Here is a 60948-nt window from a genome sequence, read left to right on the forward strand (position 1 = left end):
TAGGGAAGTTTTTAATGTTTGATGTTTTATCCTGTTTTAATATTCCGTTAGGAGCTGCTCAGAGTGGCTGGGGAAACCCAGTCAGGTGGGTGGGGTATAAAGAATAATAAAAATTATTATTATTATTATTATTATTATTAGCCCTTCAATCACAAAAGAAAGACATCAAAGTGGTTTGCAAAGAAAACTGTTCGATAAGAGTGTTATAAAGTTTAAAACAATTTAAAAGCAAAAAAAATCAAATGTATCTATTTTAAAAATTAAAAAAAACAATATGTAAAATATATTTCTGAAATGCTCAAGGCAGCTTACAACCTGGGGGTTTGCTGTTGTGTCTAGTTCTGCAATAAATCAAGAACCAGTGACCCTCAGGGTCCCTTCCAACTTTACAATTCTATGACTTCCTGGTTTCTCAGCCTCACTTCCCGCGCCTTCGATGCAAATTAACGACATTAGCTTGCAGAACTGAGCGCTTGCGAAATTGTCCTAGTTGACTGAGAAGCCTGGGATCCCATTCCTTTGGGCGAAGATGGTGTCTCCTCGGCTCAAACGCCCATCTTGATCTCGGCTCGTTGCACCGCGTTCTGCGAAAAGCAGCAATTTTGGGTTGTCCCCTTCGTTTGTCAACCTCCCCTTCCGGGCCCTTGTTTCCTTATCTCCTTCCCCTTTCCTGTTTTCCTCCTTCAACGGGCACCCTTCTGCATGTGGGGCTCCCAGAGGCTCTCTCTTTCTTGACACATTTCCTCCTGGGATGAATTAGCTCCCTGACACAACCACCGACAGGCAGTCTGAGGACAGATTTCCAGGGATTCCTCCAGGGGATTTCCTGTTGGCCATTGGCCACCAACGCAGCCCTTGAGGAAGAAGGCTGCGGCCAAGGGCCATGTTGATAGGAAAGCCAAACAGATGAGGTCAAAGGATTTGGAAGCCGGGAATAGCCCCGCAAACAGCGCACAAAAATATAGTGGGGAGATAAGTAACAGGAGGAGACAAACAATACCCTTTGGGAGAGGTTAGAGGGGGTTAATGTCAGCTGTTTGTCCGTCTCTGGGCTTCACGGAGGTCCTTTTAAAATTATTTCTCAACTTGTCCTGGTATTTTTTTTCTGACCAGATTATGCTGAGCTGGTTGTATTTGTCTGCAGATACCTGGGACGCGGGTGGCGCTGTGGGTTAAACCACAGAGCCTAGAGCTTGCCGATCGGAAGGTCAGCGGTTCGAATCCCCGCAACAGGGTGAGCTCCCGTTGTTCGGTCCCTGCTCCTGCCCACCTAGCAGTTCGAAAGCATGAAGTGCAAGTAGATAAATAAGTACCACTCCAGCGGGAAGGTAAACGGCGTTTCCGTGCGCTGCTCTGGTTCGCGAGAAGCGGCTTTGTCATGCTGGCCACATGACCCGGAAGCTGTACGCCATCTCCCTTGGCCAATAAAGCGAGATGAGCGCTGCAACTCCAGAGTCGGACACGACTGGACCTAATGGTCAGGGGTCCCTTTAACCTTCACCTTTACCTGGGACAAGAAAAGGGGACTAAATCCAGAGGCCTTGGGTCAGAAGTTATGGGATGTTTCTCAGGTCCCTCCAAATGTCCTTTTGTTCTGCATTCAGGATTATTTCTGCTCATGATAGTATTGGGCTGGTTATATGGGTCTTTTCAGCGGTGCCCACCCCCACCCCCCACCCCATTCTGGGATGCTCTCCCCCTGGACAGCTCACCTGGTGCCATCATTACATTTATTTAGTTGCCAGGCAAGAACATTCTTTTTTCATCACACCTTTGGCTTTTAACTATCTATATGGCCCTCATCTTTGGCTGATAAATATTCTACAACCTTTTAAATGTGCCTGTGGGAGGGGTGGTGGTTATTGTTCTGCTGCTTTGTGTTACTTTTTAAAATGTTTTTTTTTTATCTTTTGTACATTATATAACAAAACTATACAGTATATATTTTGTAAACCAATAGGAAAAAGAAATGTAACATGTACGTTCCATTTACAAATAAAAATAAAAACTTTGTAAACAAGAGAGAAAAACATCTGTTAGTTTGGTTATTGTTCTTAATTGTTATCCAATCCCTAGCTAATATTCGATTCTATTCCCTTATAGGTTTTTACAATGGGATCTATCATAATTTAAATTATATACACCAAACTTAACATATTATATCATTTGAGAAAACATATGTAAAACATCATAAAAAAAGAAAAAGAAAAAAGAAAAAATAGAATTACCCTCACCTCCCATCCACCCCAAATTTTAGAAAACCAGTACCAACACAAATTCCACACCCATTCGACTTCCTGTCAGAACCAACCGTATAACTCACTATCATCACATACATTTTGTTTCACTACGATATCAACCAGTACCAAATTTTCACTTCGTAACCTTCCTTTCCTCCCCCCCCCAAGGTTATTGAAAAGCTGACATAACTATCCGTCCCTTACTATACTTTTGAACATATATTATATATCTAGCCCAATTTTCTTGAAATTCACCTCGTGCTCCTTACAATTAAAAGGTCGCTCGGTATTTTTAGGACATTTGGGTTTTTCTAATAAAGGCATTGCCCTACTGTGGACAGGGACCCAGGTGGCGCTGTGGGTTAAACCACAGAGTCTAGGGCTTGCTGATCAGAAGGTCGGCGGTTCGAATCCCCGCCACGGGGTGAGCTCCCGTTGCTCAGTCCCAGCTCCTGCCCACCTAGCAGTTCGAAAGCACGTCAAAGTGCAAGTAGATAAATAGGGACCACTCCAGCGGGAAGGTAAACGGCGTTTCCGTGCGCTGCTCTGGTTCACCAGAAGCGGCTTTGTCATGCTGGCCACATGACCCGGAAGCTGTCTGTGGACAAACGCCGGCTCCCTCGGCTAATAAAGCGAGATGAGCACCGCAACCCCAGAGTCGGACACGACTGGACCTGGTGGTCAGGGGTCCCTTTACCTTTTACCTACTGTGGACAATTGTATTCTGCACACTTTGGGATGCCACGTCTCTCTGCAGAACCGTAATCAAGTCATGGATCTCTTCTGGCAGACCAAGAGGCAGGACACGCCACTTTACTTGTCATATCAAACACACATGTTCTTTGATGGTTTAAATTTTTAAGGCAACTGTCGAGTGGCCAGGAAATGGAATCACAGTTATCCAGTTCCAATGTTGGCCACTAGATGGCGATGCCTTCTTCTGATCGCCGAAGAATTGATGCTTTTGAATTCTGGTGCTGGAGGAGACTCTTGAGAGTCCCATTGACTGCAAGAAGATCAAACCTATCCATTCTCAAGGAAATCAGCCCTGGGTGCTCACTAGAAGGACAGATCCTGAAGTTGAGGCTCCAGTACTTTGGCCACCTCATGAGAGGAGAAGAGAAGACTCCCTGGGAAAGACCCTGATGTTGGGAAAGATGGAGGGCACAAGGAGAAGGGGACGACAGAGGATGAGATGGTTGGACAGTGTTCTCGAAGCTACTAACATGAGTTTGGCCAAACTGCGAGAGGCAGTGAAGGATAGGCGTGCCTGGCGTGCTCTGGTCCATGGGGTCACGAAGAGTCGGACACGACTGAACAACAACAACAACAGATGGCGCTGCAAATTAATTCAAGAGGAAACAGTGACTTCCTCAGTGCCCAAAAATGGGTGTCTGGTTACCCTACATCAGGGGTGGCCAACTTCCAAGAGACTGCGATCTACTCACAGAGTTAAAAACTGGCAGTGATCTACCCCCTTTTTGTTGAGCTTTTTTTAAGGAAGGAAAGCCCTATTTTTGGTGGTTCAGGTCATTAATTCGTTCCGCGAGTGCTGTCGTATAGCGGAAATTTCGTCTTGCGAAACACGGTCGGAGGAAGCGTGGCTTTACGGGGGGGGGCCGCAAAACGTTTTCGTTTTGCGAATCGCAGCCATGGGGAAATTCGTCTTGCGAGTCACCCTTTCGTTAGCGAATGCCTTTCGTCTAGCGAGTTTTTCGTCTAGCGAGGCACCACTGTGTGTGTGTGTGTGTGTGTGTGTGTGTGTGTGTGCAAGCTTTGAAGGCACACAGAGTTCCTCCCCAGGAAGAATGGAAAACTGCCTTCTTTGCAGAAAGATAGGAAGCCAGGCAAGTTTAAAATGTCAAGGCTACAAATGCTCCTTAGGACTCAGAATCTTAGTGTTTATTCACACTTTACGTTCCTCTGCTCTTTCTAGACACGGCCCACAATTTAATCTCCATGTACAAACATTTTGCTCCGGAGCTTTCCTCTCAAAAACGTGCTCTTGAATCACAGAATCATAGAATCATAGAGTTGGAAGGGACCCCAAGAGTCATTTAGTTCAGGGGTCAGCAACCTTTTTCAGCCGTGGGCCGGACCACCGTCCCTCAGACCATGTGGGGGGCCGGACTATATTTTTTGGGGGGGAATGAACGAATTCCTATGCCCCACAAATAACCCTGAGATGCATTTTAAATAAAAGAACACATTCTACTCATTTAAAAACACGGTGATTCCCGGACCGACCGCGGGCCAGATTGAGAAGGCGATTGGGCCACATCCGGCCCACGGGCCTTAGGCTGCCTACCCCTGATCTAGTTCAATCCCCTGCGATGCAGGACTCTGGAAGATGACCATCCAACCTCTGCCTAAAACCCTCCCAGGAAGGAGAGTCCACAACCTCCAGAGGAAGCCCATTCCACTGTTCAACAGCTCTTACCCTCAGAAAACCCCAAAGTTGAAATTGTTAATTTGGGGTTCTCATCAGCTGTACGCCATAATCATCACAATTATAACAAATAAAGGCTTGACATATCTCGCTTTGCATGTCATGAGTCTATCTCATATTTTAGTTTCACCTTTTAAGTTGAATTACTGAAAGAAAAGAACCTCTCCACAATATTTTAATTTTTCGAGTTTCACCTGTGGTACTAATAAGTTGGTGCTGAATTATGGTGCTGGAGGAGACTCTTGAGAGTCCCATGGACTGCAAGAAGATCAAACCTATCCATTCTCAAAGAAATCAGCCCTGAGTGCTCACTAGAAGGACAGATCCTGAAGTTGAGGCTCCAGTACTTTGGCCACCTCATGAGAAGAGAAGACTCCCTGGAAAAGACCCTGATGTTGGGAAAGATGGAGGGCACAAGGAGAAGGGGACGACAGAGGATGAGATGGTTGGAAAGTGTTCTCGAAGCTAGTAACATGAGTTTGCCCAAACTGCGAGAGGCAGTGAAGGATAGGCGTGCCTGGTGTGCTCTGGTCCATGGGGTCACGAAGAGTCGGACACGACTGAACAACAGCAACTAATAAGTTGTAGAAATGAAGACAAAAACAGGAGGGGCAAATGGACAAATGCTTTGATGGTGTTTCCTGCTTGGCAGGGGGTTGGACTGGATGGCCCTTTGTGGTCTCTTCCAACTCTGATTCTATGATTCTATGAACTTCAACGAGATCAGGTGTAGGTAAGCGTACGCTTTCTCTTTCATACCGTATCTTACTTGTCCATTTCACCAAATCAGCCACAGCAAGGCGTGGCCGGGTCAGCGAGCAGTACATAAAGCAAACCAGAGACTCCTCCCATCACAGACCAGGAAATTCTTCCTGAGCCTCCCCTCTGTGGAACTGGTTTAACAAGTATTGATAACTATCCAAGCTGACTTGCCAAAAGAGCAGACATATTTTCGCATGAATGAAGAGAGGTCTGTGGCAATGGATTCTGGAGTCAAGGTATTCACCGTTTCAAAAGAACGGCTTCAGACTGGCCGAGAAAAGGCAATCTGTGAGGGTAAACAGGAGACAAGTCGCATCCTCAAATTTCTGTTGCAGACCAACCCCTTTCTGTGATGTTTGTATGATGTTACAGTGTCCATGCACACACGAAAGCTCATACCAAGAACAAACTTAGTTGGTCTCTAAGGAATTTTTTTATTTTGTTTGTATGATGATTTGCGGTGGCCTTTGGCTAAGAAGTTGGGCAATTTCTAAAGCCTTTAACATACCCTCCAACATTTTTCTTATGAAAGCAGGGACGTCATATTTAATAATAGTAGTTGTATTAGTTGGAGGAGACTCTTGAGAGTCCCGTGGACTGCAAGAAGATCAAACCTATCCATTCTCAAAGAAATCAGCCCCGAGTACTCACTAGAAGGACAGATCCTGAAGTTGAGGCTCCAGTACTTTGGCCACCTCATGAGAAGAATCCCTAGAAAAGACCCTGTTGTTGGGAAAGATGGAGGGCACAAGGAGAAGGGGACGACAGAGGATGAGATGGTTGGACAGTGTTCTTGAAGCTACTAACATGAGTTTGGCCAAACTGCGAGAGGCAGTGAAGGATAGGCGTGCCTGGCGTACTCTGGTCCATGGGGTCACGAAGAGTCGGACACGACTGAACGACTGAACAACAACAAGTTGTATTAGTATTACTAGTAATAATAATAATAATAATAATAATAATAATAATAATAATAATAATAATTTTATTATCTATACCCGACAGACCTGACTGGGTTGCCTCTGGCCAGCTTCAAACAAATATAAAACCACAATAAAACAGGAAACAGAAAAAAAACTTCCCTAAACAGGGCTGCCTTAAGATGTCTTCTAAAAGTTATATACAGTGGTGCCTCGCAAGACGAAATAAATTCGTTCCGCGAGTGTTGTTGTATAGCGGAAATTTCGTCTTGCGAAGCACGGTCGGAGGAATCACAGTTTGACGGGGGCAGAGGACCGCAAAATGTTTTCGTTTTGCGAGTCGCGGCCATAGGAAACTTTGTCTTGCGAGTTACCCTTTCACTAGCGAATGCCTTTCGTCTAGCGAGTTTTTCGTATAGCGAGGCATTCATAGAATCATAGAATCCTAGAGTTGGAAGAGACCCCAAGGGCCATCCAGTCCAACCCCCTGCCAAGCAGGAAACACCATCAAAGCATTCCTGACAGATGGCTGTCAAGCCTCCGCCTAAAGACCTCCAAAGAAGGAGACTCCACCACATTCCTTGGCAGCAAATCCCACTGTCCAACAGCTCTTACTGTCAGGAAGTTCTTCCTAAGGTTTAGGTGGAATCTTCTTTCTTGTAGTTTGAATCCATTGCTCCATGTCCTCTTCTCTGGAGCAGCCGAAGAACATGGCTATCATATCACCCCTTAACCTTCTCTTCTCCAGGCTAAACATACCCAGCTCCCTAAGCCGTTCCTCATAAGGCATCGTTTCCAGGCCTTGGACCATTTTGGTTGCCCTCTTCTGGACACGTTCCAGCTTGCCAGTATCCTTCCAGAACTGGACACAGTATTTGAGGTGAGGTCTGACCAGAGCAGAATATAGTGGTACTATTACTTCCCTTGATCTAGATGCTATACTCCTATTGATGCAGCCCAGTATTGCATTGGCTTTTTTAGCTGCTGCATCACACTGTTGACTCATGTCAAGTTTGTGGTCTACCAAGACTCCTAGATCCTTTTCATATGTACTGCTCTCAAGCCAGGCCTTTCATTTATTTTTTTATTTTTATTTTTTTGCCCAAGTGTAGTACTTTACATTTCTCCCTGTTAAAATTCATCTTGTTTGCTTTGGCGCAGTTCTCTAATCTGTTAAGGTCATTTTGAAGTGTGATCCTGACCTCTGGGTTATTAGCCACCCCTCCCAATTTGGTGTCATCTGCAAACTTGATCCGTCTTGCTTGGTACCACTGTAGTTACTTATCTCCTTGGCTCGGGGGCAGGGGCTGTCACATCACTCCATATACTCTGCTGAAAATTTGTTGTTGTTTTTGTTTGTTTTTTTGTTGTTTAGTCGTTTAGTCGTGTCCGACTCTCCATGACCCCATGGACCAGAGCATGCCAGGCACTCCTGTCTTCCTGTCTAGGGACGTCTTAATGATAAACAGGACATTCTGGGATAAAATCAGAAACCGCCGTGACTTCTGTAAATCAAGGACTGGCCCTGGAGAATAAGGACACTTGGGAGGGTCTGCTTTCTATCTTAGGAGGACAAGCAATTAAAAATAATAATAATAATAAAAAGATATGTGTTTTTTAAATGTCTTTCTTGGTTGCTCTGCAGTTTTGATTCTTAGCTTGCGTGTCCTTTGGTCAAATGTACACTTTGGTGTACATTTCCTGACTGTCATCCCAGTCACAAGTGGGGAGTCGCGTGTGCAGCTTTTAATCATGGCTGTGGCCGAAGAAGAAGAAGAAGAAGAAGAAGAATTTTTAGCTGTTATCAGTGACTTTGCAGTTTTAAGGAATGCGCAAGCAAAACAGGGGGGGGGGAGAGAGGCGGCTTAGGAGGCAAACTCTATTGAGCAGTTTTTTCTTATAACGGTCACAGGGCTATTGTTATTTTTTATTTTTAGCTTATGCTAAAATATTGTCATGCTACAATCAAGCCGTGACTCAGGGTCATATGCTGAAGCTAAACGGTGAGCGATTCAGGGCAGACAGACGAAAGCACTTCTGTGGAACTCACTGCCACAGGATGCAGCCATGACGAAGAGAGTTGCTCTTCTGCTGAAATCCTGCTTTCCGGTTTCCCGTTCGGGTTCGGGTCGGCCGCTGTGAGAACAGGATGCTGGATCGCAGGGGCCAGAGGCCTGATCCTGCAAACTCTTCTTATGTTCCTAAGTCTTTTTCGAATAATAATAATAATAATAATAATAATAATAATAATAATAATAATAACCGCCTCATCTGGCTGGGTTGCCCCAGCCACTTTGGGAGGCTTCCAACCCATATAAAAACACAACAAACATTAAAAACTTTCTGATACAGGACTCCCTTCCGCAGGGAGGGCGCCACCACCGAGAAGGCCCTCTGCCTGGTTCCCTGTAATTTCACTTCTTGCAGGTAGGGAACCATAAGGCTATATATATGGTAATGAGCCCCGCATTCATCTTCATTTTCTGTCTCATAGTCTTGACACCTGCTGATTTTACACTTCTCAGGACATTTCCCCAGGACATTTCCTAACCGCTGGAGGTTGCTTTTAGCAGCTTTGTTGTCCTGGGGTAACAGAACACTGTACTGCCACTTTTATTCCCCAAACCTAAATGTGATGGCCTGGGAGTCAGACTCTGATGCTGAACCTGAGGGATCCCAGCCTGCACAGGATTCCCCGCCTCCAGAACCAGCTGAGCCGGGGCCAGGGCTTGAGCCTGAAGGATCCCCACCTGTGCTGGATCCCCAGGTGCAGGCATCAGCAGAGTCTGCTCTGGCTCCTGATGGGAGGGAGGACCCATTGCCTGCAGGTGCTCCACTCCCAGCCTCTTCAGAGGAAGCTGAGGCATCCCCTGGGTCCAGTAACCCACCAGCCTCTCCTGAGCTACAGAGGCTCAGGGCAGAGAGGCGAAGGGAGTTAAGTGTCTGCAGGAGGAGTGCTCGCCTCCAGGCCCGGAGGAGAGGCGAGTCTCCAGAGGATCGGGGCGGCCCTAAGCATAGGGCCAGATAAAAGCCAGCCAGACCCAGCCCAAGTTGCGTGAGCAACATAGTTGCAAGCGTGTGCTCAACCTGCAACCTTGTGCCTGAACCTGCCTTGGACCTTGACCTGCTCCCTGCCTCGCTCCCCGCCGGACTGTCCTCCTTTGGACCCCTAGACCCAGGACTGGACTTGGACCTCGCTTCATGGACAAACCCTTGGGGCCAGCACAGTTTGCTCACGCCACACCCGCACTCCCCCTTCGCTGGGGTGCGTTCGGGAGGAACTAATAGCCATGGCTGACCAGGCGGCTGCGCTGGTGGCATTGGCCCAGGAGAACCAGGCCTTGACCCACACCGTGCAGCAGCTAAGCAATGTGGTTACGGCGCTTCAGCAGCGTTTGGATGCCTTACCGGCTCCTGGGGCCGCCGCCCCAGCTCCTGGCAAGTATCCCGTGGCCCTGCCAGAGAAATTTGATGGGTCCCCAGCCAGCTTTCCCATGTTTCTCGCCCAGGCCAAGCTGTATATTCAGGGGCGAGCTCGGGATTTCCCCGACGACCGCACCAAGGTGCACTTCCTGATCAGCTTGCTGAAGGACCAGGCGGCCAAGTGGGCGTTGCCGCTGCTCCGGCAAGACTCCCCCTTGCTGACAGACTATACGGGGTTTTGCAATCTTCTGGAAACCACGTTTGCCAACCCTCAGAAGGGGAGTCAAGCCAATCGGGCAATTCGGCGGTTTGAAACAGGGCAAGTCCACAGTGGCCATCTACGCCACAGAATTTCGGCTGCTGGCGCAGGACTTGACCTGGAACGACTCTGCACTGCGGGACCAGTATCTCGAGGGACTTTCAGACGAGGTACTGGATCAGCTGGCCACGTTGGATCGCCCTGCCACACTGGATGCCCTCATCCAACGGAGTCTGCAGATAGATGATCGGTTGGAGGACCGTCGCCAGGCCCGGGGCCGCCGGCACTCCGGGCTCCCAGCGCCGGTGCTTCCCTGCAGTTCCGTGGCCAGAGCTGAGTCATTGGAGGAGCCGATGCAGCTCGGGGCAGCGCGGCCTCGCCTCTCCCCCTCGGAAAAGACTCGGCGTCGGGAGGGGAACCTGTGTCTCTACTGCGGTGGGAGTGGACACTACGCCCGAACCTGCCCTGAGAAACGCCAGCCGCAGGTGAAACGGCCAACCCCAGTAGCCGATGGCCCAGGCTACCTGGGGCCCCAAGCATCGCATGATGGGCCCTCACCAGTGGAATTGCAACACCTCATGATACCGGTGCGTCTATACCCCCCCGGTGGGCCCTGGATTCTCACCCACGCTCTGGTGGATTCGGGGGCAACCCGCTCCTATATGGACTCTGCCTTCGCCACTCAGCATCAGGTGCCGCTTCAGAACAAGCCGGAACCAGTACAGGTGGAGGCAATTGACGGACGGCTCCTACGCTCGGGCGCGGTTACTCGGGAGACCCAGCCCTTGGTCCTGTGCTACCAGCAGCACCGGGAGGTGCGAACCCTGGACATTGCCACCATGCCCCGGTTTCCCCTGGTGCTTGGGATGGACTGGCTGGAGTCGCACAATGTTCAGATCGACTGGGTCAATCGGACTGTACGCTTCCCAGACCCGGGTTCCCATGCTCAGTCCGAGTTAGTAGCAGCTGCCCCCATGGGGCAGGCTGTGTCAACGCTCCCTGCCGTGTACCAGGACTATTTAGACGTGTTCGAGGAACAGGGAGCAGACCAGCTGCCACCTCATCGGTCCTTCGACTGCGGCATAGACCTCCAGCCTGGGGCGCCCCTGCCTGTAAGCCGCCTATATTCTCTTTCGGAGCCAGAGCGTGAAGCCTTGCAGGACTTCCTTCGCAAGAACCTGGAACGCGGGTTCATTAGGCCCTCTACCTCACCCACTGCCGCTCCTGTACTCTTCGTTAAGAAGAAGTGTGGGGAGCTTCGCCTCTGCCATGACTACCGGGCCCTGAACAAGATCACCATCCCAGACCGGTACCCCTTGCCCCTTATTGCAGAATTGCTGGAGCGGGTGCAGGGGGCGCAGATGTTCACCAAACTGGACCTCCGAGGGGCCTACAACTTGATTCGGATCCGTGCCGGGGACGAGTGGAAGACGGCATTCGGGACCCGGTATGGGCAGTTTGAATACCTGGTTATGCCGTTCGGATTATGCAACGCACCCGCCGTGTTTCAACGGTACATCAACCACGTGTTCCAGGACTTGCTAGACAAATACGTGGTGGTGTATCTAGATGATATTCTGATTTATTCCCGTGACCCAGCCCGTCACGAGAGTCATGTTCGGTCCGTGTTGCAGCGCTTGCGGGAGCACCGCCTGTATGCCAAGCTCAGCAAGTGCGAGTTCCACCAGCGGTCAGTGGACTTCCTTGGACACCGACTCTCCCCTGATGGGGTGCAGATGGACCCTGGGAAGGTGGCTGCGGTTCGAGAGTGGGCAGCGCCCCGGAACCGCAAGGACTTACAGCGGTTCCTAGGGTTCGCCAACTATTACCGGACCTTCATTGCAGATTATGCTCATCGCACCACCCCATTAACCCGACTGCTGCGCCCCAAGACACCCTTCTCCTGGGATGAGGAGGCTGAAGTGGCATTTCAGGGGTTGAAAGCCTGTTTCCAGAGGGCGCCGATTTTACAGCATCCTGATCCCTCTCGTCCCTTCGTGGTGGAGACTGATGCCTCCAGTACGGCTCTCGGTGCCATCCTGTCTCAGCAACACGGACCCGATGCGCCGCTGTTACCCTGCGCCTACTACTCCCGGCAGCTCCTTCCGGCGGAGCGTAACTATACCGTGTGGGAGCGGGAACTACTGGCCATCAAGGTGGCCTTTGAGGTCTGGCGCCATCATCTTGAGGGGGCACGACACCCGGTGGAAGTGAGAACGGACCACCGGAATCTGGAGTACCTCCAGACCACCCGCAAGTTGAACCAAAGGCAGATCCGGTGGGCGCTGTTTTTCTCCCGGTTCCAGTTCCGGATCCGCTACATCCCTAGCTCCCAAAACCGGAAAGCGGATGCCCTGTCCCGGAAACCCGAGGACGTCGCAGACACTGTACAGCAGGCAGTACCGACGACTATCTTACCACCAGCCGCATTCCTGGCCACTCAGGAGGCCAAGCCACTGCAGGCTCGGGTGCGAGAACAGCAACGGGTCGACGCTTGGGCTCAGGAACGGCTCCGGGAACTGTCTGACGGGTCATGCCCTCGATATCCAGGGCTGGCCCTGCACCAGGGCCTACTGCTGCACCAGGGTCGTCTATACATCCCACCAGGACCATTGCGGGCTGAGGTTCTCCAGATGTCCCACGATGCCCCAGCAGCAGGGCACTTTGGGCGGTACCGGACCACTCATCTGGTAAGCCGGGAGTTCTGGTGGCCCCGCCTGAAGGCTGATGTGGCACGCTATGTTGCTGGTTGCGATGTCTGCCGGCGGGCCAAGGGTCCTACTGGGCGACCCCCCGGTCTGCTCCAGCCATTACCAGTCCCACCACGTCCCTGGCACACGGTCTCACTGGACTTTGTGGTAGACTTGCCCCCATCTCGTCACTGTACCTGCCTCCTGGTTTTCACGGACCATTTCACTAAGATGGTGCACTGTGCCCCCTGCCCGTCCATACCCACAGCTAAGGAGACGGCTCAACTGTACATGCAGCACATCTTCCGCCTGCATGGCCTTCCCGAGCGTGTGGTTTCTGACCGCGGCGTCCAGTTCACATCCCACTTCTGGCGAGCCCTGCACCAGACCCTTGGGACGGAGGTCTGTCTATCTTCGGCCCACCACCCGCAGACCGATGGCCAGACGGAACGGGCAAATGCGGTGCTGGAGCAGTACCTCCGGTGTTACTGCAGCTTCCAGCAGGATGACTGGGTCGATCACTTGCCATTGGCGGAGTTCGCCTACAACAATGCAGTGAACGCCTCCACCCAGCAGACCCCGTTCCAGGCCTCCTACGGCTACCATCCACGTTTGTTCCCGGACGTGCTGCCAGCTTCCGTGGTCCCCGCAGTGACAGACTGGCTTCAGGAGCTTCAGTCCCAGCAACAATTATTGATGGAGCAACTGCGCCAGGCCAAGGACGCATACAAGGCCCAAGCTGACCGACATCGTCAGGAGGGGCCAGAACTCCATGTTGGCGATCGGGTGTGGCTCTCTACCCGTCACCTGCATCCTTCTCGGCCCTCACGAAAGCTGGATGCACGGTTTGCCGGCCCATTCACCATCACTGCGCAGGTGTCACCGGTGGCGTTTCGCCTCCAGTTACCTCCATCACTCAAGGTTCACCCAGTATTCCACCGGTCCCTACTTAGTCCAGTCGCCCCGCCCGACGAGTTCCACCCAGACAATCCACGACCGCAGCCAGTTTTGGTTGAGGGGGAGCCTGAGTACGAGGTGGAGCGCATTCTCGACTCACGATACCGCAGGGGGAAGCTCCAATACCTCATCGACTGGAAGGGGTATGGGCCTGAGGATCGTTCATGGGAACCAGTGGAAAACGTCCACGCACCTGCCTGCCTCCGTGATTTCCATGCAGCTTACCCCAGCAAGCCTGGTCCGGCCCCTCAGTTGAGGGGGAGGCCTGGGAGGGGGGATGGTGTGATGGCCTGGGAGTCAGACTCTGATGCTGAACCTGAGGGATCCCAGCCTGCACAGGATTCCCCGCCTCCAGAACCAGCTGAGCCGGGGCCAGGGCTTGAGCCTGAAGGATCCCCACCTGTGCTGGATCCCCAGGTGCAGGCATCAGCAGAGTCTGCTCTGGCTCCTGATGGGAGGGAGGACCCATTGCCTGCAGGTGCTCCACTCCCAGCCTCTTCAGAGGAAGCTGAGGCATCCCCTGGGTCCAGTAACCCACCAGCCTCTCCTGAGCTACAGAGGCTCAGGGCAGAGAGGCGAAGGGAGTTAAGTGTCTGCAGGAGGAGTGCTCGCCTCCAGGCCCGGAGGAGAGGCGAGTCTCCAGAGGATCGGGGCGGCCCTAAGCATAGGGCCAGATAAAAGCCAGCCAGACCCAGCCCAAGTTGCGTGAGCAACATAGTTGCAAGCGTGTGCTCAACCTGCAACCTTGTGCCTGAACCTGCCTTGGACCTTGACCTGCTCCCTGCCTCGCTCCCCGCCGGACTGTCCTCCTTTGGACCCCTAGACCCAGGACTGGACTTGGACCTCGCTTCATGGACAAACCCTTGGGGCCAGCACACTAAATATCCCGCAGGGCCCTGGAATCTCTCTTGCAAAATACTGACCTTCAGTGCTTCTGCCTGAATACTTTTTTCCCTTGGTTTATCTGGAAAAGGGAGGGGGCGTCATGCCAGGGACAAGCGTGGTGCCCCCTCCTCGCTGGCCCGTCCCTCGCACAGAAAAGAAGCCGCAGAAAGGGGGAAAGGGGGCAGCCCGGGCAGCGCAGAGGCTTGCTACGCCCCTGCCTGTAATTACTGTGTTCATTGGAAATCCTAATTCAGAGTTCTGGAGAAGCCTGCACACTAATTTGTGACAGTTTGCTGGCTTAGTAAAGGTTTTGCCCTGATATGAATTTCCATTTTTCCTCTTATGAGCCAACATGCTTTCTGTCCTCTCTTCTGTTCCTTTTCTCTGTCCTGAATCTTCAGCCCCCCCCCCCTCCGGAGGTGTAGGAAGGTCAGGTGGTACCCGGTGCGGAAAATTTCTTGTCACCCCCTCCCATTGATTCCCTCCCCCTGCAAAAATGGTTTTACGTTATTTCATATTTTCTTACAAAGGAATAATAACAAGTAATAATTAAAAAAACATTTTATTTATATCCCGCCCTCCCCAGCTGAAGTCGGGCTCAGGGTGGCTAACATCAGATACATAACATTGGTACAAAATCAAGCAATAATTAAATTACCTCCTAAAAACATCTCAAAATCAAATTACAGTCTAATCAGATGGCTTTCCACAGGGTTAGGGTTGGGAACAGCACTGAAATGAAATTTCAGCCTTCACAACCTAGGAAAACAACCAAGTGAACAGCTATTTTGGTGGAGAAGGGTCAAGATATTAACCGATATGCATGGAATTTCATATATAGCTATATAATCCCTAGTATAGTAAGATAAGACCTTTGGAGCAGGCATTTTTAAAAAAGTTTTTTATGAACCGCCCTAGTACGGCAGTAATTGTTCCTTGATAATTTGTCAACCCCTCCATTATGGAACGTGGGGCAAACCGCCCCCTACGCGCCCCCTTGCTACGCCCCTGACCCCACCATCTAACTTTTGCAAACATGCCAAAACTTTTCTCCAAAACCCTGAACAGAAAAGCAGAGTCTGAAATCTACCTTTGTGCCTTCCCTAGCTATTGGCTGAGCTGCTGTGATGTCACAGAAACCTAGCAATGTGAGCCGTGGCTTCAGAAATCCAGCCACTCCCTGCAGTTTAACAGAGACCATTCAAAAATGGAAAACGTGGGAAGACAATCCAATACGGATTGAACATCAAGTTGGCTCTTGAAGGAGTATTTTCACATACCGTCACATTACATTTCTTTTCTTCATTGTAGTCCCATTACGCTTTCTTTCCTCACAGTCATTCTGAACTGCCAAAAGCTACAATCAACATGTTACTCACTTCGTTGCACTTCAAAGACATCTGACTCACACGTTGCTTTCAAAGAGTCTGAGTATCGCCAGGGCGTAAACTCTTAAATTTAAACGGCAAGGGAAATGAATGCTATTGTCTTCAAATTATTTTTTAACAAGTGTTCCAATAAATATGTCTACATTAACAGCACTTCAGGGCTCTTCCTGCTTTTATTTCAAACATCTCAGGTTAAATACTTACGGTGCAGTTGTGAGCGAGGGTGAGCAGTGGAGCAACTCCTCTATGAGAAAGTTAAAGGTCAAGGTACCCCTGACCGTTAAATCCAGTCGCGGACAACTCTGGGGTTGCAGCGCTCATCTCGCTTTACTGGCCGAGGGAACTGGCGTTTGTCCACAGACAGCTTCTGGGTCATGTGGCCAGCATGACTAAACTGCTTCTGACAAAACCAGAGCAGCGCATGGAAACGCCGTTTACCTTCCCGACGGAGTGGTACTCTACTCGCATTGTCTCAAAACAATGGCCGGGCTGCTCTGGTAATGCAATCAGTAAAACATGATCTTGGCCAGGGGTAGGCAACCTAAGGCCTGTGGGCTAGATGCGGCCCAATTGCCTTCCCAATCCGGCCCATGGACAGTGCAGGGAATCAGCATGTTTTTACATGAACAGAATGTGTCCTTTTATTTAAAATGCATCTCTGGGTTATTTATGGGGCCTGCCTGATGTTTTTACATGAGTAGAATGTGTGCTTTTATTTAAAATCATCTCAGGGTTATTTGTGAGTCATAGGAATTTGTTCATTGAGAGCCAGTGTGGTGTATTGGTTAAGAGCGGTAGTCTCGTAATCTGGGGAACCGGGTTCGCGTCTCCGCTCCTCCGCATGCAGCTGCTGGGTGACCTTGGGCTAGTCACACTTCTTTGAAGTCTCTCAGCCCCACTCACCTCACAGAGTGTTTGCTGTGGGGGAGGAAGGGAAAGGAGAATGTTAGCCGCTTTGAGACTCCTTCGGGTAGTGAAAAGCGGGATATCAAATCCAAATTCTTCTTCTTCTTCTTCTTCTTCTTCTTCTTCTTCTTCTTCTTCTTCTTCTTCGTCTTCTTCTTCATTTCCCCCCCAAAAAATATAGTCCAGCCCACCACATGGTCTGTGATATGGTAGACCAGCCCATGGCTGAAAAAAGTTTGCTGATCCCTGATCTTGGCAGACAGGAGAGAAGCCATACTCTCAAATTTCTGTGGTAGACCACCTCTTTCTGTGGTGTATGGATGATGCTTTTAGGGTAGCACCTTAAAGGTAAAGGTTGTTAGGTTCAGTCGCAGACGATTCTGGGGTTGCGGCGCTCATCTCGCTTTATTGGCCGAGGGAGCCAGTGTACAGCCTCCGGGTCATGTGGGCAGCATGACTAAGCCGCTTCTGGCGAACCAGAGCAGCTCACGGAAACGCCGTTTACCTTCCTGCCGGAGCGGTACCTATTTATCTACTTGCACTTTGATGTGCTTTATAACTGCTAGGTCGGCAGGAGCTGGGACCGAGCAATGGGAGCTCACCCCATTGTGGGGAATCGAACCGCCACCTTCTGATCAGCAAGCCCTAGGCTCTGTGGTTTAGACCACAGAGCCACCCACGTCCCTATGAGAAAATTACCAGAGGTTTAAAATCACAAAATATGCAGCAGAGTACAGCATGTAAATATAGGCTGTTAGACCTTTAAAATATGCCCTTCTAAGTTCCTTCCAAAGTTCCCCTAGCGTAAAAAGACCACACATTTGCTAATTTTGTAATAGTTTACTTACAAACTCTCCAAAGGTTAGTTTCATGTGCTTTCCCACACAGCATTCAGAAAAGTTGTACAGGCAGTAAAACATCGCTTAGTTATAGTGGTGACTATTCCTAAATTATTGGTATAGGATGAAGAAGAAGGAGGAGGAGGAGGAGGAGGAGGAGGAGGAGGAGGAGGAGGAGGAGGAGGAGTTTGGATTTGATATCCCGCTTTTCACTACCCGAAGGAGTCTCAAAGCGGCTAACATTCTCCTTTCCCTTCCTCCCCCACAACAAACACTCTGTGAGGTGAGTGGGGCTGAGAGACTTCAGAGAAGTGTGACTAGCTCAAGGTCACCCAGCAGCTGCATGTGGAGGAGCGGAGACGCGAACCCGGTTCCCCAGATAACGAGTCTACTGCTCTTAACCACTACACCACACTGGCTTAACCACTACACCATACTAGGATAAGGTTACCAGACATCCCCGTTTCCCAGGGACAGTCCCTGGATTTACAGATCAGTCCCCTTACAAAATCAATCAAGTCAGGGGTGTAGCAAGGGGGGGCGTATGGGGTGGGGCACCCTGGTTACCACGGGGGGGGGGTGGCACTTGTGGCGGGGCCCTGCCCCTGCAATCAGCCCCTCCAAACCCTACCTCGGCCGGTTTTTAAAGCAGGCACTTTTCTGGCGCTGGCTGGCCTGAGGAGCCGCGGCATGGAGACGAGAGCAGGGCCAGTGAGGAGGGTGCCCCTCCTCGCTGGCCCGCCCCTTGCATCCATGCCATGGCTCCGCCCAGGGAGCCCAGTGCTGTAATGACAAACCTAGACAGCATCTTAAAAAGCAAAGACATCACCTTGCCGACAAAGGTCCGTATAGTTAAAGCTATGGCTTTCCCAGTAGTAATGTACGGAAGTGAGAGCTGGACCATCAAGAAGGCTGATCGCTGAAGAATTGATGCTTTTGAACTATGGTGCTGGAGGAGACTCTTGAGAGTCCCATGGACTGCAAGAAGATCAAACTTATCCATTCTCAAAGAAATCAGCCCTGAGTGCTCAGGACAGATCCTGAAGTTGAGGCTCCAGTACTTTGGCCACCTCATGAGTAGAGAAGACTCCCTGGGAAAGACCCTGATGTTGGGAAAGATGGAGGGCACAAGGAGAAGGGGATGACAGAGGATGAGATGGTTGGACAGTGTTCTCGAAGCTACTAACATGAGTTTGGCCAAACTACGAGAGGCAGTGAAGGATAGGCGTGCCTGGCGTGCTCTGGTCCATGGGGTCACGAAGAGTTGGACACGACTGAACAACTGAACAACAACAACATGCTGGTAATATGAGGCTGGTTATCCCACATGTCTAACATCAGGTTGTCTACCAGCCAGCCAGGACTGCTCATGTGCAACTTCATCTGCAGAGGTCCACAGATTAAGCTGCTTGCAAAATGCAAATAAAACATGAGATACCTGTTTGCTTGCTGGGTTAAAGGCACAGCTAGGGAGTCCAGTTGAAAAACAGTCTTTTTTTAAAATGTTTGTGGTGTGTCAAAGTGCTAACAAGAAACCATATGACCTTTTACAATTTGAATGCTAAACCGATTTCTACTGAGTCACTGAGCAGCATCAGCAGAGGAGGAAATATGTGTGCTTGTGTATATTTATATATCTGTGATCTGCTAAATAGAACATATCCAATGTGCTGGGCCCCTGGGATTGTGCATATCCTTGACCCCTGTTTAGCTGAAGCCCAATCCCACCCTATAAAGTTTGGCTCTTCTAGGAACTAGCTGGTGGGAATCAAACTTTGCTGAGGTCATAATTTCTTTACCCATGCTCTGCAAGTCATGCAGACACTCAGCTGGGTCAACGGGAAGTACGTCTTTGCAAGAATGTTCTCCAGCCCTTCAGGAAATGAGAGGCTAATAATGCAGTCCTGGGTTTGCCAGCTCAGGAAAAAAAGAGGCTTAGAATCATAGAATCATAGAGTTGGAAGAGACCACAAGGGCCATCCAGTCCAACTCCTGGCCAAGCAGGAAACACCATCAAAGCATTCCTGACAGATGGCTGTCAAGTCTCCGCTTAAAGACCTCCAAAGAAGGAGACTCCACCACACTCTTTGGCAGCAAATTCCACTGCCGAACAGCTCTCACTGTCAGGAAGTTCTACCTAATGTTTAGGTGGAATCTTCTTTCTTGTAGTTTGAATCCATTGCCCTGTGTCCGCTTCTCTGGAGCAGCAGAAAACAACCTTTCTTCCTCCTCTATATGACATCCTTTGATATATTTGAACATGGCTATCAGATCACCCCTTAACCGTCTCTTCTCCAGGCTAAACATACCCAGCTCCCTAAGCCGTTCCTCATAAGGCATCGTTTCCAGGCCTTGGACCATTTTGGTTGCCCTCCTCTGGACACGTTCCAGCTTGTCAGTATCCTTCTTGAACTATGGTGCCCAGAACTGGACACAGTATTCCAGGTGAGGTCTGACCAGAGCTTGCTTAGAAACAGATCAGATTGCTCTTAAAAAGCAATCTTAAAAAGCAGGAAAGGCTTGTAAAAGGTGGCAATGCGATGTGCAACAGTGTGGGTTTATTTTGGAAGAGAGATCCAAACGAAAGTACTGCACTCTGCACGCCTAGTTAAACTGTGGAACTTCCTTCCACAAGAGGCAACGATGGGCCGCCAACTTGGATGGCTTTGTTGTAAGAATTCTAAGGTCTCGAAAATAAAACGAATGTTCGTAAGTGCACAAGGAAAGCACGCATACGAAAGTATATAAAGAAGAAGAAGATGTAATAGTACCACTGTATTCCGCTCTGGTCAGACCTCACCTGGAATACTGTGTCCAGTTCTGGGCACCACAGTTCAAGAAGGATACTGACAAGCTGGAACGTGTCCAGAAGAGGGCAACCAAAATGGCCAAAGGCCTGGAAACAATGCCTTATGAGGAACGGCTTAGGGAGCTGGGTATGTTTAGCCTGGAGAAGAGAAGGTTAAGGGGTGATATGATAGCCATGTTCAAATATATCAAAGGATGTCCTGTAGAGGAGGGAGAAAGGTTGTTTTCTGCTGCTCCAGAGAAGCGGACACGGGGCAATGGATTCAAACTACAAGAAAGAAGATTCCGCCGAAACATTAGGAAGAACTTCCTGACAGTGAGAGCTGTTCGGCAGTGGAATTTGCTGCCAAAGAGTGTGGTGGAGTCTCCTTCTTTGGAGGTCTTTAAGCGGAGACTTGACAGCCATCTGTCAGGAATGCTTTGATGGTGTTTCCTGCTTGGCAGGGAGTTGGACTGGATGGCCCTCGTGGTCTCTTCCAACTCTAGGATTCTATGATTCTATGTAGAGTTTGGATTTGATATCCCGCTTTATAACTACCCGAAGGAGTCTCAAAGCGGCTAACATTCTCCTTTCCCTTCCTCCCCCACAGCAAACACTCTGTGAGGTGAGTGGGGCTGAGAGACTTCAAAGAAATATGACTAGCCCAAGGTCACCCAGCAGCTGAATGTGGAGGAGCGGAGACGCGAACCCGGTTCACCAGATTACGAGTCTACCGCATTTAACCACTACACCATACTGGCTCTCCAATAGTACAGGAGAGCAACCCTGAAGCCATCTTGGCTATCCTAAAGACTTTAAAAGCAGAAGGAAATATCTTGGAGAAAGCTTTCCCAATAGTTGTTTCACTTACAAATCCTGTCTTAAGGGCATATTTTGTGTACGAATAGCGTTAGCCCTGTGTGACCTGAATTCAAGAACTAAAGTATTTACCTTCTCAAAACAATGGCCAGGCCGCCCAGGTAATGCAATCAGTAACACATGATCTTGGCCAGGGGTAGGCAACCTAAGGCCCGTGGGCCAGATGCGGCCCAATCACCTTCCCAATCCGACCCGCGGACGGTCCGGGAATCAGCATGTTTTTACATGAATAGAATGTGTCCTTTTATTTAAAATCATCTCTGGGTTACTTGTGGGGCATAGGAATTTGTTCATTTCCCCCCCCCCAAAAAAAAATAGTCCGGCCCACCACATGGTATGAGATATGGTGGACCAGCCCACGGCTGAAAAAAGTTTGCTGGCCCCTGATCTTGGCAGGCAGGAGAGAAGCCATACTCTCAAATTTCTGTGGTAGAGCACCTCTTTCTGTGATGTATGGATGATGCTTTTAGGATAGCACCTTAAAGGTAAAGGTAAAGGGACCCCTGACCGCTAGGTCCAGTCGCAGACGACTCTGGGGTTGCGGCACTCATCTCACTTTATTGGCTGAGGGAGCCGGCGTACAGCTTCCGGGTCATGTGGCCAGCATGACTAAGCCGCTTCTGGCGAACCAGAGCAGCGCACGGAAATGCCATTTACCTTCCCACCGGAGCGGTACCTATTTATCTACTTGCACTTTGACATGCTTTCGAACTGCTAGGTTGGCAGGAGCAGGGACCGAACAACAGGAGCTCACCCCGTCGCAGGGATTCGAACCGCCAACCTTCTGATCGGCAAGCCCTAGGCAATGTGGTTTAACCCACAGCGCCACCAACTAAGTTTGTTCTTGGTATAAGCTTTCGTGTGCATGCACACTTCCTCAGATACACTGAAAAAGAAGTCACCAGACCCTTATATATAGTGGGAGGGTGGGGTAGGGTTTTTCTCAGGAGGGTAGTAGGAGATGGGTGATTGATTCAATGGGTATGGTAAACCTGTTGACAACTGTTGCTGAATTACAACTTATCACTAAACATCCTTTGATGGTGTTTCCTGCTTGGCAGGGGGTTGGACTGGATGGCCCTTGTGGTCTCTTCCAACTCTAGGATTCTATGATTCTGAAAACTATGGAGAGACCTGGTCTGAATAGAGATATTGGATTCCTGTCTCATTACATATGCTAATCATCTGCACACTTGTTGTTAAGTCATTTAGTCGTGTCTGACTCTTCGTGAACCCATGGACCAGAGCTTGCCAGGCACTCCTGTCTTCATCTGCATACTATCCCTTGCTTTTTCCTGTAGGACTAATTGCAGTCGTTAACAGTCGTCAACAGGTTTATTTTATATATATATGTCTTTTTAAGACAGCATCTTAAAAAGCAAAGACATCACCTTACCGACAAAAGTCCGTATAGTTAAAGCTATGGTTTTCCCAGTAGTAATGTACGGAAGTGAGAGCTGGACCATCAAGAAGGCTGATCGCCGAAGAATTGATGCTTTTGAATTATGGTGCTGGAGGAGACTCTTGAGAGTCCCATGGACTGCAAGAAGATCAAACCTATCCATTCTCAAGGAAATCGGCCCCGAGTGCTCACTGGAAGGACAGATCCTGAAGCTGAGGCTCCAATATTTTGGCCACCTCATGAGAAGAGAAGTCTCCCTTGGAAAAGACCCTGATGTTGGGAAAGATGGAGGGCACAAGGAGAAGGGGACGACAGAGGATGAGATGGTTGGACAGTGTTCTCGAAGCTACTAACATGAGTTTGGCCAAACTGTGAGAGGCAGTGAAGGATAGGGGTGCCTGGCGTGCTCTGGTCCATGGGGTCACGAAGAGTCGGACACGACTGAACGACTGAACAACAATTTTGACTGCGTCAGAACGGCTGGCTACCTACCTGCTTTTAGGGTGGTCTTTGGCTAAGGGGTCGGGCAATTTCAAAAGCCTTTTAAAGTTCTTGTGCATTTCTGATCTGGGTCTCTCTTGCCTCCTTGCAAGGAGAGGAGGGAACTCTGTTGCAACAGAAATAAAAAAGATCTTGTTCTCACTGGATCCTGCCTCCATCCATTCTTCTCTGGCTGATCACAGACATAGGGGACCCCGAGTCCCTTGGGGAGTTGGGCTGCAAAAGCAAACCCCCATTTATTTTTTTCTATTACAGCTTCAAAAGAGGATTAGGCAAATCCATGGAGGACTCGGCTGGCAATGGCTACTAACCATCATGGCTATGCTCTGCATCCACAGTGGTGAGGACGTAGCAATGCTTCTGGATCCCAGTTGCTGCAAACCACAGGAGGGGAGAGGGCTCCTGCCCTGTGTTCGAATCCTGCTTTCTTGTTGGACATTGTGAGACTAGGATGCCGGACTAGACGGGCCATAAGCAATTGTGAAGACGGCTATCTGTTGTGTTCAAACATTCTGAGCATGTTAGATTCCTGAGTCTGCCTTTCCCAAGTAAAATTTCAGAAAAAATGATCTAGTAAAGGAGCATTATTAATTTGTTTGCTTTTGGACGGGGTGTGTGTGTGTGTGTGTTATGACTTGCCCTTCATCACAAGGTCCCAGATTGAGTCACAGCAGTGCAAAAACACAAGATTAAAATCAGTTTAAACCACAGACAATCAAAAGGGCAGGGAGGGTCTTAAAGACCCTTGTCTCTGGTGTCAAAGGTCAGGGTAGAGAGGTGTATTGTCAGCATATGATGCAAGCCGTAAATAAAGATGCCAGACCCTGTGTGTGTGTGTGTGTGTGTGTGTGTGTGTGTAGAAACAAAATTAAAAAATTCCTTCCAGTTGCACCTTAGAGACCAACTAAATTTGTTATTGGTATGAGCTTTCGTGTGCATGCACACTTCTTCAGAAGTGTATGTGTGTGTGTTTGTGTAGCTTAGGAACTGTCACAGAGAATGTCTTTCCCCAGACTGACATATCCCTCCCCCTTCTGAACGCATGACATGGTGGAACTGCAAATATTGCTTCAGAGCACGTGCAGAGTGCTTTCCCCCATCGCATGGCACCAGTTTTGTAGAGAGCATCAGTTCTGAACTAAGATACCTTTGAGCATCCACAAAGAGCAATCATTTTCTTTGGTAGCATGAAAAGAAGGGAAATGGCAAAAAAAAAACCCTGACCCTCGAAGATTTTTAACTCAGACCAGTAATATTGTAGGCGATTGGTGTAACTGTAAACAAAATGGATCGCCACAAACAATCCTCTGTTCTCCAAACCCCAGCAGAGATTGAGGCTGGATTAGTGTAATTAAAATGAGAAGGTATAGACCACATTACGGTTGGTGCCTGAATAGGATTTACACCTGTCTACTCAGAAGTAGGTAGCACTGTGGTCAATACCACAGAGCCTAGGGCTTGCCGATCAGAAGGTCAGTGGTTTGAATCCCTGAGATGGGGTGAGCTCGATCCCAGCTCCTGCCAACCTAGCAGCTTGAAAGCACGTCAAAGTGCAAGTAGATAAATAGGTACCGCTCCGGCATTTCTGTGCGCTGCTCTGGTTCGCCAGAAGCAGCTTAGTCATGCTGGCCACATGACCTGGAAGCTGTATGCCAGCTCCCTCGGCCAATAAAGCGAGATGAGTGTCGCAACCCCCGAGTCGTCCGCGACTGGACCTAATGGTCAGGGGTCCCTTTACCTTTTACTCAGACGTAAACCCATACAGAGTTCCATGCAACTCCTAGGGAAATGTGCACAGGAGTGTTTACCTAAGAGATCCAGGAAATCTGAGGCAGCAAAGCTGTATTTTATATACTTCTAACAAACATACCTCCACCTTGTCGAGTGCTTTGCATCGATTGTGCTTTGCAATGCAATTCTGGGCTGCATCAAGAGGAGTATAGCATCTAGATCAAGGGAAGTAATAGTACCACTATATTCTGCTCTGGTCAGACCTCACCTGGAATACTGTGTCCAGTTCTGGGCACCACAGTTCAAGAAGGATACTGACAAGCTGGAAAGTGTCCAGAGGAGGGCAACCAAAATGGTCAAAGGCCTGGAAATGATGCCTTATGTGGAGCGGCTTAGGGAGCTGGGTATGTTTAGCCAGGAGAAGAGAAGGTTAAGGGGTGATATGATAGCCATGTTCAAATATATAAAAGGATGTCATATAGAGGAGGGAGAAAGGTTGTTTTCTGCTGCTCCAGAGAAGCGGACACGGGGCAATGGATTCAAACTACAAGAAAGAAGATTCCACCTAAACATTAGGAAGAACTTCCTGACAGTAAGAGCTGTTGGACAGTGGAATTTGCTACCAAGGAGTGTGGTGGAGTCTTCTTCTTTGGAGGTCTTGAAGCGGAGGCTTGACAGCCATCTGTCAGGAATGCTTTGATGGTGTTTCCTGCTTGGCAGGGGGTTGGACTGGGTGGCCCTTGTGGTCTCTTCTAACTCTATGAATCTATGATTTGCCTTCAAGGTGACTTGCACGTGAATGCTGAAGCAAAGCGGAGATAAGATATAGCAGGAGTTTTGAAATAAATCTAAGATACGAGAAACATCCAGTCGTTAGAACATAAGACTCTTTAATCTTAGTGTCATGGGTTCGAGTCCCACCTTGTGCAAAAAGATTCCTGCATTGCAGGGGGCTGGACTGGATGACCCCTGGGGTTCCTTCCAACTCCACAATTCTATGATTATGATCATTTTATTTATTGAAGTTATATACTGCCCGATACCCGGAGGTCTCAGGGCCGTTCACAGAACAAAATCAAAATTATATATAAAAAAACAAAATATATAATCAGAATAAAAACAACAACCCAATAACGCCCCCCATAAAAACCCCACATTTTATAACGTTATAATCTATGATTGGAATCAGTCAAAAGAGACAGGAATTGAACAAAAGACAGCAATTCCATATCAAAACAGCCCTTCAAAGGCATGGAGAAAGCAGATTAAATCAAGACCCTAAAATACAGCAGGATTGGGGGAAGGTATTCATGATGCCACACAATCTTATCAGGGATAAGATTTGAGTTTGGGCGCCTGAGGGGGTTGATCATTAATCTCCAAGTTTTTCCAGACTCAGGACCCAACTTTTACCCACACTACTGCATTTTGGGACCCATTTTTAAAAAATCTTTTTTATCATATATTTGCTTGGTGGTACTGTTCCTGTTTTAACCTAGGATCAGGCTCTGACCCAGTCTGAAGACCAGAGGTGCAGCAGATAGGACCGGGGAGGCTTGAGTTCTAATCTCTACTCAGTCACGAAGCTCGCAAGGGGAAGTTTCACCAGTCACCCCAAGAGGGGCTTTATGGCCACTGTAAGAACAGGATGCAGGGCAAGTCAAATTCAGGGTGGGTAAGACTATCCATGGAGGGACCCAGGTGGCGCTGTGGGTTAAACCACAGAGCCTAGGGCTTGCTGATCAGAAGGTCGGCGGTTCAAATCCCACGACGGGGTGAGCTCCCGTTGCTCAGTCCTAGCTCCTGCCGACCTAGCAGTTCGAAAGCACGTCAAAGTGCAAATAGATAAATAGGTACCGCTCCGGTGGGAAGGTAAGTGGCGTTTCCGTGCGCTGCTCTGGTTCGCCAGAAGCGGCTTTGTCATGCTGGCCACATGACCCGGAAGCTGTACGCCGGCTCCCTCGGCCAATAAAGCGAGATGAGCGCCGCAACCCCAGAGTCGGACACAACTGGACTGTTATGTACTGAGTTGAATAGGATCCAAACTGCAGCAGGCTGATTGGTCCTAGAACAATAGGATTGAGATTGCAGCAGTCTGACTGGTCCCAGAACAATAGGATTGAGATTGCAGCAGTCTGACTGGTCCCAGAACAATAGGATTGAGATTGCAGCAGTCTGACTGGTCCCAGAACAATAGGATTGAGATTGCAGCAGTCTGATTGGTCTGCAGGAGCCACCCAATCCAGCTCCAGGTGGAAGTGAATCCGCATTCCGATTGGCATACAGGAGTATCCCGGAATTAGCCAATCACGTGGGGCCCATTGTGTAAATAGTGTATATAAAGCAAACAGTTTGGGGGAACTGCATTCCTCACTACTATGAGCTGAATAAAGAGCATGAAATTCACACTCGACTCCGAGTATCTTTCACTGGCGACGAGGATGGGATCCCGCTGAGCTGACTGCCACACACAGCACCGCAGCAACGCCACCTGCCGCACAGCTGCCTCGCACCGTGTATCCAGGCTTCAGCTCCGGGTCCCAAGGAACTCAAGATGGCAACGGACAGCAGCTTCTCGCCGTTCAACCCAGCATCAGGAGACTGGGAAGGATACGCCACCCGTTTCACCTTTCTTCTAGAAGCTAAAGGGGTCACCAACGATGCCAAGAAGAGGGCGATATTCTTCAGCGTCTGCGGAGAGGAGACATTCGAAATCGCCCGGGCTCTCCTGGCGCCTGATGATGTAGCTACTGTTCCTTACAAAACAGTAATGGAACGGCTGAAGGGGCACTTCTCGCCACAGCCCTCGGTGGTGGCTCGTCGAAATGCCTTCTATGCAAAGCGGCAAGCCCCTCGGGAAACCATAACGGGGTTTGTGACCTCCCTCCGCCAAGCCGCTCGGTTCTGCAACTTCTCAGAGTTGGAGAACATGCTGCGTGACCGCCTCGTCGGTGGCCTGAGGGACGAGAAGCTGCAACGACGCCTCTATGCCAAGAAGGACCTAACGTTCCAGGTCGCTCTGGAGGAGGCCCTGGCAACAGAAGCCGCCGAGAGGTCGATGCAAGAAGCACGGCCGAGCATGCCGTCCCAACCAAGGGTCCACCAGGAGGACCTCATCGACGATTCAGGATCAGACAGGGAGGAGGTGCACAGAGTACAGCAGCGCACTCAAGCCGTGCACACACCACAGCTGCCTCGACCAGAAGGAGGGAACTGCGCAAGCTGCGGGGAGAATCACGAGAGGAGGACCTGCCGTTTCCGCAATGCCGAGTGCAGGCAGTGCAGAAAATCAGGCCACATCGCCCGGGTGTGTCGGGCTCGGCCCATCCGACGCCAGGCATCAGATGACCGCCCCAAGAGCCCCAGGTCCCGGGGCCCAACGCACCAAGGCAACTCGACGGAGACCACGGACTACCAGGTATACCAGTTGCCCCACCCCAACATAGAGAAAATTTATGTAGAGGTACAGATAGAGGGGGCCCCGTGCCGCATGGAGCTGGACACAGGTTCAACCCTATCCATAATCTCGGCACGGACTTTAAGGAAACTGTGCCCTAGTGGGGGTCCCAAACTCAGGCCAGCCCCATTCACCCTCCGGGACTTCCAGAAACGCAAGGTCCCCACAATGGGGGTGGGGACCTTCAGGGTGCAATATCGAGGGCGGACGCGGCAACTGGACTTGCTCGTGGTCAAGGGCTCCTACGTTAGCTTACTGGGATTGGCATGGTTTGGACCACTGGGGCTAGCCGTCACCGGGGTGAACCGCACTAGCTTACAAGTGGATGTGGACGCCATATGCAAGGAGTTTCCGGCGGTTTTCGATGGGAAATTGGGACAGTATACGGGCCCCCCTATTGCCCTACAGCTGGACCCCGCAGTACGACCTATCAGGCTCAAGGCCCGCCGGGTCCCGTTCGCCCTGAAACCCCGTATAGACGAGGAATTGGACCGGCTCGTGGAGCAAGGAGTGCTGGAGCCTGTGCCTAATGCCACCTGGGAAACCCCGATTGTCACACCCGTCAAGCCTAATGGTTCGGTCCGCATCTGCGCAGACTACAAATGTACCATAAACAAGGCCCTCATGGCCCACGCATACCCAGTGCCAGTGGTCAGCCATGTCCTCGCCACCCTGGCTGGGTCAAAATTTTTTGGCAAGCTGGACTTGGCCCAAGCTTATCAACAGCTGCCAGTAGATGAAGCCACAGCAGAGGCACAGACGATTGTGACGCACAGGGGAGCGTTCAAGGTAAAGCGGCTGCAATTCGGTGTCAGCGTGGCACCAGGCATATTCCAGAATCTAATGGACTCGCTGCTTAAAGGGATTCCTGGCGTCACCCCCTTCTTCGATGATGTGTTGATTGCCGGGCCCACAGCAGAGGAGTTTGAGGACCGCCTTCGCACCGTTCTGCACCGTTTCCAGACGGCGGGTCTCAAGGTGAAGCGGGAAAAGTGCCTTCTAGGAGTGCCTCAGGTGGACTTTCTGGGATTTATGGTGGATGCTGAAGGGGTCCACCCGACTGGGGACAAGGTACGGGCCATTTGTGATGCCCCAGCGCCCAAGGGCAAGACTGAACTTCAGGCCTTCTTGGGGCTATTGAACTTTTACCATGCCTTCCTTCCCCATAAGGCAGCAGTAGCAGAGCCCCTACACAGACTCCTAGACAAGCGGGCCCCTTGGGTGTGGGGCCAGCGCCAGGAGGCCGCATTCCAGGCAGTCAAGGACTTGCTCGTCTCAAACTCTGTCTTGGCACACTTCGATGAGAGGCTGCCGGTGGTGCTAGCATGCGACGCCTCACCCTATGGCATCGGCGCTGTCCTTGGACACCAACTCCCAGATGGAAGAGAGGTGCCAGTGGCATACTTTTCCCAGACACTCACCACAGCCGAGCGGAACTACTCGCAAATCGACAAGGAAGGCCTGGCAATCGTGAAGGGAGTAAAAAAATTCCATGATTTCTTGTACGGGCGGCCCTTTACCGTGGTGACTGATCACAAACCATTGCTTGGTTTGTTTGCCCCCGAAAAGCAGACCCCCCAAGTGCTGTCTCCTCGCGTTCTCAGGTGGTCAATTTTCCTTGCCGGCTACCAGTATGCACTGATTCACCGCCCTGGGAAGGCGATGGGCCACGCAGACGCCCTCAGCAGGCTACCACTACCAGAAACAGGCCCCGACCCAGCACCTGCACAAGAGGTTATGAGCCTGGAGCTGCTTCCCGACCGCCCTATTCAGGCACAAGAAGTTGCACACCATTCCAAGAGAGATAGGGTCATCTCCCGGGTCCTGGACTGGGTGTGGAGGGGATGGCCCAGCAGCAGCCCCGGGCCAGAATTTGCTGGCTACAGAACCCGTAAACACGAACTGTCGGCCCACAAGGGGTGCCTGTTATGGGGAAGCAGGGTCGTCGTTCCTGAGCCCCTTCGCAAAAGGGTCCTTATAGCCCTACACGAGACACACCCAGGGGTAGTGAGAATGAAGGCCCTCGCCAGGAGTTATGTATGGTGGCCAGGAATTGATGGAGAGATAGAGACCTGGGTCAAACACTGCCAGGCCTGCCAAGAATCCCGCCCAGATCCCCCAAGGTCCCCAGTGCAGTCCTGGGAGTCTGCCCGAGCACCATGGTCACGCCTGCACATGGACTTCGCGGGCCCCTTCCAGGGGAAAACATTCTTCATAGTGGTGGACTCCTACACCAAATGGCTGGAAGTCGCACTAGTACCATCCACTTCTACGTCTGCAGCCATCCGGGTACTACGCAGGCTGTTTGCAACCCATGGACTCCCTGACACTCTCGTCTCAGACAATGGAACCGCATTTACGTCAGAAGAATTCCAGACCTTCACAGCGCAGAATGCCATCCGCCACATCCGCTCAGCACCATTCCACCCTGCCACCAATGGCCAAGCAGAGCGCATGGTGCGGACCACCAAGGACACCCTACGCCGCATGACGCAAGGGGACTGGGAGTACCGCCTTGCCACATTCCTTCTAGCACAGCACAGCACCCCTAGCTCAACGACTGGCCGGAGCCCCGCGGAACTACTAATGGGCCGGCGCCTCGCAATCAGACTGGACCGCCTCCACCCCGACAGAGCTCAGGATGAGGTAGTGGTGGGTGAAGGCAGGAACCCCCGGACCTTTGTGGCCCAGGATCCAGTGTATGCAAAGAATTTTGGGGCAGGCCCGGCATGGGTACCCGCCACAGTCACCAGGGTGACTGGCCCCGTGTCATACGAGGTGCTGACAGAGGGGGGGCAATGCTGGCGCCGCCACTGCGACCAGCTACGGCGACGATTCCCAGGAGAAAACCAGGAGGAGGACAGGTCAGAGGAGTCCCAAGGGAACAGTGGGGCATTGAGACCCGTAGAGCAGGAGGGGCTGGCAGGGGAGGCAGAATCAGTAAATACTGAGAGGACCCGCGAGGCCGAAAGGGCACCGGAACCAGAGCCACGACAGAGCGAGCTGGTTGCGCCAGACCAAACAGCCCCATCACAACCAGCAGCCTCGGAACACGAGCCAGAACCAGAACCCCTGACCAGGGAACAGCCCAGGACGCAACGCACACGTAGGCGGCCAGCGTACCTTGAGGACTATGGATGCAACCTCCCAGGCACTACTGGAACTTAGAGGGGAGGGGTGTTATGTACTGAGTTGAATAGGATCCAAACTGCAGCAGGCTGATTGGTCCTAGAACAATAGGATTGAGATTGCAGCAGTCTGACTGGTCCCAGAACAATAGGATTGAGATTGCAGCAGTCTGACTGGTCCCAGAACAATAGGATTGAGATTGCAGCAGTCTGACTGGTCCCAGAACAATAGGATTGAGATTGCAGCAGTCTGATTGGTCTGCAGGAGCCACCCAATCCAGCTCCAGGTGGAAGTGAATCCGCATTCCGATTGGCATACAGGAGTATCCCGGAATTAGCCAATCACGTGGGGCCCATTGTGTAAATAGTGTATATAAAGCAAACAGTTTGGGGGAACTGCATTCCTCACTACTATGAGCTGAATAAAGAGCATGAAATTCACACTCGACTCCGAGTATCTTTCATGGACCTAATGGTCAGGGGTCCCTTTACCTTTAAGACTATCCATGGCTACTCTTTACTGCATTCATATCCACACAGATCTCCCCCCCCCCAATTTAATCCCCCCAATAACCCGTTAGCCATAGCCAGGATGACCAACAGACTCCCTCATGCTGGAAGCAGAATTGCCCCTTCCTGGGATCACAAGGTTCAGATTTTGGGCTCTGTTTGGCCGCTGTGCCAACGGGGGCACTGGACTAAATGGGCCTTTGGCCTGATCCTGCAGGACTCTCCTTGTGGACACAGCTGGGTTTACTCCCAAGTAAGCATGACTAGGAGGGACGCGGGTGGTGCTGTGGGTTAAACCACAGAGCCTAGGGCTTGCCGATCAGAAGGTCAGCGGTTTGAATCCCCGCGACGGGGTGAGCTCCCGTTGTTCGGTTCCAGCTCCTGCCCACCTAGCAGTTTGAAAGCACGTCAAAGTGCAAGTAGATATAGAAGCACTGCTCCGGCGGGAAGGTAAACGGCATGTGCTGCTCTGGTTCACCAGACGCAGTTTAGTGACCCAGAAGCTGTCTGCGGACAAACACCGGTTCCTCGGCCAGTAAAGCGAGGTGAGCACTGCAACCCCGAAGTCGTCCGCAACTGGACTTAATGGTCAGTGGTCCCTTTACCCTTTACCTTTAAGCATGCCCAGAGCTGCAGCCTTCTGAGATGAATGCAAGATCATCCGATGAGCCTCCTGGATTAGGCCAAGCGCCTGCCCAGATGCCTGTGGAAAACCTGCTAGTAGACACCATAAGTCCTCTCCTCCATAAATTTGTCTAATGGTCTTTTAAAGCCATCCAAATTGGTGGCCATCACTGCTTCCTGTGGCAGTGAGTTCCACAGGTTAACTGACGCCCTGCGTGAAGAAGCCCTTTCCCAGAATCATAGAACTGTGGGATTGGAAGGGACTATGAGGGTAATCTAGTCCAACTGCCTACAATGCAGGATTTTTTTTGCCCTATGTGGGACTCGAACCCACCACCTTAGCTTAAGAGCAGCGTAGGCAACCTAAAGGGACCCAGGTGGCACTGTGGGTTAAACCACAGAGCCTAGGGCTTGCAGATCAGAAGGTCAGCGGTTCGAATCCCCGCCACGGGGTGAGCTCCCGTTGCTCGGTCCCAGCTCCTGCCCACCTAGCAGTTCGAAAGCACGTCAAAGTGCAAGTAGATAAATAGGGACCGCTCCGGCGGGAAGGTAAACGGCGTTTCCGTGCGCTGCTCTGGTTCGCCAGAAGCGGCTTTGTCATGCTGGCCACATGACCCGGAAGCTGTCTGTGGACAAGCGCCGGCTCCCTCGGCCTATAGAGCAAGATGAGCGCTGCAACCCCAGAGTCGGACACGACTGGACCTGATGGTCAGGGGTCCCTTTACCTTTACCTTTTTAGGCAACCTAAGGCCCAAGGGCCAGATCCGGCCCAATTGCCTTCTAAATCCGGCCCGTGGACGGTCCGGGAATCAGTGTGATTTTACATGAGCAAAATGTGCGCTTTTATTTTAAATGCATCTCTGGGTTATTTGTGGGGCATAGGAATCCGTTCATTTCCTCCCCCCCCCCCTTCAAAATATAGTCCGGCCCCCCACAAGGTCTGAGGGACAGTGGACCAGCCCACGGCTGAAAAAGGTTGCTGACCCCTGCTTAAGAGTCTCATGCTCTAGGTCTAGGACTTGAGCTACCCTGGCTATTTTTAACCTATCACGAATCTTGCACCATTCAACTTCATGGGGGCGCCCACGACTGTCGCGAGAGAGGGAGAACACCCTTCCTCGTTCCCTTATCTCCATGCCATAGCATCATTTTATAATCATGGAAATGAAAGAATGGGGAAAGGAGTGGTGTGCAGGATCGGGCCCGGCGGGGTGCCTCTGTGCTTGCAATCCTTGGCCAACCCTCACGCGCTCCCCCATCATGCCCCATCGACACCGGCAGCGTTTACTTGAGAGTAAAGCAAACGGGCGAATATACGAAAGCGCCCCTTTTGCGCGTTGGAGAGACGGTCGCGCCACCCATTTTTGCAAGCCAAGCAACGATCACATGATTTATCTATGGGGTGGGTGGGGTGGGGTGGGGGAGGGGAGGGGGAATCACGTGCTGGCGGGTCAGCTGCCGGAGAGGCGCAGCGCCCACGTGGGCTGAGTCAGCAGGAGGAGCCTGGGCTGCGCCACCGAGCCGACCCAACCGGCAGCCTCGCTTAAATACGGGGGGGACTTGAACTCCGGCTCGCTCGGCTTGGCTCAGATCCACTTCACATCTCAGGTAAGAGCAACGCCTTACTCCTTCCTTAGGGCTAGGCGTGGCCCCGATCCTGGCCACTTTTGCTGCTGAGGGTGTCTTATTAGGGTGCGGGAGGAGGAGGAGGAAGTGGCCAGGATGGAAAGGGTTTGCAACAATTGCGCAAGGCGTGGGACCCTTCTCTCTCTCTCTCTCTCTCTCTCCTTTTGCCAAAATATTCCTTTCCCAAATTTTCAGCAAGTGCCGCGGGGATAAGCCCCATGTTCCCCGCTTACTCGCCGGTAAAGAGTGTGCGTGGATCGTGGCCCCGGGCGCGCCCAGACTCAAAACCCCGCTTTGTTGGTTTGTTGTTGTTTTTTTAAGAGTAGCTAAAGATGACCTTTAGACTCTGTAAATCCGGCCTCTTGTTTTGTTTTGCAACAGTTACAGCAGGTTTGCAAAAGAGTTTGGCGAATCTGATTTGCTTCCTTCCTTCCCTAAAGGAAACGGATGAAGCGGTTGGGGTTTTTTGGTGGGGGGTGGGAAGAGGAATAGACTTCAAGGTATCTGGGGGTGGAAAGTCGCTGGGTGTCTCTCTCTGGAGGGCCCTCTGCACACGCTCTGGTGTCCTGGGCTCACCAGTATGCAAAATCTTCCTACTCTGGTATACAAACAGGTTTTGTTTTCCTCCCACCCCCAGTTGCTATGCTCCGGCAGGTTTTCCGCATATACAGTATGTGCAAATATATTCCAAAGGTCGTAGGGGTGTAGTGGTTAGAGTTTCTGGCTAGGATCCGCAAGAGCAGAGTTCAAATCCCCTGCTCAGCCATGAAGGCTACTGGGTGTGGCTTTGGGCTAGCCAATCTAACCTACTTTTCTTTCTTGAGACTTGCGGGTATTAGGGCAGTATGCAATTTTAATTAATAACAATAATAAGACTTCACAGGGTTGTTGTGAGTATAAAATAGGGAGGGGCAGAACTGTATAACCCACCTGGAAGTCCTTGGAGAAAAGTATAAATCAAATACTTTGGGGGGGACTGTTTTGAAAAGTGGGGCCACACCAATCCTTCACTGCTCAATAATGGTTTTGCTAAAGGTATGTTCATAATATTGAAGCTGGTAATAATGTCATCCTCTAAACCAGAGCTGGGACAAACTGTGGCCTGCCAGATTTTGCTGAACTAAAGCTGCCACCATCCCTGACCATTGAGCATGCTGGCTGATGGAAGTTGAAAATCCAATATCTTCCCCCCAATTCCCATTACTCTGAACATATTGCACATTCTGGGACCTATAACAGGTTTTGTGGCCTGACCTTAGGGGCACTGCCTGCATATAAAACACACACCAATGGTTGAAAATAAATTGCTAATCTAGTCTCATGATGCATGTTTGGGCTGGAGGGAAGATGGGAATTGAACCTTTGGCGTTGTTTTCTGTGTGCGAGAGAGGAAAGACGGCAGGCAGGAGGAGGAAGATCTTCTCCAAGGGTGGGGCTTCTTATATATCTGATTCTGAAACTCAAGCCCTGCTAAAAAAAACAAAACAACTTATAAGGAAGCCTCAGTAGCATTTGAGTGTTGATAAGCTTATTTAAGCTTGCAGCTTTAGTCAGATGATCCAATTGCCCTTTATCCAGGGCAGTTCTGGTTTTGTTTTTAATTTCTTTAAGTAGCGCGAACCGTGTGAAAGCGATCTAGGAGGGGCAATTTGATTTTTAAGGGGGGCAATTTGAGAATGAGTTATTAAGTTATTTTTTAATAAGAATTTATTGGATTTTAACAATAAAAATACACAAAATACAAATACATACACTACAAAAACAACACAAAATACACACAAACAAACAGTTATTTACTCATCCTTATCATCTTTATAATCCTAAACCTGGGACTTCCTCACATCCTGTCTTTTGCATTCATTTCTAATCTTCTTTAGTAACTTTGTAACATTTTAAAATCTACTTTCTTACCTCTAATCTTAGTCTTACAATTGTAATCAACGTATCTGACCTAAGGGTCTTAGTAGACAGGCAAGCTTCACATGAAACAGCAGCAAAAAGGTAATGCAGTTCTAGGCTGCAGCAACAGAAGTACAGTGTCCCTCTCAAGGGAAGTACAGTAATAGAATCATAGAATTGTGGTGTCGGAAGGGGGTTGGGCTAGATGACCCCTGGGGAACCCTTCAAACTCTAATTAATCAGTAGTTCTAAGTGGATTTTGAAGAAGTGTGCAGTTAATTGCTACTGCTTTGAATTTTATTCTGCCCTTTCTTCCTTAGCGGGTTGTGCAAACCGCTGTTCTGTTTATAGAATATTCTGGAGATGGGTTTGTGGAACCAAGATGGCAATCTCCTGGAAATGTTTGGGAACCACAGGTGTAACTAATCCTGAGCTAGGTGGACTTTGCAGCCGGACTTTATATTAGGAAGCTTCCTCTCTTCGCATGTAGAGGTTTTCGTGGTCTGGCTTCCCTTGGCGGCAAAGAGATTTGAAAAGGCAACCGATGTGGCCCCAAGCCAAGCAAACAAACTTATGTAATTTCCATGAACTGTGAGCTTGTGTCTAGCCTGTTGGGGAGGGGGGCGGGTGTGGTTATTTGCAAAAAAAAAGATTGGGGGGAGTCTGGTGGGAGGTGTCCATGGTGGAAGAAAAAGAAAAGGGCTGACCTGATCTGTATTTAACTAGTATTTTGCATGCCACCCCTAAACAGCTGTCCATGGAGGCGCAGGTCAATTCTGTGTCCAGGGCAGCTGTCTACCAGCTCCATCTGTTACGCAGGCTGAGACCCTCCCTGCCCGCAGACTGTCTTGCCAGAGTGGTGCATGCTCTGGTTATATCCCGGTTGGACTACTGCAATGTGCTCTATTTGGGGCTACCTTTGAAGGTGACCCGGAAACTGCAGCTAATCCAGAATGCGGCAGCGAGACTAGTGACTGGAAGCCGGTCTTGAAAGACCTACATTGGCTCCCAGTACGTTTCCGGGCACAATTTGAAGTTTTGGTGCTGACCTTTAAAGCCCTAAATGGCCTAGGCCCGGTATACCTGAAGGAGCACCTGCACCCCCATCATTCAGCCCAGACACTGAGGTCCAGCTCCGAGGGCCTTCTGACATTTCCCTTACTGTGAGAAGTGAGGTTCCAGGGAGGGCCTTCTTGGTGGTGGCACCCACCCTGTGGAACGCCCTCCCATCAGATGTCAAGGAAATAAACAACTATCTGACTTATAGAAGACATCTGAAGGCAGCCCTGTTTTGGGAAGTTTTTAATGTTTGATGTTTTATCACATTTTTAATATTCTATTGGGAGCCGCCCAGAGTGGCTGGGAAACCCAGCCAGATGGGCAGGGTGGAAATAAATTATTATTATTATTATTATTATTATTATTATTATTATTATTATTATTATTAAACAGAAACTGTACCCAGTGATAGGGAGACAATGGGAAGGGCTCAGTGGTACAACACTTGCATGCAGAAGGTCTCGGGTTCAATCCCTGAAGAGCTGCTGCCAGTCAGTGAAGGCAATACTAAGGTCGATGGGCCAATGGTGTCTGACTTGGTAGATGGCAACGTCCTATGCTCCTACATGGGTGCATCTCCTTTAAATTGGGCCCTTTGGCAAGTCGGTTGCAGATCATAGAATTTTAGAGTGGGAAGGGACCACGGGGGCCATCCAGTCCAACCCCCTGCCGTGCTGGAATCCTTTGCCAAACGTGGGACTCGAACCCGCGACCCTGATAATAAGAGTATCAGGCTCTGCTGGCTGAGCAGGTATGGCGTTCCACTGATGGCCTGGCAACTCCTTTAGCGGGAGGAAGGAGAAATGGGATGAAAGGCAGCCTAGGGCCTGGGGGCGAAAAAGAACACCTTGCTGATCTGTGGAAGTTCTCCTAGCCTGAGGCCCAGAGGTTTCCACCCACTCAACTCTCACTTCTCTGTTCCACTCTCTGCAGCTTCATCAGCTCAGACACGGACCAGATCTTTTTTTGGATGGCTCTTGTGGTTTGAGCTGACATTTTGGGTTTCCTGGAGCAGCAGCTGCATTTCTTGGTGGGGAAGGGGCAGAGCTGGCGTCAGTTGGCTGAGCGGCGAATGGGATTTGCTTGCAGTTGGGCTATTTTCCGCTGCATTTCGGCTCCCATCTCGGCAAGCAAAGGCTCCGTCGGACTTGCAGTGACACTTCCCAGTTAGGCAGCCTCACTCAAGGAGGCTGGAAAACAGGCATGGCCTGCAGAGGGTTTTGAGGGCCAAATAGAGGGACCTGGTGTGCTGCAGTGTGGTGTAGTGGTTAAGAGCGATAGACTCGTAATCTGGTGAACCAGGTTCGCGTCTCCTCTCCTCCACTTGCAGCTGCTGGGTGACCTTGGGCTAGTCACACTTCTCTGAAGTCTCTCAGCCCCACACACCTCACAGAGTGTTTGTTGTGGGGGAGGAAGGGAAAGGAGAATGTTAGCCGCTTTGAGACTCCTTCGGGTAGTGAAAAGCGGGATATCAAATCCAAACTCTTCTTCTTCTTCTGCATTTGGCCCCCGGGCCTGTGTTATTGCACCCATGCTCTGTAGGCCTAGACATTGGGCTGTGAGATTGCAGGGGGTTGGACTAGATGACCCCTGGGGGTCGCTTCCAACTCTGCGATTCTTATAGAACACCCTGGTGTTGCTGGGCTCCCCAGCTTTCATCATCCCTGGCCACTGTTATAAGAATTTTAAGTTACAGGTGGGTAGCCGTGTTGGTCTGCCATAGTCGAAACAAAATAGAAAATTCTTTCCAGTAGCACCTTAGAGACCAGCTGAGTTTGTTCTTGGTATGAGCTTTCGTGTGCATGCACACTTCTTCAGATACACGAAAGCTCATACCAAGAACAAACTCAGTTGGTCTCTAAGGTGCTACTGGAAAGAATTTTCTATTTTGTTAAGAATTTTAAGGTCTTATACAGGGTGGATTTGATTTAAATCAAACTGATTTAAATCACGATTTAAATCACTAGTCAGTAAGGCTTGATTTAAATCACAGTTTTCTACATAAAGACTGATTCTTGCTGGTATAACTTTAATATGCAAGTAGATGGAAGATTTTTAGAATAACAACTTTTCATATTAGTTTCTTTTATCCCCAGTTTAATAGGTTAATCATTCATATTTGGACAACTTTTCTGTTGTACTTAGGAAGGAGAAAAATAATCATTAACTTAATAATAACAATTTAAATAGATTTATTAGATCCATTGCACTCCAAACAATCAGAAAAATATTGTTTCTATTCTATTCACTGAACTTCTTGAAACTTAGCACTGAAGGGGTTGATTCTGTATTCATAAGTTTGTAGAACAATAGGCTTAAGGTCTTTTTCTCAACTCTGTTCCATGTTATAACATTTTTGCTGTGAAGAAGAGGCATGTGATCTCTTGCTGAGTCAAATTCAGTTTTGAGAACTGCAAAAGTAAACCAAGCATCTGTGATAATATCTTGTAGGCAGAGAAACTGCCCAATAATCTTACAAAAACCTCTGGAAGAGCATAACTGACATTGTGAATGGATTAATGGAATTTATTTACCAAAAAAATTAAACATATACAGCCTTATTCTACATAATTAAAAAACTAATCTTTATTTCATGATTGAATAACCTTTGGATGGTAATATTTAACTCAAAAAGCATTTTATTTTAAAAAAATCAATTTAAATAAAAAATCCGATTTTTTATGTTTTTTAAAAAAATCATTTATTTTTATCCATCCTGGTCTTATGTGTATACATAATATAGATGTTCATAAACCAAGCAAATACATACAAATATGTAAACCACATGTCTGAAACCCGCAGAAAAGTCCTGATACCATTTTCCCTCTCCCAAAATGACCTCAAACATTTCTCTGCAAGGTCGAAGGAAATGGGAAATCTCCCCATTGTCTCTTTCACAAATCCTGTTTTAAGAGCACATTTAAGATATGAATAGGGTGTGAGCCTGTGGCTTGGATTCAGGAGTTGAGTAACAAAAGAGTGGCCAGGGTGCCCAGGTAATCCAATCAGGTAACCTGGCAGACGGGGAGAAACAACACACCCAGATTTACACCCCTTCTGTGATATACAGGTGAAACTTTAAAAATTAGAATATTGTGGAAAGGTTCATTTCTTTCAGTAATTCAACTTAAAAGGTGAAACTAATATATGAGATAGACTCATGACATGCAAAGCGAGATATGTCAAGCCTTTATTTGCTATAATTGTGATGATTATGGTGTACAGCCGCTGAGAACCCCAAATTCACAATTTCACCTTTGGGGTTTTCATCAGCTGTGCGCCATAATCATCACAATTATAACAAACAAAGGCTTGACATATCTCGCTTTGCATGTCATGAGTCTGTCTCATATATTAAACTCCAGTAGCTAATGAAAACAATTGCTTACATAAATGGACTTTTCCACAATATTCTAATTTTTCGAGTTTCACCTGTAGATTCTTATAGTCTTTTATATACCTTCTCTTTTAATAATTTTAGCTTTCCAAAACGTTTTACAGGTTTAAAATGAATGTACCTCACCCTACTTATGCTGGTCTATGACCATAATAAAGACTGATTGATTGATTGGGTTGGGCTTGCTCCCCTGCCCGAAATCCTCAAGAGCTGCTTGCTGCCAATCAGTGTAGACCGTATTAAGCTAGATCAGGCATCCCCAAACGGTTAGGGTATTTGTACAGACCGAGCTGCAAAAGCAGCAGCGAGGCTGCTATGACTTGTCTTTCCCATGAGAAAGACAGCTGTTTTGTCTGCTTTCTCTCTCTTTTTTTTTTTACAAAGATTTTATTGGTTTTCCACAAAGACAAAAAACAATACAGTAAAACAAATACAACATCAACAGATACAACAATTAAAACAGAATAAACAAAGATACAAACCTAAACTGGAATACCAACATTCCTTTTACTAATTAAAAAAATCTTGTTTCAAATCTACTTGGGAGACTTCCCCCGTTTTCTCTCCTTTGCTTCCAATTCTAATTTACTTTAATAACTTCTCATCTCTAAAATTTAAATCTATCACCATCAAAATATCCAAAATATAACTTCTTAATATTTATTTTTACTTCATAATACAACATATTACTTCTTAAATCAAATCTTACATCTTATTTTACTTAAACTGCTGCTAATAAATCAATTCACATATCTCTTCACTAGTTCAAAATCATAAATTCTTAACACACTGACTTCAGGGTACCATGATGAGCCGTCCTAATTATATTTTAAATATTTTCACCCTATCCCCCTTCTAACCATTTTCCTTCGCCATCTCGGGATCACCCACCAGACATCTCTCCACCTCCCTCCAACATCATTGTCCAGAATGTCCTCTTCTTCTTTATAGCCAAAGGTCAGAACGCAGTCCATAGACGTCCTTGCAGAGAACTCCAGGGAACACAAAGCATCACCTTCCAGCATCTCCATTTCAAAGTTCCAGTCATCTTCAAATTGCAATTTCAAAAATCGTTTTCCCTTCATTTCTAGGCTCTCACCCCAGAAATCGGATATAAATTGTCTTTCAACCCTGGGTCTCTCACACCAACAGGATTTTCCATCTTGTCTGCTTTCTCAACCATGTGATGTTACTGTATATCTTTACTTTCACTTTCTATTCTGGCTCAAGAGAGAGAGAGATGCTGGATGCATTATGCACAGCTCTGACTTACTGAGCTGGCAAGCAGAGACAAACTCTGCATCTTATCTGTTGTTCTTCACACTGGGGAACAATCGCATATCAATGTGCCACTGGACTCGAGGAGTAGCCAGGAGTGCACTCGTCCCTGCCTGGGGGGTCAGTCTCACAACTTGCCCCAGGCGGGACGTTAGCTAACACAAACTCGGCCCTCCAGATATTTTGCGACTACAATTCCCATCACCACTGGTCCTGTTAGCGAGGGATGATGGGAGTTGTAGTCCCAAAACATCTGGAGGGCCGAGTTTGAGGATGCCTGAGCTAGATGGACAAATGGCTTGGTACATACACAGTACTTTCGGGTGGAGGAAAGTCATAACGTTGAGCATGAGCTTTAAGATTATCCTCACCCAAACCTGTCAATGCATCTCCAAGACTTTTAAGGGAGGCTAAAAGTCAGGGTTCCTGAGACACATGTACTTGAAGTGGGACTTTTATGGACGCAGAAGTGGTTGAGAGATTCCTGAGAAATGACACCAAAACAAAAAGCACCATCTGCCAGTGCCCTTTTATTTTTTTTAAAAAATGCAATCGGAGCTGAGCGTCCTTTTAAAAAGTTGCATGTAGGCAATAGTTAAAAGGAGGAACACAATCCTCAAGATAAGGTGTGCAAGCCTCAAACAAAGGATCCAAGAATTAAGAAGATGGGCTAAGGATTGCTTCTTCCAACCTCCTCCCAGGTTAAAACAAGTCACAACCAACTCGTGACTTTGCCAGAGACAACGGGAACAAGCAGACTTTGGACTGTATTTAAGATTGCAGTTGATCTTGCAGGGAGGAGGCAGCGGGAACCCGTTTACACAGGCCTCTCCCCCCTCCCAGCCCCAGTAAAAATAAACATAAATCCTTCTAAACACACAACAAACACAGACACAAAAGGCCCCAGCTCTTTGAAAAGCAAGCAGAGCTGGAAAGAGAGCCAGAAATCTGGGTGTCACAGCCCAGATTTGTGGTTCTGAAGAGATTTTTCATTGTGGGTGTCTTCCCCCCTCTCCCAGATACATACAAGAAGAGCTTATAACAAATTAAAAAATAAATTCCTTCCAGTAGCACTTTAGAGACCAACAAAGTTTGTTCTTGGAATGAGCTTTTGTGTGCATGCACACTTCTTCAGATACACTGAAACAGAAGTCACCAGACCCATATATATTCTTGGTTCCTGTAACTGGAACTATGGAAGGCACCACATTGAGCCGCATGAAATGGAAGTCCATCAACCTCAACAAGAATATATAGCTGGTACCGTGATAAACCTCCCAGTCTCCTGTAATAAGAAAAAAATCTGCCCTTATTCCCTTATGGGGTACACCAGAGCCCTTGCAAAGTCCATTGCAGGTTCTCCATTGGTAGGAGTAAAAAAACAGAGGCCAGCCAGAGAAGATTGAGAAGCAAAGCAGCTAGTAAGCTTCATCTTTATTGAAGCTGTTGCAACAGCGGTGATTTTCAGGGGAAAAGACCCAGAACAATGGAGGCATGCTCTTATAAAGACATTTCAAAATCCCTCCTGGAGTCTAGCCCACCCCCAGAAACCTCACACATACATCACAGAAAAAAGGCAGTTATCTGATTGCCTTTTCTCAGTAGCCTGCCCATGCCTTTGAGATGGTAATCTTCTTTAATTCCTGGGGACAATTAAACCCCTCACCCCTCCTTCCTTGCAGAGACCCATTTGGTAAACATTTGGTCAGTTTTGAGAGTCAAAATGGTGTGAGAGGCCTGTCTGCCTCAGACATGTGGCCTTGTTTGTTTGCTTGGAGCACTTACAAACATTTATTACACACACACACACACACACACACACACACACACACAACACATATATATATAACTGTAATTTCTTACGACATTCCCCACAGAGTACGGTAACGGTCTTTAAAACTGTCTTGTGGCAAGTTTCTGAGTTTGGCAGAACACTTGAAGATCTGTTTAGGAGCAGACAGGCGCTTAAAAAGAAGGGTCAAATAGGATCATGGAACTGTAGAGGGACCCTGTGGATCATCTAGTCCAACCCCCTGCAATGCAGGAATATGTCCCATACGGGGATCGAACCTGCAACCTTGGCGTTATCAGCACCATGTTCTAACCGACTGAGCTATAGTACAAACCGAGTGGCAAGGAAAGTTGACTTTGGTCTGTAAACCAGTGTTTTTCAACCACTGTTCCGCGGCACACTAGTGTGCCGCGAGATGTTGCCTGGTGTGCCGTGGGAAAAATTGAAAAATTCAAGAGAATTACTTTATATATAGTCAATATAGGCACAGAGTTAAATTTTTTAACATTTTCTTTTTTTTATCAAGAATTTATTGATTTTACAACAAACAAGTAAAACACCAACATTAACCCATCACCTAACTGAAAATAAACAAATACATATACACCAATAATTCTTCTTGTATCATAAAAAAAATCTTGGTCGAATCTTGGCACAGACTTCCCCTGCCTTTCACCTTCGGTTCTAAAACCAAATATTATTTTAATAACTTCATGTACTAAAAATAGATCTAGTTCCAACAAAAATCAATCATATTGTAGTTTCATGTTAATTCCACACAAAATTCTAGCTCTTAACACATTGTTCTCAAATATAAATCATCACAAATATCTTCTTTCACTATAACTGCTGTTAATAACAAAACTTTAAATATCTCTTCTCTTTTTTAACATTTTCTAATGGTGGTGTGCCTCATGATTTTTTTCATGAAACAAGTGTGCCTTTGCCCAAAAAAGGTTGAAAAACACTGCTGTAAACTACGCAGACTGAATGTGTGCATAATTTGGGTTTTCCCTGGCATGGCCAGGGAACCAGCAAGACATCTGGGTCCCACCCCACCCATCTTACAGTGTGGCAACACCTGTAACACTTTGGAACTCCCTGCCTGTTGACAAAAGCATATTTTGTTTAGGCAAACCCATCCTAAAATATGTAGAACGTTGGCATGTGTTTTAATCTGCTTTTAGTTTATTGGTGATTTTGCTGATTTTTGGAATGTTTTGAATAGTTGTTTTTAACTTTTTTATACTCTCCCCTCGCCCAACAATTTTATTCTATTCTTGTAAAATTCAGTAGTAAGCAGAACGATTTAGGGGGTTGCAGTGGAACTTCCCCACTGAACTTTCCAGAACTCTTCCCCTTTTAATTTTAATATTTCACTCGCTAGTCCCACTTCCTTAAAAGCAGTGGGGAAGAGCTTTACATGTTCCATTTAGTGTTGAAACTTTTAAAAACATGTTTCATAACCAGGCTGGTGTGTGTCTGTCTTGCTCTAGGTGCAATTCAGCAAAAAGTGGCGGCCTGTTTTCCTGCGTGCGACTTGGGTTCTGAGATCATGCAAAACCCAAGATGCATCAGCTGATCTGAGTTGCAAAATGTGTTTGCCTGTCTTTAGATAAGAGTCTGTCTGCCCCAAGAAAGCCCTGCAAACACCATCACCTCCTCTCCCTTACACCAGACAAGCAAGATCCTGTGCGCAAGGAGATTCTGCGCTGACTGATCACTCGGTGCACTTGATAGAATCCTAACCTGATTCAGAGGACAGCTGACTGGTCAAAAAACCAAACACCATTTTGGGGGTGATGTCAGTCTAGTTATCACCGAGGCTTGAAATCCGTTTGGGCCATACTGCTTTCTGGCGGAGGGTGGCTAAACTTAAAGGGCCCTTCCCTACCAGTGTTAGAAACTCAGACATATAAGTTAGAAATGTCTAGTTGCCATTTGGGGGGCAAGATAGCTCTGAATTCTTATATGTAAATAATTTCTCCAAAATAATATCTGAAGAAGTGTGCATGCACACGAAAGTCACCCATCTAACATTTATACTTCTAATTAAAAAATCCTACTATTTTACAAACCTTCTTTTGGGGTTCTTTAAACCTCAAGACTTCCTTCTCTGCATTTTGCAATAATAATAATACTAATAATAATAATAATAATAATAATAATAATAATAATTTATTTATACCCCGCCCTTCCCAGCCAAAAACCGGGCTCAGGGCGGCTAACACTAATTAAAATCACAGCAAAAACATAGAAACAATCAATTTAAAATACAGATTAAAATACAAATTTAAAATTTAAACTGCAGTCTCGTTTTCAAATAGCCCACCAATAAAAGAATGAAGCATAAGTATCAAACAGAAACCAACCCAAAGGCCAGGTGGAACAGCTCCGTCTTGCAGGCCCTGCGGAAAGATGCCAAATCCCGCAGGGCCCTGGTCTCTTGTGATAGACTGTTCCACCAAGTCGGGGCCAATACTGAGAAAGCCCTGGCCCTAGTTGATCCACAAGTTTATCCACTTGTTAACACATTTACTCTCTGGCATCTTCGCTTGGTCACTAGTGCACCTGGCTTATTCTGAACACTGCTCCCAATGAATTTCTCTTATAGTTGTCATGCAACTTGAATTAGCTTCCATTCTTTCCCCCCCACCCCTCTCAGGTTTCCAGTCTCCAAAATGTGGCGGTCCGTGGTATCTCTGTGTCTCCTGGTGGTCCTTACGGGTGCTCGCAATGTCCCCATCTTCCCCCCGCTCTCTCACGACATGGTCAACTACATCAATAAGTTGAACACTACCTGGCAGGTAAGTACCAACTTTTGGCTGGCCAGTTGGGATGGCGGGTGACACTGGCAGGAGAAGGAGGTGTTAATCGGCCTACTGGGGTCACAGCAAGGCAGGTGTCCCATTCCTGAGCTTTTTCTCCTTTTTTGCCTCTCAACCGGTGAAGGCCGGTCCATTGGGGTGGGTGACACACATTGCCTCACCAAACTATTACCTGTCTTCCATGTACCTTTGCTGCCTTCTTCCTTGCAACCGGTCCAGGAAGCTGCCTGTTCGCTTCCTCCTCTTCCCTCAGTCCCCCCAACCAAAACCTGTAGCTTTGAGATGTCTTCCAAGCAGGGGTGTGGCAAGGGGTGGTGGTGGTCCGCCCCGGGTTCCATAATGGAGGGGGTGACAAATTACCAAGGAACATTTTTTTTTTTTTTGAAAATGCCTGCTCCAAAGGTCTTATCTTATTATACTAGGGATTATATAGCTATATATGAAATTTCATGCATATCAGTTAATATCTTGACCCTCCACCACCAAAATAGCTGTTCACTTGGCTGTTTTCCTATGTCATGAAGGCTGAAATTTCAGTTCAGAGAACGCTTACTGTTCCCAACCCTAACCCTGTGGAAAGCCATCTAATTAGACTTTAATTTGATTTTCAGATGTTTTTAGGAGGCAATTTAATTATTGTTTGATTTTATACCAATGTTATGTATCTGATGTTAGCCACCCTGAGCCCGACTTTGGCGGGGGAGGGTGGGATATAAATAAAAGGTTTTTTTATTATTATTACTTGTTGTTATTCCTTTGTAAGAAAATGTGAAGTTGCTTGACAACTAAGCCGTTCGAGAACCAAGGTACCGCTGTACAATCATGCTTCTGTCTTTCCTTAAAGGCTGGGCACAACTTCCACAATGTGGACCTGAGCTATGTGAAAAAGCTGTGTGGCACATTCCTGCATGGCCCCAAACTACCAGAAAGGTGAGTCTTCTGTTCCTTATCCTTGGATGCTTAAGGCTGCACGAGTTTCCTGTAACTCTGGACTTCTCCATTCAGTTTCCAGACGCATGACAGGACTAGCCTGCTTTTTAATGAGGACGATGCTTCAGATATTAAGTGGAACGAAATACGGATTCCATGTTGTCAAAATGTGAAATGGATTTAATAGATGCAATAATATCCCTTTGAGGTTCTTGCTGTTCCTGACCCTTCCCGTCTTCTTAAATCGCTGCCGGAGGGACGTGGCCACGCTTTGCATGCAAAAGATTCCAGTTTCAACCCCTGCCATCCCATAATTGATGCTTTGTCTCAGGACCCTGCAGAGCTGCTGCCAGCCAGTGTAGACAGCACTGAGCTAGATCAGGGGTCAGCAACCTTTTTCAGCCGTGGGCCGGTCCACCGTCCCTCAGACCATGTGGTGGGCCGGACTATATTTGGGGGGGGGGGTTGAACAAATTCCTATGCCCCACAAATAACCCAGAGATGCATTTTAAATAAAAGGACACATTCTACTCGTGTAAAAACATGCTGATTCCTGGACCGTCCGTGGGCCGGATTGAGAAGGCAATTGGGCCGCATCCAGCCCATGGGCCTTAGGTTGCCTACCCCTGAGCTAGATAGACCAATGGTTTGGTTTGTTGTGTTGGGGAAATATTGAGATTCAATACCCTGGAACCGCTGACAGAGCTTTGCCATTTTCTGAAACTCGCTGGCCCTGCAACGCCTAAATAAACAAGTTGTTTGACTGACAATTGGAGTCTGGATCTTATTTGCCATCCAGGCTGAACCCACAGAATATTGGGTCTATGGTGGTGTCCTATATTCCCAGGCTGCATGTTTTCTGGGCTTTTTGGATTACTGGGTACTTGGCGTGGGAGAGACTTCCAAGACAGGTTTATATCGGTGGCAGCTGATAATCTAATGGAAAACTTTTTGCTGACCTATGAAGCAGCAGTTTATCTCAGCGACTTCATGTTCTGAGTTCTGAGTCTTGTCACCAGTCTGGGGGGTTTCTTACTTATTTTTATTGACATAATTTTTATACTACTCTCTTACTCGGTAGAAAACATCTACGCAGTGTGCAAATAAATCTTAAAATAATCTTTTAGAAACAGCAAGCATGCAAGTCCACATTTTTATTGAAATATAAATAACATTGGAAAATTGAAACAAAAAAAAAATCAAAAAAAAAAATCATTCCAGTAGCACCTTAGAGACCAACTAAGTTTGTTCTTGGTATGAGCTTTCGTGTGCATGCACACTTCTTCAGATACACAATGTTATACAATGTTATTCTGAAATGTTTTAAAGAAACAATAAAAACCACACGCTAACCTAAATAGAGAGAGATATATACAAAGTCCTCTTTAACAGGTAAATCTTAATCTGTCCCATACAGAGAAAGGTGGCCCCTCCCAGCTCTCTCCTCCATCCCACCCTGGCAGATCTTACCTTCCCTGCCTCTCACAAAAGGGTCCTTCATCAACTAGCTAATTAAAACTAATTTTATTCTGTGAACCACCCTGACATTTTGTGATGAAGTACGGGCATATAAATTTAATAAACAATAACAACAACCTACCTTTACCTTCATAAAAAGTTTTAAAAAATTAACACGGACAGAATGCATGATAGAATCGCAAGCCAGCGTAAGCTTGCTGAAATGAAGAAGGGTTGAAATCAATACAGAGAATGGGTCTGCCTGATAAAGGGTTGAGAGTTTCAAATGAGTTCTTGAATGAAATCTCTCTCTCTCTCTCTCTCACTCTCTCTCTCACACACACACATACACACACTCTTTCATTTATTCATGAGGACTAGCGTCCCTGTTCTAAAGGCAGATTCCATATGCAAAGGGGCATTGATTATCGTATTCTTCCCCCTCCCCAATTTTTATCTATACTTTTTCCATTTACAATTTTTTTCCTCAAATACAAAACTTATACAGTAATCGCCAGCTTCCTTTCCCCCTGCTCCCATGGTTCATTCTAGTTTCCCCATTGCTGCTGCGTATTCCGTTTGCCCCCTATTCCCTTTTCAAGAGGGCATTGTTTAAAATCTTGGCTGGACTTGGTGTGGGGCATCATCCTGCTTCACGTCTTGATCCGGGAAAATAAGGAATGCCCAGAACGTTAATCTGTCGCTCCTCTCTCCGCACTCCCAATTCTGAAATGCAAATAGGATTGGATTTTCCGACGACCTGGTCTTGCCTGACAGCTTCGACTCGCGGCAGCAGTGGCCAAAGTGTCCGACCATCGGTGAGATCAGAGACCAGGGATCTTGTGGTTCCTGCTGGGTAAGACAGAATTTGCCAGGGTTTGAATTGGAGGGGGGGATTAAGATTGTAAAGAAGATTAAGATGATGATTTATTGTTTTTGTTTGTGTCTATTTGGTGTTGTTTGTTTGGTGTATGTATTTTGTGTATTTTGTTTAATAGAAAATTTCAATAAATTTTCATGAAGAAAAAAAAAGAATTGGAGGGGGGGGTTCCACACCTGCTACTGACATCCTTCCGTCCGTCCATCCATCCATCCATCCATCCATCCTTCCTTCTTTCTTTGGCCATGTTTTACTGTACTTTTCACTTCATAGGACACACTTTTCCCCTGCTAAAAAGGAAGGGAAAATGTTGGTGTGTCTTATGGAGCGAAGGCTTCGCTTCCCGCTGCCTCCCCCCAACCCCCCCACCGCGTTCGGCGGGAGGTGGCAGCGGAGATGTTGCTGGATCTTCCCCGCACCTCCGTTCGCAGAAACAGGCTTGTTTTTGCAAACAGAGGCTGCGCAGTGGATCCAGAACTTCCTCCTCCTCGGTGCTCACTATTTGGGATCGGTGGCGGGGTGCGGGGTGGTGGAGAAAGCGGCGGGGATGCTGCTGCTTTCTCCACCACCCCACGCTGATCCCCAAAGCCTGCTCTTCGTTCCTCCTCCCCCGCTCCCAAAAGCAGGCTTTTGTGAGCAGGAAGCAGCAGCGAGGAAGGAGCAGCATCTCCTCTGCCCACCGCCGACCCTCTCTGAATGCGGCGAGAGGCGAGGGTGGCAGCGGAGACGCTGTGCATGGCACTAGCGGCTCATCCCCGCTTGCTTTAAAGGGAGCTGGGGACGAGGGGAGAACTCTCCGGTTCGCCCCTTCTCCCTAGCTCCCTTTAAAGCAAGCGGGGATGAGCCGCTCTGAAGGGGTGTGCGGTGCTACCGGGCTTCCCATTTCTCCGCCCCACTTTCACCAGTTTTGGCACAACCAGGGGAGGCACGGGAAGCCCGGTAGCCTGCCTCCTCTGCTCCCCCTCCAGCGCCCCCCTCCCAGCCTCTTAGAGGAGGAAAACCAGAAAAAATATTTTTCCTGGTTTCCCCCCTTTAAAAAATAGGTGCGCCTTATGATCCAGTGCATCTTATGGTCCGAAAAATATGGTACCTCTAATTTTGGAGGCAGCAACACTTCTGAATACCAGTTTCTGGAAACTGCTTTTACATTCTTTTAAAAGGCTTTGTGGAAGCAAATTTCATAGCAATGAACGGATATGTTTTCAGACAAAGGTTCGCACATGAATCGATAGGGAAGCATGGAGAGGGCTGGTCTTGTGTGTGGCACAATATGATCACTGTGCTGTTGTACCATTTACCGGTATATTTTTTATATTTTTGGAAAGCCTTTTAATACAGTTACTGTATTTTTCGCTCCATAGGGCGCACTGGACCATAGGGTGCACCTCGTTTTTAGAGGAGGAAACAAGAAAAAAAAATATTTTTCTGGTTTTCCTCCTCTAAAAGCCCTGTTTCTTTGAGGATCAGCTAAAGGTTTTGCAGCTTTTTTTGCAAAGGGAAAAGCCCTGTTTTTTTTAGGATCAGCTCAAAATTTTGCAGCTTTTTTTGCAAAGGGGGAAAAGGAAAGAGGAAAAGCCCCGTTTTCATGAGATCGGGAGAGAGATAAGAGTCCCGGCTCCCTTTCAGCCCTGCCCTCCTTTGTTGAATGTGCTGCGGAGGGAGGTTGTTTGTTTCCCTAGCGACATGTGACTGGCTGATTAGATTATCTGTCTGGGAACAGTAGAAAAGGTTCCCTTTCCTTTAGAAGCTGCAGAAATGTGAGTTGAACCCCATAAAAACAGGGCTTTTCCTTTTTCCTTTTCCCCCTTTGCAAAAAAAAGGCTGCAAAACCTTTAGCTGATCCTCAAAAAAAAACCAGGGTTTTTCCCTTTGCAAAAAAGCTGCAAAACTTTTAGTTGATCCTCTAGAAAACCAGGACTTTTCCCTTTGCAAAATAACAGGGCTTTTAGAGGAGGAAAACCAGAAAAATATTTTTTTTTTCTTGTTTCCTCCTCTAAAAACGAGGTGCACCCTATGGAGCGAAAAATACGGTAATCCATTCCAGACTTTTAAAAACGACCCCTAAAACAGCAATTTAACATGGATTTTACAATCTAACAGGATCATTGATCCGTAAAATGAAAGCAATAATCAATGTACTGTAATATAAAATAAATAAGACAGTATTGTAGATGCGTTAAAAAAAAATCTTTCCTGCACTGATGATAGTCATTGTTTGGATGGGGCACTTTTATCCATTTCCGTAGTCACACAATCAATCAGTAGCTGAATTGGGTTCCACACAGTCACAAAAACAAATTAACCGAAAAAGCCTCAAAAACAAAAACGCAAAATAAATAGCAAAAACAAAAGTGCCATACTTAATGCGTTCCGGAAGTCTTTCTGACTTCTGAAATGTTCGAAAACCAAGGCACAGCTTGTGATTGGTGCAAGTGCCCCGGAAACAATAGCCAACTGCCGCACCGGACATTCTGCTTCCGAAAATCATTCAAAAACCGAACAGTTACTTCCGGGTTTCCAGTGTTTGATTACCAAAGTATGTACATATGCAAATTTAAATCAAGTCTCTGCCCCGAGGAATTTCCAGTGAGAAAGGGAGGGGGGGAAAGCAAGCTAATGGTAGTGGAGGACGGATGCAATTGCACTCGTTTTAATTATGGTTTGGCTCTCTCTCTCTCTCTCTCTCTCTCTCTCGATTGCATTCTCTCCAGGCGTTTGGTGCCGTAGAGGCCATTTCAGACCGGGTTTGCATCCACACCAACACCAAAGTGAATGTGGAGATCTCTGCCGAAGACCTGCTCTCTTGCTGCGGCTTTGAATGTGGAATGGGGTAAGTTCTTTTCCCGTGTCTTCACCTTTCAGAATAGCCACCCCCGAGCTCCCTCTACTTCCCGACTTTCCAGAATAGCAACCCCAAGCCCTTCCTCTGTTTCAGAAGATGCCCCATTTGGGAATAAAGCTGTACCTTGCTTTTCGAACAGCTTCGTTCTTGGAAAGTTTTGGCTCCCGAACGTCGCAAACCCGGAAGTGAGTGTTCCGGTTTGTGAACTGATTTTGGAAGCTGAACGTCCTCCGCAGCTTCCAATTGGTTTTTGAACGTTTTGGAAGTCTAACGGACTACCGGAACGGGTTCCATTTGACTTCCAACGTACGGCTGTAAACGTGCCCAACGTTAGCTCATAGTACCCCTGATCCACTGTACGTCAAACAATTTAAGCATGGGGAAAACGATAATTAACTTTACATTAAGTGTCTCTGGGCGTGAGATGTCAGAATACGCCTCTGGGGGCCCACGCAACCCCCGGGATGAGACAAAGCTCTCCGGGCATCTTCCTGGTGTTGCACGGCTCTGGGATGTCCACAGATCATCAGTTCTGGGGCGCTCCAGCGACACATAGATGCCTATGTGTGCACACACTCAGCAGAGATTAGTAGAAACCAAGTGGAGACCGGTGCGCTCATTCTGAGCTTTTATTAAAGCAATATTTACAGGACAGGGACGCGGGTGGCGCTGTGGGTTAAACCACAGAGCCTAGGGCTTTTGCCGATCAGAATGTCGGCGGTTCCAATCCCTGCGACGGGGTGAGCTCCCGTTGCTTGGTCCCTGCTCCTGCCCACCTAGCAGTTCGAAAGCACATCAAAGTGCAAGTAGATAAATAGGTACTGCTCCGGCGGGAAGGTAAATGGCGTTTCCGTGCACTGCTCTGGTTTCACCAGAAGCGGCTTAGCCATGCTGGCCACATGACCCAGAAGCTGTATGCCGGCTCCCTCGGCCAGTAAAGCGAGATGAGCGCCGCCATCCCAGAGTCGTCCGCGACTGGACCTAATGGTCAGGGGTCCATTTACCTTTATTTATATACAGGACAAAGTGATCATGGCATCCTCTCACTTCAGCTCCGAGAGAGAACAGAAAGTAAAAAGTACAAAAACGCAACAGAGTGGAAGAGATAAGGCTAGCTTCCGTTCTCAGGCTTCCCAAGCCTAGAAAGTAATCGCAGACATGTGATATAACACTCGCACATCAGGAACGGAGGAATGAAATGCTTACATGGGATGGGAACTCAATCAATGGCTGCTGCAAAAGACTCTTGTTATCCACCAACCTGGCCGTGCCGTCCTTTGAAAGGATGTAGGTCCACCCACGTTGGCTTGTTCTGCAAAACTTCTTGCAGGCCTCCAGTTAAAACCACCCCTGCCTTCATTTCCCCCACGGATCTTCGCGATAGCATTGCATAAACAGTTGCTTCCTTGCAGGTGCAACGGAGGCTATCCTTCAGCCGCCTGGAGATATTGGACGGAGAAAGGCCTGGTGTCTGGCGGGCTTTACGACTCCCACGTGGGTGAGTTGGTCTCCCGTAGCAAAACAGGAACAAGTGGGTTTTGCTCGCGCTGCATATTGGCTCCCCCTTGCCAGCCCTCCACCCCACCAAGTGGTTTTATCTTTGTCCTACACCTATGTGGGCATAAGGGACCCCTGACCGTTAGGTCCAGTCGTGGCCGACTCTGGGGTTGCGGCGCTCATCTCGCGTTACTGGCCGAGGGAGCCAGCGTACTGCTTCCGGGTCATGTGGCCGGCATGACGACTAAGCCGCTTCTGGCAAACCAGAGCAGTGCACAGAAATGCCGTTTGCCTTCCCGCCGGAGCAGTACCTATATATCTACTTGCACTTTGACGTGCTTTCAAACTGCTAGGTTGGCAGGAGCTGGGACCGAGCGACGGGAGCTCGCCCCGTCGCAGGGATTTGAACTGCCGACCTTCTGATCAGCAAGCCCTAGGCTCTGTGGTTTAACCCACAGCATACACACACACAAAAAAATGCCCACTTGTGAATCAGAGGCACGCTGCCTCTCTCCTCTGGAGGCAGTAAACTGGGTTTAATGCTGCCAGGGAGTTTACGGTGGAGCAGAAGTTCAATTTGCAGTAGATGGTTGGCTTAGAATTCCCAGTGCCGGGGTGTGTTGGTGGAGATGCTTCAGAGAGTTTTGTATGTGGAAGAGATTGTGAAGGATGTTTTTGGAAGATTACACTTATTTATTTAAATTTATATATGGCTTGCTTGTAATAATAAAAAACAACAACAACAACTCAGAGCTGTTGACAAAGAGAATGAATTATATCGTATTATTGGCAGAAAGAATCCTTTAAGAAACATTCAGAAGATAAAAGTCAACAATAAACTAGAAACATCTGCCCCCTTGTGGCTTTCTGCTGAGCTGCTAAAACGTTCCCGTTCTGGATGGATTTTGGAGACATCCATGGCTCTTAAGTTCCTGTATACAGCCTTGTGTGAAAACTGTTCCACTGAATCGCTTCCCTTGCTTGAAGGCGATTGAACTGTTCTGTCGATGGCCTGTGTTCTCTGTACTTGTCGCAGATTTGCTAGCTCTAAGGTTACACCTGCACGGTACATTTAAAGCACCACGATTAACACTTTGACAAGTCATGGAGAATCCCTGGAACTGCGGCTTGTGGACGGCTTGCTGTCGCTCTCTGCTTTGCTGGCGGAGGTAGCCAGGTTTAATACCCAATGGCATCTCGGGTAGGACCGGGAAGAGAACTATCAGCCTGCATTAGCAACACTTGGCTACATAGACGCAGTTTGACACAGCAATAAGGCTGCTGAATCCCAAGGTTGCTCAATTTACAGCGCTGCGCTTCCCAGCGCCCATGATGAACTACAGTTCCCAGTATTCTCTATGACTGTTAACGGCGGTATAAGAGTGATTTAAATGTATAGGGTGGAAATGGCCATGGTTTCATTTCCCTTTTAATTTGCAATTGGCTACTTAAAAACTAGTGCGACGCGGGTGGCGCTGTGGGTTAAACCACAGGGCCTAGGGCTTGCTGATCAGAAGGTTGGCGGTTCGAATCCCCGCGACGGGGTGAGCTCCCGTTGCTCGGTCCCTGCTCCTGCCCACCTAGCAGTTCGAAAGCACATCAAGTGCCAAGTAGATAAATAGGTACCACTCCAGCGGGAACGTAAACGGCGTTTCCGTGCGCTGCTCTGGTTTGCCAGAAGCGGCTTAGCCATGCTGGCCACATGACCCAGAAGCTGTACGCCGGCTCCCTCGGCCAGTAAAGCGAGATGAGCGCTGCAACCCCAGAGTCGGACACGACTGGACCTAATGGTCAGGGGTCCCTTTACCTTTACCTTAACTTAAAAACTAATAATTCAGGAAGGCAGGGAATATGTGTGTCTTAAAAGCAAATAGTTCTGTTCTGCCGTTTCCTGCAAAAAAAAGTCACATTGGGGCCTGAATTGTGGAACGAGAACAAAATTCTGCAGATGTGCATGTTTTATTTCTGACTGGAGGGTATGTTGGTGTCCCAGCTGCAGGGTTTCTGGCCCTATGACCCCCCGGATGGAATTTGATTTTTGTATTTTTTTTCTACTGCCCAACAGGCTGCAGGCCGTACTCTATCCCTCCTTGCGAGCACCACACCAATGGAACCCGACCCCCCTGCACCGGGGAAACGGGCAAAACCCCAGAGTGCACAAAAAAATGCGAAGACGGCTACTCTCCATCCTACAAGGAGGACAAGCACTACGGTAACAGCATTGCTTCTTGGCAAAGACCAGCAGTAATGATGCAGTTCTTTGTCCCTAGGTTTAAAATATAAAAGACACGGCACAGAAGGAAAAAGGGACGGGGAGGGTAGAGGAAGGAACACCAAGGTCAGTTACCACTAGTTCGTGGTTAATAAGAGTTCTTGTAATGACCTGCTGGAATAGAACGAATTAAAGGAAGAGCAAATTAAAAGTGCTTGTGTTTCAGCAGAGGCAACAAAGCAGCCTTTCTCTCCCTTTGGCACAGCCTGATGGAATCTTTAAAAGGCTGTTTACATTGCATGCTCAGGACTAGAATTAAACTTTGTGTCTCGTTTTGGAATCCAGTACAGACACCCAAGGCAGCCTGTTTGAAACAGCAGCCGTAGAAAAGCAGTCTGATTAATGTGGACAGGTTTTTAATTATGAGAAAGCCTGCAGTCTTAAGACTTTGCATTTAATCCAGTGCTTAAGATATGTCCCCTTTGAAGATGCAATTCTGCATTGTGAGCAGCTATTCCTAAAGGCAGTTCGTACACCAGCGGTGTGACTTCATCATCCCTGGCATCAATGGCTACGCTGGCTAGGACTGACAGGCAGGGGAGGTTATAGTCTTGGCATCCTGTCCTGTTCTTCAAAGTGTGTTTCTAGTCCCTATGATTTAAACAAGTTTTGAGCATGCCTCCTCAGGAAACCACAGCTACTGGGACTCGAATCCCAGCTGGGCACCTAGGGTCAAGCGGAGGGAAGGTGGGAACTCTACAGATCTGTTTCTTTTTAAATGAAGAAAAATGCTCTGAATTTTTTGCTGATTTGGAGGTTGCCTCCTCTTATCTCCGCAGGTGTGACTTCCTACGGTGTGCCTCCCAACGAGGATATGATAAAGGCTGAAATTTACAAGAACGGGCCGGTGGAAGCAGCTTTCGTCGTTTACTCAGACTTCCTAATGTACAAGTCGGGTAAGACTATTGGCTTTTATTCATTTCTGTAACTCTTACAGAAACCAAAAACAAGCACCACGACGGCCAATAAAAAAGGTGTATATTTTCTATGTTGTACATAATAACAGTAAGACAACGGACAGTGATCTGGTATTAACACTTTCGTGTACGTCTTCTTCAGCATATAACTGCAAAAGAAAGAGACAAAAAAAACCTGTATGGAAATGTATCCCAGTAATCCATGAGCTCAATGTATCTATGTTCTTATGAACACTGCTCCGTAGAAAATTGCTTCCAATTTTGCTATTATGTTACATTATTATTATAATGTAAATTATAATACATTATAATTATATAATTACTTTCTTATTATAATTATAATAAGAAAAAAAAATATTTTTCAAGTTTTCCTCCTCTAAAAGCCCTGGGTTTTTTTGAGGATCAGCTAAACGTTATGCAGCTTTCTTTGCAAAGGGAAAAGCCCTGGTTTTTCTGAGGATCAGCTAAAAGTTTTGCAGCTTTTTTGCAAAGCCCTGTTTTTCTAAGCCCTGTTTTTCTGAGGATCAGCTAAAAGTTTTGTAGCTTTTTTGCAAATGGAAAAGCCCTGGGTTTTTGCAAAGGGAGAAAAACAAAGCTCCTTTTCCAAAGGGGAAAAAGCAAAGAGGAAAAGCCCCATTTTTTATGGGGTTCAACTCACATTTCTGCAGCTTCTAAAGGAAAGGGAGCGATTTCTACAGTTTCCAGACAGATAATCTAATCAGCCAGTCACATGTCGCTGGGGAAACAAACAAGCTCCCTCTGCAGCCCATTCAACAAAGGAGGGCGGGGCTGAAAGGGAGCCGGGACTCTTATCTCTCTCCCGATCTCTTGCTGATCAGCTGCTGAGCGGGGTCCTTTCAACATCCCCTTTTCTCTTTGTAAAATAAAAAGCATGATCCTCTTTTGGCCCCTGGGCAATTCAGCCCCAGGGACCACCATTCGCTCCATAAGACGCACAGATATTTCCCCTTAATTTTCAGGAGGAAAAAAGTGTGTCTTATGGAGCGAAAAATACAGTAAACCCTCCACAAATATGGAGTAGAGTCCTTAAGGTGGATGGTGCCTGGCACACCTCCTCCTGGAAACTCCTGGAACCGAACTGGTGCCAAATGTATTGTTTTCCTTTCCTTTGAACCCTATCAGTGAGGCCGGAGGGGGGGGTCTTGTTGTCTGGGTGGCCCAGGACCTCCATACACACTGCCCAGGCTTGCACCCCAGGGAGGTCACTTGGGTGCTGCTAACGCAGAGGTTTCACTTCACCCCTGGAGGCGCGCTCCATTGTCTTTCGAGACGATGCCAACATCAGCAACATCTGGTAAATGTCTCTGACATTGCAGTTGCTCCATCCCACGCCCCTCACTCATTTTGGTTTTTAGATGTAGTTACAGTCGCAGTTTAGATGGGACGCGGGTGGCGCTGTGGTCTAAACCACAGGGCTTAGGGCTTGCCGATCAGAAGGTCGGCGGTTCGAATCCCCGTGACGGAATGAGCTCCCGTTGCTCGGTCCTGGCTCCTGCCAACCTAGCAGTTCGAAAGCATGTCAAAGTGCAAGTAGATAAATAGGTACCGCTCCAGTGGGAAGGTAAACTGTGTTTCCGTGTGCTGCTCTGGTTCGCCAGAAGCGGCTTAGTCATGCTGGCCACATGACCCGGAAGCTGTACGCCGGCTCCCTCAGCCCATAAAGCAAGATGAGCGCGGCAACCCCAGAGTCGTCTGCGACTGGACCTAATGGTCAGGGGTCCCTTTACCTTTACAGTCACTTTCTTCCATCACTTTTGTTCCATTGCAGGCGTCTATCAACACGTCTCTGGAGAGGAAGTTGGGGGCCACGCGATTCGAATCCTCGGCTGGGGCGTCGACAATGGCACCCCCTACTGGCTGGCTGCAAACTCCTGGAACACAGACTGGGGTGACAATGGTAAGGTGGGCTGCTTGGGAGGGCCCTGGCTTGCTCAGGTGATAACTTGCTGTGTGGCTGGGCTGTGTTTTGCAGGAGAAAAGGGGTCTTTCATATCTTTGTAAACTCATGAATCACAAGACAGAGAAACCAGTAGGAGAACACTTCAATCTCCCAGGACTGGAAAGAGAAGTTGCTGAATTGCAACTTAATACCAAACTTAAAACCATGGAGAGACCTGGTCTGAATAGAGACATTTGCTTCTTATCTCATACATGATATACGGTAGCTATTTTTAACCTTCTCACCCCTTCCTTTTTCCTTTAGGACTAATTGCAATCGTTTACAGTCATCAACAGCTTTTCCACACCCATCAGCCAATCACCCATTCCCACCACCCTTCTGAGTAATACCCATCCCCACCCTCTCACCATATATAACGGTCTGGTGACACCAGTGTGGTGTAGTGGTTAAGAGCGGTGGACTCATAATCTGGTGAACCGGGTTCGCTTCCCCGCTCCTCCACATGCAGCTGCTGGGTGACCTTGGGCTAGTCCCACTTCTCTGAAGTCTCTCAGCCCCACTCACCTCACAGAGTGTTTGTTGTGGGGGAGGAAGGGAAAGGAGAATGTTAGCCGCTTTGAGACTCCTTCGGGTAGTGAAAAGCGGGATATCAAATCCAAACTCCTCATCCTTCTTCTCCTTCTCCTTCTCCTTCTCCTCCTCCTCCTCCTCCTCCTCCTCCTGTTAAAGTGTATGTGAAGAAGTGTGCATGCACACGAAAGCTCATACCAAGAACAAACTTAGTTGGTCCCTAAGGTGCTACTGGAAATAATTTTTTTGTTTTGTTTCGACTATGGCAGACCAACACGGCTGCCTACCTGTAGTGAAAGCATCCGACACTCAGTTCGATTGCAAAGAGTAGCTTGGGTTTTTTTGTTTTTTTTTTAATGCCTAATGCCTGTAGCGATTTGCATAAGTCAATGAGAGTATCTGGCAGAAGACCCAGACAACGAGCTGCTTCTTGACTTGTGCAAATCACAGCAGGCACGAGTTGTTAAATGGCACAGCTTCTGCGTCCCATCTCTCTTGCACAAAAACGCTCCAGGGTTTAAAAGTTTGCTCCTCTTTGCCTAGCTAAGAACTCTCATGCTTGGGAGACACTTCACTAAGGCATTCCTCTCCGTTCCTCCTAGGCTATTTCAGAATTCTCCGCGGGGAGGACCACTGTGGAATCGAATCCGAGATAGTCGCTGGCATCCCTCGGACCAGCCAGTACTGGAAGCAGCTGTAAGACTGCTTTTCTTGAATCCAGCCAGTTAGCCCTTCTGCAAATAATCAGTTGATCGTACCTGTGGACAAAATAATCTGCCGGGGTTGTGAAAGTCTCATGCAAGACATTTTAGACTTTAGCTTTTTTATTATTTCAAAAGCTTTTGGATAATTTTTGTTTTTTAATTGTGTTTGCACTGCTTCCTCTGGCAAAGTCTGCCTTTGTGCCGAGAGGCACGTAACTTGGGCTCGACACAAAGCCTTCCTGGGCTGCAAGCGACAGACAATTTGCAGAGCTGACAATTTGCAGCACAAGTGGAAGTGAATGCAACCCCCATTCCATTTTTTTACCACCTCAGTGATGAT

General features: G+C 48.1%; 1 protein-coding gene across 1 annotated transcript; it reads left to right on the forward strand.

Annotated features, from left to right (window-relative positions):
* Window positions 1-34249: 34249 nt before the first annotated feature.
* On the forward strand, window positions 34250-60669 carry CTSB (cathepsin B). Its single transcript, XM_033145148.1, has 10 exons — window positions 34250-34346; window positions 46455-46596; window positions 47462-47547; window positions 49747-49861; window positions 52597-52715; window positions 54140-54225; window positions 56290-56436; window positions 57276-57392; window positions 59203-59331; window positions 60507-60669. Exons 2-10 carry the CDS (start codon window positions 46471-46473, stop codon window positions 60602-60604), a joined length of 1023 nt encoding a protein of 340 aa, XP_033001039.1. The 5' UTR covers window positions 34250-34346; window positions 46455-46470; the 3' UTR covers window positions 60605-60669.
* The last annotated feature ends 279 nt before the right edge of the window (window positions 60670-60948 follow it).

The sequence above is a fragment of the Lacerta agilis genome, chromosome 3 (genome assembly GCF_009819535.1).
Source record: "Lacerta agilis isolate rLacAgi1 chromosome 3, rLacAgi1.pri, whole genome shotgun sequence".
Taxonomy (NCBI): Eukaryota; Metazoa; Chordata; class Lepidosauria; order Squamata; family Lacertidae; genus Lacerta; species Lacerta agilis.

What these genes read in the sequence shown, in the direction of transcription:
- CTSB (XM_033145148.1), top strand. Translation starts at nt 46,471, where the DNA reads ATGTGGCGGTCCGTGGTATCTCTGTGTCTCCTGGTGGTCCTTACGGGT. An exon ending in GATCTTGTGGTTCCTGCTGG is followed by an intron (nt 49,862 to 52,596) that starts GTAAGACAGAAT and finishes CATTCTCTCCAG; the next exon opens with GCGTTTGGTGCCGTAGAGGC. An exon ending in CAAGGAGGACAAGCACTACG is followed by an intron (nt 56,437 to 57,275) that starts GTAACAGCATTG and finishes TTATCTCCGCAG; the next exon opens with GTGTGACTTCCTACGGTGTG.